Source organism: Platichthys flesus, chromosome 18 (assembly GCF_949316205.1).
Source record: "Platichthys flesus chromosome 18, fPlaFle2.1, whole genome shotgun sequence".
Lineage (NCBI taxonomy): Eukaryota > Metazoa > Chordata > Actinopteri > Pleuronectiformes > Pleuronectidae > Platichthys > Platichthys flesus.
Window position 1 is genome coordinate 13,287,809 of NC_084962.1, and position 56,666 is coordinate 13,344,474.

The 56,666-nt window shown below is 40.9% G+C and overlaps 5 protein-coding genes across 5 annotated transcripts; all 5 read right to left on the bottom strand.

Annotated features, from left to right (window-relative positions):
• Positions 1-17,823: 17,823 nt before the first annotated feature.
• Positions 17,824-19,578, bottom strand: tmem18 (transmembrane protein 18). The gene is made up of 5 exons (XM_062411238.1): positions 19,404-19,578; positions 19,151-19,268; positions 18,515-18,569; positions 18,294-18,387; positions 17,824-18,185 (listed from the first exon to the last, which is right to left on the bottom strand). The coding sequence occupies exons 1-5, from the start codon at positions 19,497-19,499 to the stop codon at positions 18,087-18,089; spliced, it is 462 nt and encodes a 153-aa protein (XP_062267222.1). The 5' UTR covers positions 19,500-19,578; the 3' UTR covers positions 17,824-18,086.
• A 663-nt stretch (positions 19,579-20,241) lies between these two features.
• On the bottom strand, positions 20,242-24,011 carry LOC133973401 (required for drug-induced death protein 1-like). Its single transcript, XM_062411239.1, has 2 exons — positions 23,395-24,011; positions 20,242-21,353 (listed from the first exon to the last, which is right to left on the bottom strand). Exons 1-2 carry the CDS (start codon positions 23,683-23,685, stop codon positions 21,222-21,224), a joined length of 423 nt encoding a protein of 140 aa, XP_062267223.1. The 5' UTR covers positions 23,686-24,011; the 3' UTR covers positions 20,242-21,221.
• Positions 24,012-24,163: 152 nt separating this feature from the next.
• si:dkey-119f1.1 (Structural maintenance of chromosomes protein 6-like) lies at positions 24,164-33,826 on the bottom strand. The gene is made up of 27 exons (XM_062411237.1): positions 33,742-33,826; positions 33,286-33,448; positions 32,954-33,089; positions 32,399-32,504; positions 32,031-32,167; positions 31,690-31,751; positions 31,485-31,565; positions 31,134-31,235; positions 30,837-30,956; positions 30,582-30,680; positions 30,198-30,344; positions 29,932-30,020; positions 29,661-29,825; positions 29,276-29,454; positions 28,946-29,147; positions 28,593-28,707; positions 28,110-28,270; positions 27,484-27,619; positions 27,294-27,374; positions 27,037-27,207; positions 26,608-26,745; positions 26,284-26,429; positions 26,012-26,137; positions 25,782-25,887; positions 25,089-25,241; positions 24,828-24,925; positions 24,164-24,565 (listed from the first exon to the last, which is right to left on the bottom strand). Exons 2-27 carry the CDS (start codon positions 33,436-33,438, stop codon positions 24,469-24,471), a joined length of 3,306 nt encoding a protein of 1,101 aa, XP_062267221.1. The 5' UTR covers positions 33,439-33,448; positions 33,742-33,826; the 3' UTR covers positions 24,164-24,468.
• A 1,218-nt stretch (positions 33,827-35,044) lies between these two features.
• On the bottom strand, positions 35,045-45,240 carry LOC133973104 (adenylate kinase 9-like). The gene is given in 31 exon segments (XM_062410753.1): positions 35,045-35,285; positions 35,437-35,551; positions 35,635-35,737; positions 35,905-36,003; positions 36,192-36,361; positions 36,476-36,672; positions 36,891-37,108; positions 37,212-37,358; positions 37,441-37,642; positions 37,900-38,116; positions 38,208-38,426; positions 38,598-38,813; positions 38,910-38,972; positions 39,065-39,284; positions 39,971-40,091; positions 40,248-40,506; positions 40,617-40,820; positions 40,933-41,069; positions 41,300-41,532; positions 41,566-41,683; positions 41,776-42,131; positions 42,211-42,350; positions 42,485-42,583; positions 42,673-42,747; positions 43,022-43,132; positions 43,291-43,443; positions 43,570-43,682; positions 43,767-43,863; positions 43,968-44,020; positions 44,112-44,175; positions 45,151-45,240. Coding segments are annotated over 31 exon segments (4,794 nt in total). The 3' UTR covers positions 35,045-35,100.
• A 1,309-nt stretch (positions 45,241-46,549) lies between these two features.
• Positions 46,550-55,417, bottom strand: LOC133973105 (adenylate kinase 9-like). The gene is made up of 32 exons (XM_062410754.1): positions 55,316-55,417; positions 55,037-55,189; positions 54,754-54,864; positions 54,495-54,569; positions 54,307-54,405; positions 54,028-54,167; positions 53,628-53,947; positions 53,375-53,395; positions 53,093-53,205; positions 52,844-52,991; positions 52,674-52,770; positions 52,500-52,564; positions 52,347-52,406; positions 52,038-52,232; positions 51,660-51,790; positions 51,354-51,557; positions 51,001-51,259; positions 50,736-50,856; positions 50,342-50,561; positions 50,147-50,209; positions 49,850-50,050; positions 49,523-49,741; positions 49,194-49,410; positions 48,897-49,098; positions 48,656-48,802; positions 48,341-48,558; positions 47,886-48,082; positions 47,611-47,780; positions 47,288-47,386; positions 47,099-47,201; positions 46,867-46,981; positions 46,550-46,788 (listed from the first exon to the last, which is right to left on the bottom strand). Exons 1-32 carry the CDS (start codon positions 55,400-55,402, stop codon positions 46,604-46,606), a joined length of 4,755 nt encoding a protein of 1,584 aa, XP_062266738.1. The 5' UTR covers positions 55,403-55,417; the 3' UTR covers positions 46,550-46,603.
• Between the last annotated feature and the right edge of the window lie 1,249 nt (positions 55,418-56,666).

Here is a 56,666-nt window from a genome sequence, read left to right on the forward strand (position 1 = left end):
ATCTGGTAAGATGCAACAAAATGTTATAATCTTATCTTATTGGACACTTGCAATAGGAGTGAATATGAAAGAAACCATACAAAATAATACCCTTCACAACCGTTTCGTCTGTGCCAGAAAAGTGTGTTATTCTTTAGTTTAGTTGACCTTAGTGTTAGATTGTGTTGTACAATAATAATGTATAATAGTTAATAACATCTAAATAGATTTGTAAGGAAAACATTTGAACATCTATGGACACAAAGTTCCCATGTTATGCTTTTTATATTTTCCCCTTTCATATTTGTTCTGCGTATAAAAGTCCGGCTGAGTTCCAAAGGCCAGAGTCCAGATAAGAGAGGGGAGTCCTCTCCCACAGAAAACTCTGCTCCTGACATGCTTGAAATTCCTTGATAGCATTCCTTGGGTGTTTTTTCTCATTAAAGCATTTATGTCCCCAAGAATAATATAACAAGTCTGTCGACAGGCGCGCTGGGATCAAACTGAACCAAACCCATTTTGACTTTAGCTACGTATATCAGGAGGCCTCTGGGTAATGGGTAGGATATTTCCCACAGCACAGTCTAATCGTTTGACCGATCAAATCATGGCTGTTTGTCTCTGTATGTTGTCCCTGTGATTCGCTGTCCAGGGCGTATCCCACCTCTCGCCCTCTCCCTGCTGGGATTGGCTCAAGCTCTCCTGGCGGCCCTCAGAGGATAAGCGGTCTAAATGATGGATGGATGGATGAAAATGGGCCTAAATGTCAACCTAATTTGTTGCCATCAGGTTATTTTTCCTTCTCGGTATGATTACCAATGATTAAAGCCATTGCCTTCCAGTGGATACACAGGTCCAGTCCGGCACTGCTGGTGCAGTATTCATGGTTGTGGTTGGAAACACCACAGAGATGATTCGAGCACGCAGGAGGAAAAAGGACAATTTGATTATGTAATTATTATAATTGTTGCTCTGTCCTATTTCTGTCTAACCACAACTTTGTATCTACAACACACTGAAAGAAGCTGCTACGGCTATATGCTATCCCTGCTGTGAGCAAATAAATGTGATTTACGATTCTCTGTGGCTGGTGGAAACCTTAAAAAGGGTTTTGATTACAATCTGGACAGATTTTGACCTCAAGTCAAAGAAATATGGTTGAATAGACTAATCTACAGTACATGTATAAACACAGTGTTTCTTTATTTCTTTAAAGACAAGATAGAAGTATTAAAAAAAGTAATAAATCATTTTGAAGCATACATTCAAACTAAAGTTACCATTCAACTATTCAACTTGCCAAACATTGTATTCCAACATATAACTTCCTTTTATGATCAAAAGCCTCTCATCCGTTGCACTTAACATTTTGAGAAAAATGTAAATCACAATAAAAGCTTTGAACTGAAGGATGAACGTGAAAAAACAAACCTGGTAGATAGCGTTCAAAATCTGTTCTGCGTTGTCTTGCCAAGTTAATGACCAATCTCCTAACATGTAACTCCAGTTCATGAGCCCTGCAGGTGGGAATTTAAGTGTCTTCTGTTCTCCAGGAAAGGGGGAAGGGGGGCATGGAGTGGTAGATCATTATCAGGCACTTAAATATACAGCCTCCTCTGATCTATCCCATTCCACTTTATTCAAAAGCTACAAGTGCGCACATGCACGGACGCACACACACACACAAACACACACACACACACACACACACACACACACACACACACAGTAAAGTGGAAATAAATATTGTCTCAGAGGGTGCACATGGGTTTAGCATGTGGGAGGTTTCACCGCTCCCTTTCAAGAAGATGGGAGGTACAGATACAAGTCATCTCATCAATTTTAACTTTCTCCAAAACCCTGACTCCCCCGTATCACAGGACAGCGATGTGGCGTTGGTGTTCTGCTTTGTATTCGAGAAGCTGATTCGAGACGAAACAATCATACGAGGGAGTCGACCAACGACGTGGAAGGACGTGCAGGAATTTTAGGGAGTAACAGGAATCTTTGTTTTGATTTACTTAAGTTGCAGAGGAAGTGATTTGAAATCGCGTTGAAATTGCGTTTTATAATTTTTCCAGAAACTAGAAATATAGGGTAGAAAAGTCCTGGGTCTGGGCTCTGATCCAGATCTCCACCAGTCCGTTACCAAGTGTTGTGGTAATGTGTCCTTTAGTTTTTGTGTATTCCTGCCGACTAACAGACAAACCAATAGCACATAAGCTCCTTCACAAAGGGAATCATTTACACTTATATAACGGTTAAACCGATTTCAAACCTGCACAGAACTGGAGGGGCCATATGTGAGAACGCTAATGTTTGAGGTAGTTGCTCAAGACATTTTTCCTGCCAGTAAAATCCGAGTGAGCCCATGTGACAAAAGTGTTGTGACGTGGTGTCATACATGAAGACGATGTCAAATTGGAAAGACGACGAGATTCTAGAGCTTTCGATGCACACAGCAAATCTAAGATTTTGATTATACAAATGTAGCATTGAAAAATGATAAACTGATCTCACCTGTCATCACACTGAGTTATTATATTGAGATACATGCCAGTGTTTGGCTGAGACTTCCTCTCTTGGATGGAACAGCACCTGGTAATTTTTGACGGAGCACATGCAGATGTTTCTGTGCAGAACCTTTCAACACAAAAATACAGTTTGTGGTTCAACAATTGTTGATGATGCAAATCATTGACTTGCAACTTGAGAGTTTCTAATGAAATCTAAGAGACAGGAAGTGGAACAGCTACAGACGACCTGGTCCTGTGAGATGGCCGACGCCACTCATCGTCATTATACAGATGTTTCACATGAATTCACTAGTGTTCGGCGAGAACTCTATAAATAATCCCAATCCATTCAGCCTAGAAATGACATTTTATGTGCCACTGTCTTGTTGTTTCTTGATAAACTACGAAACCTTTGGAATTGATATATTTTAAAATGTACTTATATTTAAGAAACTTACACTAAATTATAACTTAACAAGATCCTCCACATTCCTTGTTATGATGCAGGCGACTCTGATATCCCCCCTCTGCAATGACTCGACTTAATTGTTGTAATAATACATTTTTTCCTTAATACCCTAATGGTCACAATATGCTGATTACTAGGAATAAATGTATTTAATTAGTTTTTTTCTCTTAGATTTCCAGTTTTTCAACATAATTCCCCTATAACAGTTTGTTAATGTTGGGGAAGGATTATGCTTTAGGTGGAATAAAACATTTTTGTTTTTATTTGTCTGAAACAACCTTTCCCTAATCTTAGCCATAGGGTTTTTATTGTCTGAACTTAACCAGAAACAGGCCTGAGCTGTTTCCCTAAACAAATTGGAGGTATCAACATTTTTTACAGACAGGTCTGTTTTGAGGCTTGTACCCTTTCAGACAGTTTACTGCAATTAAATCTACCTGCTGGGGCTTTAAGGTGACTCATTAAATGTACGACCTGGACCATGTTAGATCCCTGAATCATATCCAAATGTGTCTTTATGGCCCACACAGGGGGGTACAATTCTGAGACCGTTTTCCAATTCCGGACCCGACCGTAGCTGGTCTGAAATACAACATGTCATAGCAACACAATTAGGCATTGATGGGAAGAATTTAAACAGTTAATTACTCAACATAACTGAGTCATGCACATTCATTATGAGCAGTTAATAGCCTTGTAACTTTTTATGTCAGGTCAAATGACTCCTCTCTTGATGCTATGAGGACAGGGGGAGGATAAAGGGAGTGCTACAATCAGCGTCTTGAGCTCCTCTCACACTGACCAACCACTATCACTCTCTGTCCAAACTAAAGAAGCCTTTGAGCAACACTCAGGGTATTAACCTCCAGCCAAACTAAGTCATGGGAACCACCATGGAACTGGAAAGACAACAAAAGCAGTCTTAGGTTTTTCACACCTGGAAGTTCCAACTTTTGGTTTTGGTTTTACGTTGCAATTTAGGGTTAGGGCACTGAAGACTTTTGTATGACAAACATACGTTCTGTTGTCCTCACCTTACATAGACAGGTGTCGTATAGTACTTTAGGTAGTAGTCTTTCCATATGAAGAACTCAACTCTAGTTTGAATGCACCAAATCGATAATGTTAATATTACAGTATAATATTGTTGCAGACCCAGCAATCCTGTCTGCCTGAGCGACTCTGTTTCTGGAGAAGACCAGTAAGGCTTCCTCTGCTCTTTCTTCTTTTGTTGTTTAATGTTGTCTCAACTTCCTGCAATTGTCTGGAAGTCCTGATTAACAAAAATAATGTCTTCTCACACAGAACCAAACCACTGCGTAATTTGATCCAGGCGGTATATATTTTGGTCCGTTAAGTTAAACCGATAAGTTAGAAAAAATTTGGAATAAAGTAGTTGTGTAAAGTAGTTAGATTTGAACATTTACTTGAACTGGCACTGTTTTGAAAAATAAAGCAAAAGTGATTATTTTTGGAACCTTTTTTGATGCTGACAGGTTTCATTTTAAAATTGGCCGACGAAACAAACAACAGTGACACAGAGAAACACAATGACTCAAAATGTCTTCTGCTCGTCAAACTTTGTAAGGCATCAATTTAAAAGGAACTGAAGGCCGCTGACACACAGAGACAAAACATTCGTGCTCTCCCAGCAAACAAACAAGACTAAATGGTCAAAATCCTTTGGCAATAAAACTTTTTCTTACCCGTAAGTTTCTCTGTGTTAATAAATCTGTCAGTTCGTGTTTGAGAATGATATTTCAGCAAACTGAGACAATTTTTCTGCCCTGGCATCATAAATCTGTGCGTCAAGAAGGAGCATGAATGCATTCATGTTTTCTCTCAGATGGAGGTGCAGTGAGCTCTGACGCATCTGCAAATCAAACGACTTTCACTACAGGTGAAGATCCACAGAGATGAAACAACCAAAACCTACCACTGGTCAGTTAGAACTGAAGAAGCCTCTTGGGTGAGAACTGTCTTCAGTTGCCCATGCACAACTCTCGAAGATCCCGAGATCCCGTTTTGGCTGTTTTTAGTAAGTTTCTGGAGAAAGCCCAGAAAGAATTGTGAAGCCAGACAGAAAAAATCCCGACCACAGCATCACCAAGCCTCCCTTTTCATTGTAATAACAATTTAGTGTTTTTTTATCTAAATGAAATGAATGTAACCTGGGTGGTCTCTCTTTGTCATTATCTGTGGTTTTACTGGTCGACATTAGAGAAGTTATAAAAAAACACTGCACTGTGACGCACAATGAAAAGCCTCATTATTTATTGATGGACAGGTTGAGAGGGAGGGAGGACATGAACAGCTGATTTCAGGAAGTCAGGTAAATGGCGGCTGTCATGAGGGGATGAATAATGGAATGCAAACAAGAACGGACTGAAACCTGCTGTTTGTGAATCACAAATATAAACCTGATTGTCATTTAAACAGTTGTCTGCGTTACAAAGTTGTAATACTTGACTTGTTTGTGTTGTATTTCCTGGTTTCTAGAGGTGCTGGCAGGTCAACTTGCCGTCAAAGCTGCCAGGCCTCCCCGTTTCAAGATTTGCTCAGTTCTGTGTTTTTGAGAATCCGTTTAGTGCAAAATCTATGGGACAGATATATGACATTAGACTTTCAAGATAGGACAATTTAGATAAGATAAAAGAAAACCAACCCCCTGCTCTCACTCATCCTATCTGTCATGGTACTGTGTATGTTCCACTACACAAATACCCGTCATCCTCCATAGTGCTGCGTCAGTTCTCCTACAGCGAAAAAAACCCACACAACCTCTGGATGTTACATTTCTCTAAACCAATCACAATCATTCTTGGGCAGCAATAAGATAAGCAGGACCAGGCTCCCTATCTAAATGAATAGGGGGAAAGCCATAACCGCTTTATCAATGGTCGCCAGCCCATTGAGACTACACGTACAGAATCACCAGCCAAATCTGATAAAAAAGTTACTTTAAAAGTTTTTTTCGAGACACCAGACTGTTTTATAAATCAGTCCAGAGAGGGGTGACATGACACCATTGGAGTTGATGTATTAATAGTTAAACATCACATACGTTTATGTGTTGATATCCTCCTCTACATTCAAAGTCCAACTGCACTTTGCCGTTTATTCCATCACCCGGGTTGAAGCAGCGATGCCTCTGCAGTATCAGGGAGGGACCTAGAGAGGCAAGCCCTGTCCTTAAAAAGGATAAGTCCATCAAAGAAAAGGCCATAAAAACAACTTACAATTTATGATACAAACTTTTACTGATAAAAGCAGATTGAATAATTTAATAATCAGTGCCCTTGAGGTGGAGCCTGCTTTGCTTTAGCTCACGAGGAGATAACTGGGCTTTTTTAAAGATGCAGTGTGTGGCTTTAGCAGAGACTTATTAAACCCAGACAGTTTGGGTGAAGTGGAACGAATCATTACATCGGCCAAGTCGGTGTCAGTGGTTCCCTCTATCAAGGATTTGCCAAATGACAATGGTCACGAAGGTTTGTAGCTTTGAGGTTGTTATTTGTTATTCCAACTTGCACCAATAACAGTCAGTGGCAAAAGGTTTTGTGTTTTTGGCTTGTCTGTCCATCTGTCTCATTCCTCAAAAGCTGTGAAACCAATGAAAACCAAACTCTTGTTTGTGCTTCATGGTTCAATGTGACCCAGCTTTAGCTTTCTCCTGTGGATACCAGGCTCCTCTTAGATATGGAGAGGGAAGTCGTAATATTACCAAAATAAAGTTGTAATTTAGAAGAAAGTCACAATATTATGAGAAGAAAGTTGCCATTTAATGAGAAAATTATATCATTATATAATAATATTTCTAGACTTCATTCCTAATGTATTGCTTTAGAGGGGGGTAGAAGATCAGCCCGTGGCCTGCCTTATTTTTTGTAAGAATACCACTTTAGTTTCATAATATTACAACTGGATAACTGCACATTGTTCTATTTTAAGGGGTTACTGCACTATGGACATATTGGTAGATTAATCTGCATTATTTTAACAAGCTGATATATGCTTAATTTTCTTATACCCTTTAAATTATTTTTTGTTCAGGTAGATAACAGCACACTTTGCACCTTCTTACTGTTTAATAGAACATGTGGTCATGAGAACTGTGACCAGCACAATATTGAGAATGTTTGTCAATATCAATAAACCATAGAGGTCTAAGTGAAGGTTAACAAAATGTACATATACTGTGAAGGCCGTGGTTTGGAGAACTGTTAAATTAAACTTAAGGTGTTGTGAGATCTTAAATCTTGTTTACTCAACACCTAGAAGAGAGCTCGGAGAAAGTATAACTCCAACATTCTGTGGGTTCTTCTATAGGTCATGCTCCATAAACCAAAAGTTAAAGGGAATCAATACAGTGGTTCACACGATGAAAACGTAACCTCCATGACATTAAAGATCGGAGCCAGTAGTGCCACTGCTTACGCACAATTTGACATATTTGAGACATTCATCCCATCTTTTTGTTGTAGTCACTCTGAGTCATCATGGGCCGTCACAGGTTTTGCGGCATCAAGACAGACGCTTTGGCTTATCATATTATCGATGACATCATCCCTGCTGCATTCATTCGTTTGAATTTGGGGCGAAAGTTAAGGTCTCCGTTTTTGCCAGAAATTGCATTATCTTGGAAAATTCTATTATCGTGTCAGGGTGGGTAAGAACAAGCACAATTATTGTTTTTCTTTGACTCTATGACAAAGAACAGAAGGGTGCAACGTATGAAGCCCCGGGCCGGGGCGGCTTATGTGCCATTCATCCGCCTAGCATGTGTTTTCTATGTGTGTGCACGGCTGATAAATAGTTCAGTAAATCTTTTGAGGGGCGGCAGATACATCTTGCAGTTACTCATACAAAGATCGTAAACTTTGCAAGTTAAAAGGTGGCAGTGTTTTTTCTATCTGGCCTTTGAGCCCTCATCACTTCTTTCATCACTTCTTTCATCTCTGTCTCCAGTGGGTGCCAACCCTCCATGCTTTCAGGAGGTGCTGGAGGTTATGGGTGTTTGCAGTGAGGCTTGTAATGGGGAATTACCCCCGGAGAACAGAAATGTCTTTTGAGGAGAGGCATCAAGAAGAGAAAGCCCCAGACAGGAAACCTCAGCAAACACGACTGGTGGCACAGAGGGGACGTCGGCTGAGGGAACGACCGGATATCACGACTATTTTTGAACGTTGTCTGAGGATGTGATGCTGCTTTATTTGGTATCTGAGGTTCAAACTGAGGAGATTGGAACGAGAGGGAATCACTAGGTCCCCGGTTGTTATCACCTCTCAAAGGCCTAAATTTAGTCTCTCATTGGTGGTCCCCTCTGTGACCAGACATCCCACAGACGTGTGGGTGTAGTTGTTTCCATAATTGAGCAACATTCATCTCCCTGCGTCGGCGATGGACAGGCAAACCGGCCAAAGTGTAAAGCCAATGTAATCTTGAAGGGGTATTACCAGGGTTAACCTGCAGAGCAAAGATAATAAACAGGAGAAGTGATGGAGAGGGACTGAGAGGAAGAACAACAATCTAAGATGGGAAACTGAGCTTTTTAGTTTACAGTCCAGCTACATGGAAGAAGGTACTAAAACTACTTTAAGATAAAGTTTGACGTTTTGGGAAATTCAATTATTTGTGTTTTTGGAGAGATTGATATCACTCTCAACTGGATTTGACAGGTCATTGAGATGCTTTCAGACGTGCACTGAAGCCTGGACATTTTCCTGAAATCTTCCAGTGGGACTGTGAGAACGGAAATGACAAAGGATTATGAAAACTATTTCCTTTAATTCTGCAAAGATGATTATCTGCAGGCTACAGCTTCATAATTTCCGTAATCTCAATTGTTGCAGAATAAATCTTCTAATCAAACTTCATTTTGAAGCAAATATAAGTTCCAGGGTAAATCTGATGACTGCTTCTGTTCTTAACGGACATTATTATTATTATTGTTATTTGGGATTTTTTCCTTCCTTTTTGCATTTCATGAGGTGTCTTATATTGTATATCCTGGACTGATGTCTCTTGAAAAGCAAACCTCAGCGACTGAGGTTGGTAGAGACAAGAAGAAGGGTTCTCAATTATCGCCGCCCTGAAAATTAGCTTAAGAAGGTTTTTACTCGGTGGAACACGGTAGATCGGGAAACAGCAGATTTCCCTGCATCCTCGTAACGTGCAGCCTCTGCCTGCTCTGAGTGGGTCGTCCTCATCCGTGTGTGAAGATCAAACATTGAGACAAGTTCCTGTCGACCGTCCCCAGTGATCAGCAGGACGCGTTCAGCTTTAATTCAGCTGATTCTGGACAACAGTGACAGGACTGAATGGAAAAGCACTGTGCATTACTCTTTTATAGGGATAAGAGCAGGCACCCAGCAGTCCGCCCGCGGTGAGGAAGAGAGGCCCTGCCGAGAGAGAGCATCCGGCCGTGTTTTCTCAAATCAGCCAATCGCAGTGAGGGCACACAATGTGAAATAAGGAAGTCAAACCGAAACAGTGATAACATGGCGGTAGACACAGAGCAGGGTAGGGTTCCAGGCAACTGTCCTACGCTGACATGTGCGTAGAATGAGTGCGTCACACATTTTCCATCTTTATTTCATCACGGCACTGTGTCTGTTTTCAGACCCTTTAATTGTTGTGCGTTTGGAGACATCCTGTCTGCCCAAAAGTGGCCCGAACATGACTGAAAATCCCCTCCACTGGGTAGATTGTCCATGTGCACAGAGATACTAGATTTAATATGATACGGACAATTAACTTATTGTTTTTTTAATGCAAAATAAAACGTACAGCATATTGCTACTGCTAGGCACCGGTCCTATTGCGCAACTGGATTAACCACCCTGGGGGCCCCGGGAGCAAGAACTCGATGCAGGGCCCGCTTTGCTTTGAAGTTCCCCACAAGTGGAGTTTACAGATCTTGAAACCAAACCCCTACAGTTTACTCTGTGGTAATTTGATCAGACAGAACTTTATTTAGTGGCCATGTGAGCGCAAGATAAACTAACATGATGGAGGTCACAGGGCGCCTCTGCAAGACAGGGTGGTATGATTATGTTGAGATAAAGTACAAGAAAAAACAAATATACACAATCAGGGAAGCAACTGTTTTCTATAAATGTGTTACAAAGTTAACTCTTTTATTTCATCATGCCACTACTGCGTATGTTGTATGGGATTAAACAAGTGGTAAAAATCAATCTGTCCACATTTTGAAAACCCAAATTTGATTCTTGCACCTTTGTCAGTATCCATTTTTTAAAGCTGTTTTCCCACAGTAGTCAGAACACAGCAGGATGATGAAGAACACACAAGGAAAACAAATATCTCAAGGTGAAAAAGATGAAGAAGCCAAGATGTCGAGACAACAAGATTCAGGAGCTTTTGGCCACTGGCCCCAGCCCTTACCTGAATGCTCCGGACTTTTTCCTGTTGTTGTAATTGCGTCTGACCCGGATAATCTCACTTCGGAATGCAGCCCACTGATCTCCTGCTCTACCTTCCTCATGCACAGCCACCCTGTAGATAGATCAGGTCTGTTCGAGTACAACTCTCAAACGTTGCCTTCTGTCTCCAAGGTCCAGGAAGGTTGGATTCAGTAAATGGTGAACATGGCCCGAATAGCACCGGTCAAATCCGGGCCTGCTTTGGGACGTTGGTTGACATTTGTTTGATTGCTGTTAAAAGTGGTTATCTGTGCAGTGGAAGCACCGGACTCGGCTCTGACTCTGCCCTTTGCTGCATGTCTTTCCTGTTCTCTCACATTCCAAATTATTTCACATTTGCCATCCTGTCAATAAAGAAAAGAAATCACCCCAAAAATATCTTTAAAAAAGCTATGTTTGCACTTATAATGGCATCATACTACTCATCACTGTCATTACGGTCATCTCGACAGATTTCATTAGAGAAATTGATTATCCGAAAAGCCCTCATCTTTCTAAACGTGGGTTCTTCCCTCCAACAGAAGGTTCGAGCGTATAAAAGTTTTCAAGTTAAGTTGCCAAAGTCCCAGTTTCTGTGGCTAATGAACCACAGTGGCACGTCTGTCCTCATTAATGAAGCCATGACCAACTCGAACTCTTTGTCTGCACCACCAACGTGTCAGACTATCTGGTAAAAAACAAAGTATGAGATGAAAATGACCTCAAAAGACTCAGTGGGGTAGAGAGGTAATGTAACCATGTGACGAGATGGTTGGATTCACAGAGATTCATTTGATGCTGATCACACTGATGTGACACACGTGGATCCTGGACTTGCGATGGAGACGCAGGTGATGACTCATGTGTCTTGACAGACCAGTGGGATATTTCACTGAGGACACAGAACAAAGGCCCGAGACGATAAAAAAAAAGATTCTACTTTTTAATGGCAAAGCAGACACGGTATCACCGCCATCTTAATCCTCCACACCACCCTCACTCTCTTCATCTCCCATCTTCCTCAGCCAGATGTTACGAGAAGACTTGGTGGTACACACGAGCACAAAGACACGCACACAAACAAATGCACACACACACACACACACACACGTACACACACACACACATAAAAACACACACACAGTGGCTATTTTTACATTGAAAAGTGAAATATTGTAGATTTGATTTGTTTATGAAAGTCAATTTAAAATAAACAATGACACGACTATCTATCGATCTATCTAAAGAATATATTTATTTAAGATAAAACAGAATTCTGAAAATACCAGAAACTTCATGATGACAAGAAAAGTTTCAAGCAAAAACCAATTTGACACTTTAACACATTGATTTTTGGTTATCTTCGGTTGTCAAGCGATTGATTCAACTTGTTTTTCGACCTGCAGCCTCTCACAGGAAGTCGTCTGCCTCTGAATGAAAAAGTTCTATAATTCATCATAATAATGGGCTATGATTCATGCATTTCAGATAGGAGCACCAAATTGGCATAAGTGACAATGGAGACACTGTCCCTGGAGTGTACACGTTGTCCAGACAGACGGGTGTGTGTGAGAATGGACATTAGTAACCTTGTTTTATTCAGCAGATCCTCCATCCATGGCTCCATTTTCATGCTTTCGGCTTATTATTCCTCCTTGGAGACCTGGGAGGACTGCGTGAAAGGTTGACTGTCTTCAATTTCCCTTTGATAAATACTGCACAGTCAATGACCTCAGATATTTTAGCTTTTTATAAATCCCCCCTTGGATTTTTTGACATCACGTCGGGAGTCTAATGCACTTGGCAGAATATCATCGGAAAGACATTCATCTTCACTGCAATCTGCCCTGACACAAAGCCGACCTGTGTTATCAAAACAGAGATTAACATGTTCTCTGAGTTTCATCATTTCAAACATTGCGTTTCTTCCTCCAGATCTCTCCATCACTCCATCTCCATCACCTCGGCCTCTCTGGTTCTTTTCTGTCCAGATCATACCTCCCTCCCCGGTGCCTCTTCCGCTGGGGCCCCATTTTGGCACCGCGTCGAGTGCACAGGCCATTAAAGTCTTCAAGTGAAGCACGTGCAGCTCTGCTCGATGACTTTAATGTAAGACAGAGAGAGAAGGAGATCACAACCCGGGCGAGCCGCAGTGCCGGGTAAACTGACACTAACACCCAGACTGTAGATAGCGTCTTTATTTTATGGCTCCATTACTGCAGACAAATCCACCAATCATTTTCAGGAAATTGCAGAAAAAATTGGAAACTGTGTTGAATTACATGCCTATTCCAATTAATTGCTCACACAACCAAACGGGTATTTTTGTCACGGCACAGCAGGGTAGCTAAACATGCAAAACATTTTAATTTATAAATATAGCTATGTAACCACATGGAGGAGATCTCCCGATGAATTCCCATTTTCCTGTTCATCGATTACCCAGAAAGATGAAACCCTATGCTGCAGCTTCTCAAACCGACTTTTACGTACTTTATTTGGACTGATGAAAACACTGAACGGTTAATACAAAGCTCACACATGTGGCCGAGACTGCACGCAGTATTTTTTAAGTATCTGTCGTCTCTGTTTCTGTACAATTGGAGTAACAATTTCAAGAATTAGTCTATCGCTGATCTTTTATCCCCGCACGACCCCGCGATGCTCCGGCCTTCTATCTGTTCCAGACTCTCAGCTGAGGACTCAAAGGGGACAGAGCTTTTTGATGTAACAGCCGCGTGACTGTGGAACACCCTGCTCGGGGCGAAGTTGAAATCTAAACTGAAACACATACTTTTATCTCACCACCTTACCCAACTTTATCTGATTTTGGCTTTATTTTTTTTTCTGTTCATTCTGGATTTTGCCATTTTGAGCTTTTAATGTGGTTTGTTAAAAAAAAAAAAAAGTGGTGCTTTACGCGTTTCTGTGTTCAATTCAGTTCAAGTCAATTCTTATTAGTACAGCGCCAAATCACAGCATTAGTGCCACTCAGTCGCTGCAACTCTTCTTGCTGTATTCTCACACGGGCTCTCTGACATTTTCCAGACATTTGACTGGGGGAGCTGGAAGGGAAGGTTTTGGTAAAATGTCCAGAGCAACTGACTTCGACATTTGTGTTTTCATTTTCAGCCGCTCTGTCAAATTTCAGGAACATACCCACAGATTGGTTAACATCTAAAATCAGCCCATTATACTTTTTTTGGGAGGAAAACTTAAAAAAATGTATAGAGGACCAAAACGGAAAAAATTAAACTAAATCGATAAAGAACTCAATAGTAGATAAATAAATGAAATGCCAAAATAGAAACAATCATTTAATATGATAAATAAAATATATGAATTTGTATTTTACTTATTTGGCAATGGAAATCTCTTAATTATATCACAGGTTTATGCATTTCTACGTATATTTGTTAACTTGATGGGCGGGGTTAATTCTGTCAACTTCATTTAATTTAACTTTATACTGAAACTCGTCTTTGAGTCTGTATCCAGCAGACATGTTGTACTTGATAAAGCATAAACTGCATTAATAAAAGTAACACTGATATCATTTGTTTATCATATGTGTCACATCGATTTTTTTCATGAATGAAACTTGAAATTCCTTTATCAGACTGTGGCAGCATTTATACCTCACTAATATGCAGAATGTGTCTAATAAAATATACCTTTAAAATCATGTATATCAATGTGACTCATTCATAAGGTAACACAGAGTGAGTCATATCTCTCTCTCTCTCTCTCTCTCTCTCTCTCTCTCTCTCTCTCTCTCTGCACGTCTCTTCTCCTTATTACATTAGAGAGCGTGTGTGACTCAACCAGCTGCTTCTACAGGACTCAGGGAGCCGCCCTCAGTCTCCACAGGTACCGAGAGCTATTTCAACTCCTTTAGCATTGAGCAAATAATCTGTCAGGAGTGACTCACAGAGGAACAAATGAACACAAGGAAAGTAGAATGAAATGACATTTATTATGACTTTAGCAGGGAGCGGTCCTATGAATTAAGTAGTTCAGTTATGAAGGAGACGGGTGATGATGAGGAATGGAGCACGAGGATGTGACATCTTATAAACGGCTCCTGATTGGATGGTCGAAGGGAGATGAGAGTTGAGCTGGTGCGGGGGTGGAGGTGGATACTCATTAATTGCGGTACTGAAAGCCGTATAAATAAAAATGTATATTATAAGCAGTAGTATTAGCAGTAGCAGTAGTAGTACTATTAGTCATATTTATTATTATCATAGGACCATCTGGGATTTTTCACAAATCAGTAAGTCATTTGAAAGAATATATCTTGACAAACCTGACAAACCAGAATGTTGACCTGACGATGGTGCTACAATAAGAGGTCGTTGCACCCATTAAATGGTGTTAATATTCTAACTGTATACGCCCTGGGTGATTTCATATTCTTCATTTAATCCTAAATAGTAGATGTAAACAAAAACAGCTGTAGTTAATGTATATAATGTTTTGTACCTCTGCACAGGAGGTCACGTTTTCACCCCGTTTGTTTAGTTGTTGGTTTGTCAGCAGGATTCCACAAAAACTACTAAACGGATTTTCACATAACTTGACGGAACATGGCTGAGAGGGAGTCCATAAAATGTTATTGCAGATTCCATACAAAGTTTTTGTTTACTTTCTTTAAAGTTGCCATGTTTTGATATTGTCCCCACTTCCCATTTAATTAACTCATGGCTCTTTAGGACAGGGACTGATATCTATATGTGTGTGCTTCTGTTGGAATTTAAGGTGAATGTTGAGTGCCCTTCTGTATATATCATGATTTTACAGAGGACTTTAGACTGGAATCCCATGTTATCTCTCACATTCTAATTTTGATATTTTCTCTACAAACCTCTCCTTTACATTAAACTATATTAAATCTGGGCTGCTTTGGAGGAATGTAAATTTGCAAGTGTGGAACGGTGATTGAACGTGCCCCTAATTAGCTGGACACTGTAATAAACACAGTCCTGACATCATTACCAGAAGATAACACAACCACAGATGCTGGGAGCCACAGTGGGAGCCAGACATGCACTGCAAACACACGCATCCGCAAGATGTCAGAATTGAGGCTTTACCAACATCTGTTAGTGGGAACGTGCCATCCTAAATCATGTGGGGTGGGAAGACACCTTGACAAGCATCAGCCCATCAGTTGGTCGGTTATTTGGCCAGAGACTCGTGCTGCGCCGGCCAAACGTTGCTCAGCCCAACAAAGCTTTATTTCACTTGTAGGAGGCACCAAAAATACCAAAAGGCACAGTGCATTCTGGGGGAAATGGGTATAAAAGTATTTACACTGCTTCTTGTTGAGCAAATATGGTTTCTTTGCGGTAACATCATAGAGAACCAATTGCACAATATTCATCGAGTGACATTTTTAAACAACAAGATGAAATAAAACTGGAGACCTGGACCTCAGGGGTTAATTCTATACCATGCTTTTGTGCTATAAGGGTAATATTTTGTACACAAAGAGTACATCTACTGTGTAATTCTGCACACTTCACTCCCCGCTCTGTGAAGTGCACAAGCCTGTGTGAGCCCCCACTCACATGCTATGATATACTGACATCGTTCGTCTTCATGTCAGTTTCTGGACAAGTGATTCCAAATGTTTGTCAAAGCGCTGATGTAACATTCCTACCGTCAGAAAACGTTTGGAATATTTTCTCCCTCAACAGCCGATTTGTCTTTCTCGATTAAGTTTTATTGTTTAAAAACCCATCTTGAGTTTTCTATGACCCGATTTAACGTTCTGCGTGCTTCTGGAAGTGTTTTACCAAAGGGCAAGGGGTCTTTAAATGTAAGTCACTGCCTCCAACACAAGTCAAGATGATCAACAGAAATCAGGGATATTTATGCGATTGGGAATAATAGGGGAAATCTTTTCATTCTTCATTTGGCCGATTTGGTGATGAAATACCCCCTGAAACTTGAAAATCAACTTCATGTGCTGTGTGTTCCAGGATGAACTTCTCCGAGTTGTCTCATTATCTCTGTCACGCACGCTGTTCCCCTGAAAACAATATGGACCTCTGTATTACAGGTGGTGTTTCTTATATCTAAAGTGGCTTCACCCACAGCAGTGCAGCTGACTGGGTGTTGTGCAATGCATGACAAACCCGAGGAAAGAAGGAGTTTCTTTGCACCAATCAGACCAGAAGATTTAAACTGAGGATAGTGTCCACTCAAATCTTTATTTGAATTTGAGGAGAACCAAGACCGTCTTAAACTTTGATACAAGACATGACTCATGTTTCTGGAGACGGGGAGCTGGCTGCAATCGGTGTGTGTGTGTGTGTGTGTGTGTGTGTGTGCTTTCCATATGTGCATCAGAGAGAGGTCAGAGTGCAATCTCTAATGTTAATGCCCTTTCAGAGATGATCAGTTCCTCTAGCTGTCACGGATAAGCCTCCAACCCCAGAGAGGGAGCCCTGTCTAATCACCCCCAACCCCCCCCACCCCCGACATGCACGTACGCTCGCTTCACCACCTCCATCCCTAAAGCACACCCATTTCTCTTCCTCCCCGTATTTATTTAACTTCCAGTCGATCCCTCACGTCCGCATCTAATGGATCGTGACAGATGAATGCAGGCAAAGCATACCAACATGAAATTCGATGCATCTGGGAAAACAAATGAGTGGGGGAAAAAAAAATAATGGTAATTTTGAGGTTAAACATCTTGTCAACCTTCTACAGAGATCAAACAAAGTTTAAAAATGAAGTGTGAAATTAGAGATGAGTCTTCAAAGACACATCCTGCGGTGGGCAAGTGACATTTAGTCCGGACTGCCCTCTAGTGGTACATTAACATTTATGATGTGAACCAAATACAAATTTCATGAATAACATCGCAGGGTGACCTGCAAGTTTCACCTCAGCATTCTTACTTTGAAAAGGACACATTAATGTTTATATTCCCAGAGCAGCGTTTGCATGTTTTCACTTTTCTCACTGTGTAAAAAGCCTCCTGGGAGAAGGGAAGGGGTCAAGACTGCACAAAGAGTCGTGCCCAGTATCACAGGCCAACAACACCACCTGGGAAGCTGTTAAACCAGTTCAGCTGATCCCGGCATACAAATCCAGTTAGGCTCGCATGACGCTGTTTTACTATGGGGCGGGTTCCCGTCCACAGACGCCTGCTCATTCAAATAAACACATGCCAAGCCTTTGCTCCGATCACACATCCAACATCCTTTCTCAAAAATACTCTTAAATGTGTTTTATGTCTGCGTGACTTCGGTTCTGTTTAATGAACTAATTCTTTCTCTTGATTTGATTTTTGCTCCTGATTTTTTTACGTTTTTGAAGCACTTTTAAACTTAACGAAAAGTGCTTTATAAAGTTTATTGTATCATAGAGCGAAACAATCTCATTTATCCCCTCTACAAATCAAACAGTCACGTATAAAGTAATTCAAGTCAAGTTTAAAACACACTTTAAAACAACATTACATACAAAACAGTTACTGTCCTTTGGTTCTGGTGCGTCTCATTATGTACAACATACTCAGCAGCACTGGTATCAGACACAGGCATCCCTTCCAGTTGTCAGCGAACAATCCTTTTTATAGTCATGATGAAAGAAACTGCCAACCGCCTCCAAATTTCAGGATTAGAGCAGAGATGGTAAGCTCCTCTCGGTGAAGCCCATTTACAGACATAGGGAGAGAGATCAGTCAGTCTTGTCTCTCTTCTCTCTGCGCGCCTTTCGCTTCAACTGGAGTATCTTGAGTTCAGTCATAGTGGAAAAGGTCCTGTACACCCACAGCATCTGAAGTTAGGAAACACACACACACACACACACACAAGTTGTCGTCCGTGGCATACCTGAGGCTCATCTGTGCTCTCAACATGTGATCTGGTGTGACAGGTTCCTTACCACAATGAGGACTGTGTTGAGCAGCAGAGGAATCGAGTAAACCAAAGATATGAACATGCCCTTTGAATCAAAGTACTGGAAATTAGAAAAGGACCTGTGAACAGAAATAAAGCTGAGTGAGCATGTGCTGCTGGTTACGGTTAGTTCCCCCGTTTGTGATCAAAGCCAACAGAGCTTCTATACACGCTGTTCCACTCAATGTACTGAAATACTGCTCGTACCTCCAGTTCATAGCTGCCAGCTCATTCAGTTGTTCAGCGCTATACACCAGGCCCACTGTGGAGAGAAGACAGGTCAGTCTGGGAACTCTGTCACACGCACACACACTCACCCACACACACTGACCCACACACACTGACCCACACAACAACACAGTGTGTTTACAAGCCTCTTCACACTGGGTCTCATTTAGCTTTAATTATGAGCTAGAGTGGCGACAAATCCAAACAAGATTTATGGGATCTACCGATACCGATATTATTACCTACTGCTTATTGGTGCTGTTGAATAAAATTTGAAATTAAAAAACGTGATAATTAAATTATTTGAATGCTTAAAAAAGTGTAAGTTTTTTTTTCATCTACATTGAGTTTAACAACAGGATTTTGTTCAGAGAGAGAGAGAGAAAACCCTAAAGTAGAAAACTGTGTACTTGTTGTGTGACGCTCACTTGCACACTAAATACTCCATCGGCATACAAAGCTCTCTCTTTCATAGAGCAAGGGGGGGGGCTGCATTTTTCTAAAATTGTTTAGATTTACATCGAGCCCTGTTCAGTTTTGGCACATGGCAGATACACGTTAAACTGGAACAGTGAGGATACGAGCTGACTGCGGGTCTGTCTGTTCTCCACGTACCCATGAGCAGAAAGTGACAGATCTGAGCTCTGTAGAATCTGCAGGTCACCAGCGTCACACACAGACACACAGCGTGAAACAGCAGGAGCCCGACGAGCCAGGGCTCCGACCACTGCACCTACAGACGGCCACAGAGAGAAGACAGACAGTCAGTGGATGTTAAACTCTCATCTGTTTAGCAGCAGAGCTCTGTGTGCTAGCTGCGAGAGCTAACGATCGCTGCCTCGACTAGAGAATGAAACTTCCGCCTTACAGACATGAGGAACGTCCATATCGATGTGATTCTTAAATTGCTGAAGCTGTCGATCGGGATGGAGCTGATATTCTTCTCTGATTTCAGCTCCGTCATCTCCACAAAACACCGGAGCAGCCGCTAAATGTTCCCCGGCTCGTGTAAACCAGTCTGTGGTGTAAACAGGACCTGAATGCGGAAGTAGCGTCTATGTCGCGGTTGAAATACGTCATCCAGGAGCCAGCTCTGTCACATCTTTTGTGTTTTCACTTTGTTTAATTCAATTAATTTGCCTGATTAATAATAATAACTAGTTGATGGGAACAATATGTCATTTATTAATCTCAAAAAATAGTTTTTTAAACCACGTTAAATCATTCAGTATCTAAAATCCCAAAATATAAAAGTAACTTCTAAGTAAGGCTGTCAAATATATGTAGTAAAGTAGACAATACAATGGTTTTCCCTGAAATGTGTATCAAAAGCAGCATAGAATGACTCAGACACACACACAATAATGTGTCCATCTTTTCGGTGTGCTTGGTTTCTCATGGGAATGAGCAGTCGGTGTGGCCTAGGGGGCAGAGTGGCCCTTCTCTATCAATAAGGTTAGGGGTTCGATTACCACTCTTCCCCATCTGCATGCCAAAGTGTCCTTGGCAAGATACTGACCCCGTAAATTTGGTAAAACTTAAACCAACTGTCCATCGCACAATATTTACACTATGTTAATAAAAAAAACAATTATATTGATAAAATAAATAATTAAATGAGTCCTGCGCCGCAGTCGGACATTGAACACTTCTTTTTTGTATTGGGTTTCTCAAATTATGTCATACAACGAAACACCTTTGCTCAGTTGTTGAGTTTCTGGGATCCACACAAGGCCAAAATACTTTATTACACATCCACAATCTTTAATGTGTTATTTGTGACATTCAGATACATGAATGCAATATAAAAGGTGATATAACTGCAGCCTGTGAGATGATTTGTGAATATCATTTCAATTTAAAGCTTCAGCTTGTGCTTATGGTAATAATACCAATGAAAAAAATGTCTCCTCTTGTTAGTCTGTTGTTCATATCGCAGCAATTCACAGCAGATGGAGAAAAGAGATATTCCCTTTGGATCATTTGTCTGTTAACCATCCCTTTAAGGGCACGTTCTAAAAATTCCAAATGCACTTACATAGGAAGGTGCAAAACGCATGTATCACAAATCAATTTAATGTCTCATCAATATATTTGAATGACTTGACTTGTTTCTTGTGCCTCGTCACTGCTGTGGCCACATTGTGGATAACGGTGGCAGCTATCGTGGATTATGCTTAAACTAGACTGTCTAGATATACAATATGTCCGCTCACATATATACTATTACTGTCAATACCGCTAGCTGTTATTGCTACTTATCTAACGATTGATAAACCTAATTTGTTAGACACTGATCTTCTTGAGATATCGCGTTCCCCGGAATGGGACGGCACATTTTTTAATCAGGGTATATAAAGAGCATTAGGTCTATGCAGAGAGAAAATCTATGAACTCAAAAACCTTTTTTTTTATACAGATATGGTTAAAAAGTTTAGCTGTACTTTACCAGATATCATGACCAACAACAGGTTTTTCAGTACCAAAAATAGTACTGCCACCTTTTAATATATCACAAGAAATAACTTCATAAAATGTAATATTCTTTGATTAAAACTTCAAATACAATTTCAAGTACACAAATATTAACAACATCAAAAGTCTTTGCTCGGGGACATTGCTGTTATATACACAATAGCTTGTAGAGATACAAAAATAAAACTGGAGGAGATCCAGGTGCATCAGCTCAGCTTCTCCCTCGGTGAAAGTCAGGGACAAAAGTAGCAGCCACTGTGATCGGGGTGGAGTAACCCAGAGCAAAGTTGTAGAGACCAAGCATCATACATTTCCAGGTGGAGCGCAGTGCTTTGCCAACGTTCTGCAAAACAAAGACAGAAACAGCCTCAGATCAATGATTCATTCTGTGGATTCCCATCCTCATTGTTAGAAAATCTGTTGAGCCAATCAGAGGAGGCCCAGGTGAACTGACACAGATGGAGGCTGAGTCACTAACCTGGGATTATGTCGCCATTCATTTTAATCACAGAATATTCAAATGACAACCGGTGATTTTAGCACAACAAGGTCAAATCAACATTTTAATGATTTGTCGGGATCTGAAGTAGAATCAGTTCATATCAGTTCATACTAATCCTGCACATGTATCGGGTTTAGAAAAATAGCACAGCAGGGAGAGTGTTTTTAGTCGTAACGTATAAATAAATCGTCCCGTGAACACCATTGTCTCGTCAATGAGCAGGAAAGGGCTGTCCGGCTGGGGCGGACACAGGAAGTCAGATGTTTCAGGAAAATAAAGCAAAAACAATCCTACTTCCTCAATGTGGTTTGTACAAAGGACTCTGTTCACTGTCTCAACTGAAATAAAAAAAACTAATAAGTCAACAGAAGGTAATAAAAAACTCATTCCCAAGGTTGAGAATAAACCATCAGACTCAGAAGTATTAACAACAGCCCTTTTAGTTATGATTTATCAACCTGATGCTCACGTTTTCACAGATTCTTATAGTCAGGGGCATAAAGTCATCTGTTGAGTTAACATGTTTTCAAGGGGCACACCTGCTCATGGCAATAATTAACCAATGTTGATTATCAACTTGATCACGTTTATAAAAACAATTAATGAGATAAGCCCAAAGAGCTTTCCCAAATATCAACAGTTTATCTGAATAATTACAATGAGGACAATTGTTGCCATACAAAAAAAAAATCTCTAGAAAATACATAGTAATTTATTATTATATTTATTAATATATATATAATATATATATATATATAAAAGAAAAAAACTGCTTTCAACTTACCAACAGTGAAACTGCAAGAGAGGACAACACATTTAATTAATTTAAAATGTCTTAATTAGAGAAGCATATTATAATATCGGCATTTTAGTTATGTTTACTGATTAAACATAAAACTAACAGTCAAGAGGAATTTTAATAATTTTAATTAAAAAATGTCCTACTTCCTTAATCTCCTCTTTAAATCGGAACTCAACAGGGGAATTGAATTTGTAACTGCACACCCAAGTAAACACGCACCGGTTTGGATGTCAAGTCTAATGAAGGAGTGATATAAAATAGATTAAATATAGTTAAAGATTTACAGAAAACTACGATTATTTTATTGGATAGTTTACTTGACATTTTACAGCTCTGATTCCCAGCAAGGCCGAACTACCCAGATTTCTTCATCAGTCACGTGTGGGATGGTTATAAAGCAAACAGACAAAACAAGAATTGATGCACCAGGGACACTGTCAAGTGATCCAGGCAGGAAAGAGTGAGGATAGGCAGGAAACTGAACGCCCCTTATTTGAACAAAGCATTTATCGGCATGAACATTGATTGTCAGTATGGCTGCGCCTTTGTGAGTCCAGAAGTTAAAGGCCAATAGATGAATGAGAACAAAGCTGTAATGTGTATGTGATTATTCATATGGTCTGAGGGGGTATTCCTGATCAAGCACGTATATTTTTTCAGATTATAACATTTAGGTGATCTCTGTTTTAGCAGATACCAGCAATTACCTTAATAATCAGAAACCTCAGCCTTATTTGTATTTGGTCATTTGGGAGGATGATGCAGTTGCAGCACGGGACACAAAGAAACCAAAGAGCCCACATGTTGAGCCAATTAAAGACTTCAGGTTAATTTACAGCAGTTTTCCCCCGATAATTAGGATTCTATCAGAACAGATTGAGGCTGATTGATGCCATATTGAGAAAATCTGTGATTCACATGTGGACTTACCCGCACTGAGGCTACAGAGGAAAGACAAAAATTACAAAAAGGATAAGACCCTCTATAAAAGTGCCACCAAACCATCACAACACAAACACACACTGCATTTGTAGAACATTATTCAACATTGTAAGAAAAATGTGAAATTAGAATACCGACCTTCTTGACTTTTTTGTACTTTTCCTTCTTTCTCTTCTTCTTGGCTTCCCTCGCTTCATCATCCGTCAACGGCTCGTACCTCTCCGGCAGAAAAGCAAAGTGTATTTCTCTGTGGCACCGCTCGTGTTGTCTGCTGTTGTCTGCCACCGACTCGCTGTCTGTGGAGGAAGAGTCCTCCGCGCAGTCCACATGTCGCTGGTACTTGCGTGCGGCTCCTACGCTCAGAGCCTCACCTGATGCTGCAGCTGAGTTTCTGTTAAACAACCGTGATGGGAGAGATTTAGGCTTCATGTTATCTCCTCTTAGCCCGTTCTCAGGGATATAAAGGGAAGAAAGCACCAGTGCTCCTGCGGGAGGTCAGGTATGTTGTCAACAGACGTTATGTGCATGAGTGGAAGTGCATTCCAGTGGACCGCCTTGTGTGGGAGATCTGGCACAGAGCCCTTAAAGGTGCAAATCCGTCCTCACATGATTGACCTCGATAGGTCTCAGGGTTTCTGCTTGAGTGTTCAAAGGCAGATCTGAAACTAAATGACTTGTATCCAGTGAATAGGAAGAGCTGAGGAGAAATATCAAGGATTGTGTGTTAATCTGTCCTAATCCAAATCGACCAAAAAAGGAGAATCAAGCCTATCTATTGAAAAATTCACAAGATGATATTAGCTGAAACCCAAATGATCTCACCAGTGGAAAAAGTCCACTAGAGTCTTGCCTGAATCTTGAAACATGTTTCCATAAAAAAAAAAAAACACACACAGACATCGAATGGTTCTATTGACATGTTTGCTTTAATCAATAACAGGATGAACACCTGAAAATGTTTCAAGCCATTCAAGTTATTCTAACAAAGGATATTAAAATGCCACCCCCTCCCCCCGCAAACCCCAAAACATAAGTTGCTGTTTTTGTGCAATACACTAATTCAGAAATACAATTTGAGACAATTACTCTTGAATATTTACAAACCTAAATCTAAAAACTGAAGCCATCTTTGATGAATAAAGAACATGTGGCTGCACTTACTAAGAACTGTTCCCTGAAAACTGGCATCAATGCACAACTGAGCCAGGAACACTACTGGTCCGCGTCTTGATCTGCTGGTTCATTGTTTTGGCCACGGTCTGGGTCTTTCATTCGCAGGATGCGGATGATTTTGCTCACAGGAAGAGTACTGGAAAAACAAAAATAGGGGAAAAGGAAAGATTACTATTTGGTCGTACCTTTTAGGTGTACCCTTCAGAGGCAAATTCCCTTTCCCAGGCAAACCCTCCAGGGCACAACAAAAAAAATCACATGACCTTTGTTCCTGAACGGATTAGTCTTATCATAACTCGTTTACTAAGTTAATATACAGTAACTAAGCCAATAAATTCGTATCTGGGTGGTCAGACTGCTTTGATATACAAATAGAAGGATGTTGTATCAGTGGTTACCCCATGCTCTGTGGAGTGAGGAATATGAACTGTCTGTATCGCTGACCACTCGCCACCTTCAGCATCATGTCCATTGATATCCTCCTGTTCACCATGTCCTAATTGATCAAAAAATAACAACGGAGGTTCACGTTATTGTGTGATAAATGAGGCCAAACACCAGCAACTTCCCCTCTATTATATCTGATACTATACTTCACAGTTTAGAGATTTGATATCCACACAGATGTAACACTGACAGTAAAAACAGTGTCTCGTTACCATGTAAACATCAAACTCGTCGAGGCAGCGGAAAGGCGCCTCTGTGATGGCCCAAAGAGAGAGCACGAAGCAAACAGTGGAGAAGGAGCGCTCGCCTCCCGACAGAGAGCGCATGTCTCGCAGGTCCGCCTTGTTTCCCTGGCCGGGCTGCACCTACACAGCAGGAGATGAGAGATCAGTTTTGTGCGAGAGAGCTTTTTTGTTGAGCAACAGTCATTGACTTGCTGAATTCTTTAGTGAGCCCTTGATTAAAATAGAAATGCTGCCTCTCACGGGCACAAGCTATTCTGAATTGAACACTGGAAAATATATGTATGCAGAGCTGTGTTCCAGACATGAACTCTGGCAAGTGTCTAGAAAAGGGTGGAAAACACAAGGTTTTTGTTTACAGCACACCGACACTGGCGTCTGTCCTCATTGCCTAAAGCTTTCCAATCCAAGTTTTTTTCAAGTTGACATCTTCTTTGGCATCTTCTCTGTGTTTGTCATCCTGACATAACTGTATTCTCTATTCCAGTTTGGGTCTGTTGAAGTGTTAGAACCTGGATCAACACAGCCACTCACTCAATGAGAATATTTACCCCGTCTGAAAACAGCTTGTGTAAACGACAGTTCACTGGTTTGCATAATGCACATTCAAGCTAAAAGAGGGACCGAGTGTTTCCCCCCCGATGAATAAAATGTTCCTCTTACTGAGATGGAGAGGGTTTCGTTCTTGTGGTCAAAGCTCATGCTTCCAGTGTATCCTCTCTGACCCAGCATGCTGTCAAAGTAGTATTTACATCGGGCTGAGAGGAACCTGAGACAAGGGATGCAGAGAAAAGAGATCAGATGGATGAAGGGGGGAAAGCATGTCAATAAACAAGGGGGAAGTCCAGGGTCACAGTCAGGAGATTTATTATCTTTTTGATTTGACAACTTGCCTCCTAAGCTCATTGTAAACCTGGAGCCTGTGGTTCATGACGCTGTCGAGGCTTTTGATGAAGCTGTTGAGGTTCTTCATTTGCTGTGTGAGGTTCTTGTAGTTCTCCAGAGCCTCATGGTACTGTCTGCATGTGGAATAAAGCCAAGAGAGAGGAAACTTTACATGTTGACATCAATCAAGTGATGTTCGGTGCGATGGCAGCACTGCAGTTTGCTTCACAAGAAAGCCTGTTGCAGGATTTTCTTTACCAGAGGGCTGGAGGTAACTTACCGCACAACCTCCTCGCGGTCTCCTTGTTGTTCCTGCTGGGTGGAGATCTTAACTTTAAGGCGGTTGATCTCACTATCTAGACTCCTGGCTGTCCGACGCACTTCCAAACGCTCTGGACAGATTTCTGAAGCCTTGGATACAGATGCCTGAACCACAGAGGGAAGTAATCAATCAAAATGCACGATAAACTAGAAAGACACTCAGTAACGCTTCCCTCTGCTCAAGCCATGTAGGATATCTAAAAAACTATAATGTGCTTTTGCTTTAAGTCCTTTGATGAACTCATCTGTCTCTTGTCACCCCTCAAACCTCTGCACGTCATACCTGTACTTCCTGCTCCTTGCTTTGCAGGCTGGCTTCGAGGGTCTGGATGGTGCGGAGGTGGGTGCTGCGCTTCTCGTCGTAATGTTTCTTGTGGTGCTTGCACTTCATCACCTCGTGATCAGCCTTATTCAGCTCATCCTGTAGTAGAAATAACATGCAAAAAAACAACAACACTAAAACACTTAAAAAATCAAGTAATCAAATGTGTGTTCAGAATAAAGGAAACATGGAGGCAGCGGCTGGTGCGGTCGGTTGGCTGCGCTTGTTTGCCTAATGTTTTGCACTGGAAAATGTAATAAAATAGAAAAGCAATTCCACAAGATTGGGCTGTTTATCATCTCGTGAGCAGCGAGCCTGGTGATGCTAATATACATTTTTTTAGAGATCTGAGTGAACATCTTAAACCCGAGGCCTGCAGTGTGACTGTACCTTGATCGGGTCGGCGTCCTCTGCGATGTTGTTGATCTTCTCTTTGTGCTGCTTGTACTCCTGCTCTGCCTTCTCGTAGGACGCCCTGAGGTCAGTCATCTTAGTTCGGGCCTGGTCGTACTCTGCACGCTTGCTCGAGATCTTGGCAACGATCTCCTCAAGCTCCTCCTCCTGGTGGGGACAGCGACATTTTAACAGCAGCACATGGTGTGAATCACATCTATGTTTTGCACTGTATCGATGTGTTCTGAACAAACCAGAGGGTTTAGGTCCTCTGACTGAGGCTCCTCCATGTTCTGTAGGTCCGTCAGCTCCAGCTCTAGTTTCGTGACCTTAACCTAAATGATTAAAATAAACTTCATGAACAAATCCATCATCTCAATATTTCTTATTATCCTGGTTTCAGAAAGAAAGGAATACTGATTTGTCAGAGGTAAAAATTGTTACTTGAGTCATCTTCTGGTCTGCTTGAGCTCTTCTCAGCAACCCTTCATTCTGTTTGATGTCATCATCTAAGTTTCTCATTTGTTGCTGGATGCGAGTTGCTAGAGCTCTTTGGTTCTCTATCTCTCTCTGCAAGTGCCTGAGAGGAAAGATACAAAATAAGAGAAGTAAGATAGAACACAAGAGCACAGGTTTGTACAACCACTGTTTTGTGATATACACTATAAGGACGAAAGTAGTGGTTAGTTCCGGTGAAGGGAAATCTTAGTGCTACAGCTTAATAAGACATTTAGGACAATCATACGCTTCTAGCTGTGTGGGAACAGTTTGGGGAAGGCCCTTTTCTGTTCCAGCGGGACTGTGCACACTATTGTAGAAAGCCTTCCCAGACGAGTGGAAGCTGTTTTAGCTGCAAAGCGGGGACCAACTCCATATTAATGTCTGTGGATTTAGAATGGGATGTCATAAAAGCTCCTGTAAGTGTAATGTGACCTTCGTCCATGTAGTGCATTTTCATCCTGTATCTTAAAGACTGAAGCTCATTAATCCAGTTTCTATATGTTGGTGCTGTCAAGATGTACAGATGATTCATTTGATCAACCACAGCAACACAAGGAAATCACACACACCTGATCTCATCCTCAACATCTCCTGAGAGGCGGTTGGCTCTGGTCTGCTCTGCAGTGTAGCTACGGTTGTTGTAGATCTGATCTCCTTCCTTAGAGAAGGCCATGTTACAGTTGCGCGGAGGGTTTTTGCCCTGCATCACTCTACGAGCCTCCGTGCGATTCTACACAGCCAGACAGACACACACACACATCAAAATCCATGATAATGCAATACATCTTCAGAATACAAATAATTAAAAATGAAGAGATGTTCCAATATCAATTCCGGCATCTGAAATGACATCAACACTATCACAAAGGCCAGGTCAGGCATGGGCAAGGATGCAAAACTGACCCAAAACCAACTCTTTTAAGTATAATAGTTTCACCAACTGCAAATTTCTAATACCAGAATTCACATCCGCCTCAAATACACGGCAACAAAGGATGTTATTCATTATCTTATTAAACTGGGGCTTTTCTTGTTAAGAAATAATTTGTTACCTTGATGAGCAGAATGCTTTCTATTCCTGATTGATCAATCAGGCAGTTGGCCACAACTGGGTCCTCGATCTCTAGAGCTTGGAGCACGGACGGGTATTCAGAGTGATTCACAGCCCTGAAAACAAAAGATACAAACAGAACAATTAAAGTGATAGTTTACACAAAATGTACAGCTCGATTATTATATACTCGATTACACCAGTCTACTGCTTGAGAGGATGAGGTATAAATTTAAAAATAGTAGAGTTCCATTCTTGGTTTGGGAGGAAAACTTCAAGGCTAACGCTTTCATTTCAGGTTATGTCCAACTTAAACTTAATACACTTTAATGTGAACAATGTACATGTCCTCACCTGGTCCTTGTATCATGGACATGTGGGAGGAATTGGCTGGTAACGATGGCAGGTCTGCGGCCTCTCTGGCATACTTTGGCCATGATGTCCTGCAGCACCTTCTCGTCTGCATAATTGTCACAGGTGAAGGCCAGCATCTGCCCTTTAAGACACACTTCTACAGCCAGGGCTAGCTCTGGGTCTTTCAGGCTAATGAGGTAACCTGTAGAGGGAAAGTTGAAAAGGCAAGACAGACAATCAGGAAGGTAAAGCAACCATCTTCTGAGTCTTAAAACTGAAATATATAACTTATGTATGCATAGTCACATAATATTACTCTTTACATCTTACCAAGAGGTCCTCTGGGTTTGTGCTTGAACTGGCCCCTATTGTGGGCGTCTTGGATGGCATTAAGGAGGGCAGGCATCTGCTCTCCAAAACGCTGCAGCCGATTGGAGCGGCTGCTTTCCAGAGTCTGCGAGTTACGTCTGTTGCCTTCAATGGACCTCTGGAGCACGTCGTGTTCTCTCCTGAAGATGTTTAGATTTTGTTAGAGGCCGATTCTGTTTTAATGATTCTACTGCTGAGTGGAGTTTTGCAGACCAGTGAGAACAACTAGAATGTATCTGGAGAAATGGCACAATAAAAGGACTGAAAGAGGGTTTCACAAAGTTATAAATGATTAACTGTTTGCACATAATTCATATATTTTGGCGAACATATCTGAATTCCCTACTTCATCTTTGATTGTTCTTCCTTGGCACGGCTGCAGGCATTCTGATACTGGTCAATCTGCTGGCCCAGAGTGGAAATCTGGTGACTATGGTTCTCCAGTTCTGACTTGATCTTCTCCATGTGCTCCATCCTGGCCTGACTCTCTGCTCCCGATGTTTGACGGATGCTACAGACACAAAAAAACGTGATAATGAAAACTAGATGCAAAGCTAAGGGGAGCAAAGAAAGGATGAAATAATACAGATGTCAAACAAAACAAAGTTATGTTTTACCTCAGCTTCAGATCACTTATCCTTGAGGACAACTGAACCTTGTCCTTTTCCAAGTCCCTCAGGTTAGTCTTGCACGTGTTGACAGGGACCTGCGCAACGAGTATCACAATGACAAGAGGGACTTTAAACAGCTGTGCCCTGCATTATATCTGACAACCACTGACTTCATGACAATTTTTAATTATACTTTAACGGTGATACACTCAAACTAAAAACATGTTGGCAATAATATAAAATGTTATATAGATAAGACATAAAATCCTGACCTCGCTGGCCTTGAGAAGCGTGTTACGTTTCTGGGCCTCACTCTTAAGGTCAGCACATTTGGGCTGAAGCTCCTGGACTTGCTGGGTGATTCCCTCCAACTGCTCCTGGATCTGCTTGTACTTCTTCTCGGCCTCCTCAATCTTGTGCTGCAGGGTTATATAAAAACAGATCAATAACATAGGGAGGCTAGAGGATCAAAGAGAGCTTTGTGCAAAAGTTGTGTTGTTAGGCATCAAACAGAGGCAGTAGTTATTTAATACAAAGTAATAATAGATTGTACAGACTTAACGATTTTGGTAAAGATGTGTTTCTGTTGATAAACAGAGAAACAGATGCAATCAGTTTAAAGACTTGGTTGTATCATTAATAATACAATATTGTACCTTCCATTCTTCAACTTTCTCATCATATTTCTCTGTGGAGTGTCTGTCTGTCCGTAGCTTCTCCTTCATCGGGTCCAACTCCTTCTCCATCTCGATCACCTGTTAGAATTAAGACATGCGTTGAAGGCAGTTAATATTCATATAAATCACCTATTCAGAAACTAATGCACTCATCCAGTGTCTCAGGGGCAGAGGAGTGGGTAAAGAAGGTTGAAAATCCATAAGTGAGGGGAAAAAAAGAGAAAGTGATCTCACCAAGGCCCACGCCATCTGCTTCTGTAACTCCTCTAGTTTAGTGTGCATTTCGTCGAGGGATGACAAACTCTTGTAACGATCCTCTTTCTCTCTGTATTTCTGCTTTAGGTCTTTTAAGCACTGCAACAGTCACATAACCAGACATGGTCTTATAAATCTGGCTCTGCTGTCTAGTTAGCCCACTAAATTCATAATTACAAGATGACAAATTCTATCCACAACGAAGCCAAAAAACAGCAATCATATGTTATAGTGCAGTATCAATACAATTAACAATGAAATGTGACTAATTCATACTTCGTTTTGTTGCTCCACTTTATCCTCTGTTACATGCTTGGTGGTTTTGATGTAGACAAAGTCTTCTCTCATCTGCTCCAGCTGTGTAGCTTTCATAAAAAACTGAGCAATGGTCATGAAAATTAAAAGAAGAAGAAGAAAAGCACTAGGTCAAAACATGAAAAGCTGCAAAAATTCACATCAACAGATGTTCAGATTTTCCACATTTTGCCCCTTCCCAACACCAATTTGGATAACAGGGGGGAAACAATTTACATAATCTATTTTGACTGCTGTATGTACAATCATCTCTACAGACAAATATAGATTATCATTTAAAAATATTTTTCTATATGTTTACTTGAGACTAACCCTATACTTGTCCCCCTCTCCTTTCGAGTGTAGGAAGTATTTGCTCATCTCTTGTGTGAGAACTGACACAGGATTGTTGACCTTTGAGAGAAAACAAGTTAATAAGTTCACCAACACTGCAAAACACATTTGTCGCGCAGGATTTTAATTTGTCATAGAAAAGTATAAGCAACATAACACTGTGTAAGACTTGATTTGCTCATACCTGAATATTGAAATTATCCAGGATGGACATGAGCTCCTCCTTCTTGGATGAGACAAGTTGACCTACAAGAGGAGGAGAAAAAATTATCATGAATCCTTAATGTGTAATGAGAATTATTCAGGCAGCTAAAGGAAGTGTTACAGTTGGACTCTGATTTGACAACACTTAATTGTTTGTACTCTTCACCGGTTTTTGTGAATAAATGAAATAAATGAAACGGTTTATTGGTGATTTTAATCATGGTCAACCTTTAAGTTTGTTTGAAATATGAAAACTATCTCGCTATACCTTGTCACAAAATGCTGAAAATCTAAAAATCCATGAGCATCGATGGTTGTTACCTGACTTGCTCCTTAGTTTATAGGTTCTCATCCCCTCTCGTGTTATTTTGAGGTCTACGGTGATGGCTGGACCATACACCTCAGGTTTGTAAGCGTCCCTTCCTTTGTTACGTAGGGTAATTGATACATCGGCTGAGCTGAGAAACAGAGAGTGAAGTGATGCAACCTTTAAAACGGCAAGTTACCTTTGTGTGTCACACTACATGACATTTTGGATATGATGGTCTATGAAAGTCATATTATCTCTCAAATAGAACAAGAAAAAATGTATGATTTCCAAAATAAGTGTTTTAACAAGTGGAGCTACGAGTTCATATTACAATGTTACAATTCACAGATAATCTATTACAGTGTGGTAAAAGATTCACCTTTCTCCCTCTTTCACAAAACCTTTTAGGGACGATCCTCTGTTTGTGGCCTGTGCATTCCCACCTAGAGCAACTATGAGAGCAGTCAGGACGGCGCTTTTTCCACCTGTCAGAGGCAAATTGAGCACAGACATTTTCCTACCAAGTAAATATCTTGAAACAACAATGGCGTTACCTATTACACTGGACATTTAACAGGTAAAACATGTGTTGGCTCAGTGTTTACTGAGTGAGATATGTATCATTAGATTTTACTGGGAGCAGCATCAATCTATTGCTGTACTTGAAGTTGTGTGATGAAATTGACTGTGGGGGTCATACCCTACATCTACACTTTTGACAACTCCATATTTATATACTTATACTGCAAGTATGAAGTATGCTATTCACACACATCAGGATCAACACACACACGTTCTTTAAGCTGTGTGCCGGTACTGTGTGAGGATTTGAGATGGAATGACTCCAAAGTCACAGAAAGTCTTTGTGTAAACTACTTTTCTACAGAGGGGAACCCCCCCCGGACCGCTGCACTAGTCAAACAGTTTTACTCACTTCCATTGTTGCCGACGACAAAGTTGACATTGGAACCGAATGTGAACGGGCCGAGGAGCGAGTGGCACATGAAGTTCTTCAGCGTGATACTCTCCACGATCCCTGCATCACTCACCACCTCCGCGGCACCTGGCACCTAAACACAAGATTTTCATTTTCCTGTCACTTCATTCCAAATCATGACGCCACTTCTAGATAGGTCCACATGCTATACAGCTCCTATGTGTTATTATTGATTCTCTCAAGAGCAACAGATTTGCAAAGAAATAACAGAAAGGGATTCTTTGCAGTGAGTAATAAATGTGTCCTAACAAGACAGTGAGTGTACATACGTGCTTCAGTAGAGGATCATCTTGGTCATCAACAACATTTTCATCAGTCTCTTCTTCTTCCTCCTCCTCCTCCTCTTCTTCTTCTTCTTCGTGCGCAGGTCGGACGCGTTTGTTGACATTTTCAGGGACAGAGCTGCTCTTCCTCTTCGACATCTTCTTCAACCTGCTCCAGAGAAAGGAAAGTGAAAGTAAACACACACACACACACACACACACACACACACACACAGTAATAGTTTTAGTCTCGTCTCTCCTTTTCCGTGTCACGTTTCCTGGTTTTGTTTTGCAGCGTCTTCCGCCACTAGATAGAAGCTAATGCCTCGCTTTCTTGACTAGCTTGGCTGGCTAGCTGACTGCCGCTACATGCTAAACAGGAAGTTACAGTCGCTGTGCTTGGTTTCTAATTGTTAGTAAGATATTGAGAAGACGGACACAGCTTGAGGAGGAGCTGCTCACCTTGTTGACACGACCCAGATGAAAACATGGAGAGGATCCGCTCCTGACCCGCTGATGGCTGTTGGGATTCGCGCTTACCGGTTCTCCTTCTTCTTCTCCTCTTGGTTTACTGGAGGATCGCATACAACTTAAGTCGCATACCGCCACCTACTGTACAAGGGCGTGTAACGTCATGTCATCGAACACACTTAAATACAGTGTAGGGCCAGTTCACACTCAAAAAGAACGAGTTCCAAGTTCATTTCATACAGATGAAAGGAAACTAGTTCATAGTTCATTTATTTTTTGTTTTGAACTAAGGTCACAGCTCCAAACATTTGTTAGATTACTTTCATTTGTTACGTTTGTTATTTGGATGATGTAGGTGACCGACTAACAATGATGTATATAGATACTAATGGCTGGTGTCTTGTGTCTCTGTACTGAGCGCACCAAATGGCCGGTGCTCTGTGCATTCTTCATCAGACTGTTCTGATACTGTCAGGGTGAGACTCTGAGGTGATGAACTGTCATAACGGAGTGAAATAAGTCAGAGGTAACAATAGGATATATATTTTTTATATCAACCTGGCTTTGGAAGAAAAACTGTGAGAATAGGATATTTCCCAGGTTTTTTTTTCTTTGAAATTCTTCATCAGACTTTTCAGAAATTGCCAGAGTGAGAATCTGAACTGTCATTTTGAGGTGAAACAACGAAAACAGATGACATTTAAAAAGTTAAATGCTGATTTAACAAAGATTGAGGATAGCAATGATTATACACTGGATTTGGACTTTGCATTGCACAAGTTAAAAAAGGCCTGAGAGGGAAGTTGGTAAACAACATCAGAACAAGATAAGTTGTGTTGTGATGTGTTGTATAGGCAGCTACCATAAGGTCCTGGAAAATACATGAATCCTCTTTAATAAGACGAAGAGAAGGTGTAATGCTTGTCAGTTGGAAAAGTGTTCCAGAGCCCACCATCACTGAGACATTCAAAACAAAGCCCAAGACCCACCTCTTCTCCTTGGCATTCGACTGTTAATGGCTCCTACATATTAGCTACCACATTAGTTATTTTGATTTTTTTTCATAAACCTCACTGTTTTTGTCTTGATCGCTGCCTGAATATACAGTGTGTGTGTGTGTGTATTTGTGTTTTTGTACACACACTGTGGTCAGCTTTTGTTGTTTTTAATGTGCTATAATAAATAAATTGACGGTGTAGGGCAAGAAGCATAATATTGTTTAGACTCTCTTAATAGGTTTAAATGATTTATTGCCACAAACATCATTGCACACAACTAATACAATGACCAACAAACGTGAAGAGAAAAACCAGCATAAAAACAGGCATAGCTACAGTAAGCAGTTGGTTCTTAGTCTTTCAAAGCCAGGAACTCGTTCATTTTGGACTCGAAGTCGATAGGACGTTCACTGGGCTGCTTGTAGCGCCCTCTCATCGTTGAGCTCAGGTAGGGGAGTAGGGCGCAGCTCTTTTCATACAAGGTCAGGTTGGCTTTGTGCATCCGGCGAATATAATCCTCGCTCCTCTCGTTGGTAGCTGCATAAATATGAGAGTTATTAGCAACAGCAATTTGGCTTTATTTGGCCAGTTTATTCCAAAGAAAGGAAACAAAATATTATAGTAGAAGTATAAATGTTTCATCTTTACTATTTTTCAAAGTCATTGACAACCCTTGAATCCTGTTTACCTTTGAGATAGAAGGCCACATAGAGGACTGCTGATCTTTGTATGCTGACGAAGGGATACTTGGGTTTGAGGCACCCCGCAGCTGTCATGGCCTTGAAGACTGCCACTGCCACAGCCTAAAAAATTGAGACTTCATTCAAATCCACATTGAACAAATATTGACATCAAATCTCTGCATATTTATTTAAGTGCGTTTGACCTGTTCCAGGTAGCCCAACGTCGGAAGGGCGATGAGGGGTACGGGGTCACAAAGAGGAGGGACTTTAACGGGCAGCTTCTGGTCCCAGAATGTTTCAGGACTCCTAGAATTTAAAATATGTTAATCAAGATTTGGTTCATTTACCAAACTTTCCAAAGGCAAAATTGTGTTGCACTGTCATCTTTGTTTTAAAGGCAGGATAAGGAAAACTCATCTGAAACATAGGCGACTGACACCTTTCTGAAATCTGCAAAGAGAATAATGCCAAACCTCAAAAACATGTCCTGTTCCCGTTTCGACCGGAAAAAATAGAACTGTTCTCTGTATTCCACAGCGAACTCCATCTTTCCTTCAACCAGGGCTTCATACCTGAGAGCACACAAGACTTCCATGAATAGAAAATATCAAACATACTAAAGATATATTGCACTGATTAAGTCTAGTGTGAATCTCTGTGGGCTGCAGACATTGTTGAATTGGTGGTTTAAACAGTGAATAATCATGTGTGCACTTTAGAATGAACTTTTCTGAGACAGATTTGAACTTTAATACCGTACCTTTGCTTTCCACAGAAGTAAGTGACAGGACAAAAGCCCATCATCTGAACTTTCTGTGGGTACTTGTTCTTCACCTGAATCTCAGTTAGTTTACTTGGCAGCATGTGGGGTTCTGGGAGAGGGTATGGGCACCTCGGAGTCACAAACTTTTCTGGAGAGGACAGGAATTTCTGTGGTCGAGAGATAATATTATATAAACTTCATATTTATATTTCAAGAAACATTTAATATTTGATTTACTTCATATCTGTGTTTCCCTTTTCCTAAAGCTCCACCACACTGACCTCTAAATGCTCTTTGCCACACATCTTGTAAAGCTTTCCTCTGTACTCAGCCGCATGAGTCAAAGCTACAGTTTCTGAGCAGTCCGTCAGGTGATAATTTATAGCCAAGCAGTCTGGGCAGTAATGGCCAAACTCTTCAAGCCGATGCTGCAGCTCCTCTGGTGTGATGCACATCCTGTCGATGCTGGCAGCTTGACCTGCAAAATGTGTCAAATGTGATCAAGATTTACTTTCATTATTCAATCACTTTTTATTCATCTTTTTAAATTTTTTTTTTTTTTTTTAGCTTGTATTTTATAAAATAATATTAAAATAGAGTAAATGCATCCTCTTGCTTCGAATGAAAGTGTTTTAAATATCATTTTACTTCAGGCGGAACCAAACCTCTATATCTGATTAAGCTAGTCGTACATACCGCTGAGTGTCCTCTCCAGGAAGTTGTCGATGTACGCCATGCTGATACTGACTTCCTTTACAATCTTGCTCCAGATCCACCATTTGCTCTTAAAGCCATCAAGCACAATCCAGTTCCGATATTGATACTGGAAATATTTCCTCACCTGCTCCACCTCTTGCCTGTAATGGGCGGTACGATTGTGAAGTATCTCAGCGCTGTCATGCATAAGGTGAGACCTAAAATGAGAGGAAAGAGGAGAGGTAGGATACATTTAATCATGGTAATTTAAAGCTTGTGATTTCTGCATATCATTCCTATTGTGTGTGTATGTTTTCATACTTGTTGGGTTTTAACTGGTCCATGTGACCTCTTCTTAGCACCTCCACTGTGTCCAGCTCAAGCTCAATTACTATCATGGGGATGATGCTCCGAGAACCCATTAGCTCCGCCTGCTTAAGTGTCATCGGAAAGCCGTCCAAAACATACCTGGAGTTCCAAATAGTTAAATAACAAATTCTTCAAAAACATTAAAGCCAGAATAAATATATAAATGGAACCACCCTCTCACCCTCGGGTGCTGCAGACTGAGCTCAAGAGAACCACCTCCAGACACTGAATGGCCAGTTCATCAGGCACAACAAGGCCCTGGGAGAGAAGCTGTTTCACTTGGAAAGCCAGATCTGTGTGCTCCTGAGTTTCAAGCACCATACGCATAGCTCTACCAATGGACAGCCTCGCCAAGCCATACTTCTGAGCAAAGCTCTGTGCCACTGGAGAGATATAAGAGAAGAATGAAGAAAAATATAAGTGAAAAGGGAAAGATAAGCATTTTTGATTATTTTGCAGTTGTTGTGAGCAGGGCCGGGTCTAGACAGGCATGTATGAGGGGGCAGCCACAAATCTTGAGGGGGCATTGTGCCTAACCCTAACCCTAACCCTATTTAGTTTGAGGGGGCACAACATTTATTTGAGGGGGCCAGGCCCCCTCTTGCCCCTGCCTAGACCCGGCCCTGGTTGTGAGTCTTACCAGTGGTTTTCCCAGATTTGGGTGGTCCAACGACGGCCAGTTTAACAGGGAGGGATGGGGAGGGCTTGGGCTGCCTGAGGTACTTCAGAGGGTTGAGCATGAATGTGTTACGGTTCTCCTTAGATTCAAAGAAGTAGATATACTGATTGAAGATTACGGGATGTGTGGTATTCAGAGGCCACTGCAGAGACTGGATCAATTCTCTCTCTCTGTATTGCTGTAGAAGAGAATAAAACAAGTTCAACCTCCTAGAACTTGTAGAATCCCAAAAATCAATGTCTCATCTCATTAATGTAAATGACAATGACCTTTATGGGATCCAAGCAGCCAAAGGCACTGTGGAGCTTGTAGGAAAAGAGCAGCAGCCTCGGTGCCAGGGTGGATGAGATGGGTTGACATGTTTGGAAAAGTGACTGCCTGTTAGTCAGCAGAGGCTGTAACTTCTGGAGCAGCTGATTCCTCACAAAGCGCGGCTTGCGAGAGGCACTGATAGAGATACTTGGAATGTGTTGCTCACTCAGCATCTCCTGAGCATAGAAAAGCACAAAGCTGAATATATGAGAGCAATTGATAGACATTTACAGTGAAGAGCTTGTCCTGAACGTGAAATAACAGCAGAAAGTGTAAGGGTTTGGCAACTTAATTATTGTTTCGACAGCAAAGTGCCTTCATTGGTGTGTGTGTGTCTGTCTTTGTACCGTTACAGTTGCAAGGTCTTCTTCATCTGACGCAAAACGCTGCTCGATCTCCCTCTTCAGCCGCTCGATAGCTGCCTCCTCATTCTCCTCGATCTCTGAGTCTTCGTTGTCTCCATCCAAAGCAAACTCCACTTCCAGTATGGCCTCTATCTTATCCGCCATGCTGTCTCCTGCTTCTTCCTTTTCATCGACTTCTTCTTCCTCATCTTCATCATCCTGAAACATAAATTACAGGGTTAGATGATGCAGAGTACGGGGATTGGGTTAACCAGTCACAGAGAGGAGATGACTGCGGTTTTGATGATTAAATACCTCAAATCTTGCAGTCAGTGCCTCTGCGGTGAGTTCAGCCCGTCTCCAGACCATTTTCTCATCCTGTACCACAAAGAGAGAAGTTATTGTCTTAGCTATTCGCACATCGAAGTTACCCGATTACGTTAATTGCAAAATATTACCAACTTCCCTACCCTGATTTTCATGCGAAGATCCTGTAGAATATTCTTCTGTCCTTGCCGGTGGTCGCGGCGCTTACGCCACCTCTTCAGGTATGCCAGCAACAGACGTTTCTGAACATCTGTGACATCCACCTTCATGGTTACTACGACGTCAGGGAAAAGCTGTCCATCCAGCATGTACTGCACCTCTTCGGAATGATGTGGGAAGCCCTCCAGAATAAAACCTGTGGATCTGCAAGAGAGAACGTTATAGTCAGAAAATACCTCGTATTGTCAGCTGTGCACAAAAATAAAAGACACACAATGCACAAATAAATACACAAAATACATAAGTAATGAATTTAGGCCAATAAATCCATCAGACAAACGTTCATTGCTTTGCTCCAGTAAAGGCAGAGAGAAAAGGAATGTTGGTCAGTAGACAGTAATGCATGTTGAAAGTCTTTGTGTCTATATGTGAGGATGGAGTCTTTAGATGAAAGAGGCTGAAAAATATATAACATATACAAGTTTTTGTAAAGGAAAAGTTCAGCATTTCAAGGAAAATGCTACTGTGATTTTCTTTCTTGCCAAGTTATAAGAGAAGGTTGATGCCAAACTCTGTATGCTGATTATACTGCTATCCCTGGTAGAAACAGGGGGGATTGTTGATTTTGCACCTTATTGTGTATATTAAATAAACACCTGGGGTGGTTTCGGGTAAGTTAAGGTGGATTTTGTTACTCCTAGAAGAGGCACGCTTTAGTCATATGTTTCCAGTCTTTATGCTAAGATAAGTAAGTTTTATGGTAAGCTAGTTTAGCTTTTTTTTTACTTCATTTGTAGTGTACAGATATTAGAGTAGTAGCAACCTTGTCATCTAACTCAGTTTGGAAAAATCAATGGAGGGAAAGGATGCATGTGCTTGTGTGCAAGTACATGTATGGTTCTTGATCCCAGAATGGTGCAATAACCATGTCCAGGATATGTGGAGATAGTGAATCTCCATCAGATAGGTAGTCTTTGATGGCGTATTCCTCAGCAGTCAGTTCCACTTCCTGTTGTAGATGCACAAAAGCAAATGCAGAATAACTCAGTGACAGAAAATACCATAATTCACCGACTATTGCATCTAATCAGAAACTAGTTTGATGGTTGAAAGCTTGCAACAGAAAACGTTTGTTGATGCTGACCTCCATGTCATCATCAGAGGTATCCTCCTCAACCTCCTCCTCCTCCTCCCCAGCCTCCAACCGGGCGTCCTGTATCTGGGTGACCAGTTCCTCCAGAGACTCGTCAGTGGGCTCTACTTCATCTGAATAAGGCACCCGCTTCTTTGTCTTGGCGATGAGGAGCATTTGGAGCTGCTCCCTGAACTGAATATGGAAGAGGCCAAGCTGCCGGGCAAGCCACTCACCATGAGAGGTCTTTCCTGACCCTCGGTTACCGAGGGAAAGGATCCGAAGGGCAGAAGGCTAGGATAGAAGACAGAAATATGTAATTATTAATTATAATAATAATGATATATAATAATAATATGTGTTTATTTTACACATTATCTTTCTCGTTTCATGTTGTATTGTACCTTGAGAGGCTCAGTCTTTGCAACAAATCGTGTTGGGTTTTGAAGGAAGGTGTCTCTCGCTTCTGCCCTGGAGAAGTAGAAGATCTTCTCCCGGTATTTGGCTGCAATCTCGTCCGTACAGGGCCACAGGGTGTTTTGGTTTTTAAAGGCCACAGGACAGAAATGAAGAGTATCACCAAATGATCTCTTACGGGGTCTGTCCACCTGGTTTCATTGAGACGGATGAGATGCAGTTGAAGGTTTGTTTGTATTATTAAAACAGCATTATAATACTTAACTGTGGGTTTAAAGCTAGAAGCCGCCTCAGTTTACTGACCTTATCCTCATCATCTGGTGCTTTGTTGTCACTGCTTTTTTCATCAGGTTTCTCCAACTCGGCTAAGGCCTCCATATCCTCTTTCTCCTCGAACAGGTCCAGCTGTGACAGCTCCCAGGGAACATACTTGAAGGGCTCTGAAGACAAGGAAACCAGAGATAAAAAATGTTTGTGGAGATAAGTCGTTCTCTATTATCATTGAATTTCCCTTGGTATTTGTGCTTTTTAATGTAAAGGAAATTGTTGAAATATACAGGAAATATTAGTGAGGAGAATATAACAACATTTTCAGTAGCTCTTAAAGGACAAACATTAAATACACATTTTTACTGTATTTAATTGATGCGTTGAGAATGAACACACATACTCTCCATGTGAAGGACTATCTCTTGAAGCAGGTCCTCTGGGCTTTTTCCACCAATCTCCAGAACTAAGAGGGCAGTAGTTAGAGCCGTCTCCATTGCTTCCCATTCAGACACAAACTTCTTGAGTTGCAGTTTGTAGTCCTTCATCTCTGGGCCGTCTGGATAACCCAGCTCCCAGTGATCAGGTAGTGTCACAGCTTGATCAACAGAGGGAGAAGGAGTTGGACTTTACAGGCTTCATATAGAATATTGAAATAGATTCATAGACAGATCTTCCATACCATCATTTTCTCCAACGATTGTCTCTAGATTTGATTCGGTTCGCAGCCTCTTCCTCACTGCCCTGTCCACCTTCTCCTTGTTCCTCTCATACATTCTCTCCAAAACTGTTGAAGTACAATGACGCATGAACCCTGGCAGAAGTCTACATATTTAATGCTACAATTTGTTTGTGGTGCTTGGTTGCTGTGTGTCATACCGTTATGTCCACCACTGTCTTTGAGACAAAAGATGATGTGTGGCAGGATTTCACCTTGTTTTAAAAAATCCCACTGGGAGAGGTTGCTAGGAAAGTTGTCAAGCACCCATCCAGTGTGCTTCTCCTGTTCAATCTTGGCCAGAATTGGCTGCACCAGGTCCTCCGCGTCAAGCACCAATGCATTGTAGTGCTGCGCTAGAAGCTTACATAAGGTGCTCTTTCCTGACTGAGGGGGTCCAACGATAGAAACCTTGCAAGGGGGCCTGGGCATCGGAGGGAGTAAGTACTGTCTGGGGTTTGTGACAAACTTCTGGTAGGCCTCGGAAGATGAGAGGATGTACAGTTTGTCCTGGAAGCTGAACAGGGATTAACATGAGTGTCAGTCGGCTGTTTTCACAATCTCATTGTAAAATACCGGATATATTCTTGACTCACCTGACAGATAGCTCAGGTTGGCCAGGTACAACCTGGCCCTCCTGCAGAGCAACAGGGCAGGTTTGGCCCCAGCGGCTCCTTCTCCACCGGAAGCCAGGGGCCACCGGATTGGTGGAGGACATATGTCTCAATAGGTCCACCTGAAAAAGAGATGAACTCTGGTTTAAACTACTTCTAGTTGAATCAGAAGTGGATTCAGAGGAAGACATCATTAAAAAACTCAAGCCTAAGTATGACCTAAGTATCAACTTTAACAGGTTCAATAATGTCTGACCGTATCAGCCTCTTCTGGCAATTCTTCATCAGCTTTGTGGAGGAGGATGGGAATGGAAACATGTTTTATTGCCAATGATCCAAGACGGGACATAACAGACTACAGAAAAAACAATAAATAAACAAATGTCAGCCCAAAGAACACAGTTTTTACAGTTATACTTATGTTTCCATAGAATATGTCCTTACAGAGTGAAGCTCTTCAGGTGTGTTGTGTCCATCCAGCTCCATCCGATAGAGGGGGTTGTGGGCTGCCATGTAGTCCTGAAAGAACGTTTTCACTCTTGTAAGTAGTTTTAAAATCATCAACTAACTTTATTTAGAACACATTATCACAGAAAACTGGTTTTGAGGCACCCGGCTGGTTTTGATTTTGCTGCTCAATCTGTGCATTATATGTGCAATCCACTAATTATTATATGAGAGCCCAAAAAGTCCATATGCAAACGTCATACTTTATATTAATCTAGAAATTTACATCGATGATTTCATTTCAAACAATTAGCTCAAATGGTAGTAGTTAATAATGGAAACTCACCTCCAGTGGTTTAAGCACTGTATCTTTGTACATGTTGATTCTATACAAAGCATTTTGGGTTAAATTCTCTGGTGCCCACACCATCTGGTAAATAACATCCCTCTGGAGTCCCTTTCCAGCAACCTGAAGACAAAATCAACCCTTTTATATAGAGAAGTAGAGACAAATATATAAAAACAGGAGATTGCAGAAAATACCAATTATAATGGTATACTGTTACAGGTAAATTCGACAAACAGTGGTCAAGGTGTTTGGCCTTGGATCTATACCTGCACCCCTTTATCCTCCATTGCCTCATCCTTGCTGTCTCTCTTCTTGATGTACACATCTTCACACTGCCACTTGTCCCTTGTGTATAGCTGCCCTGTCTCTGGGTATTGCTTCAGACCTGCAAGCCTCTTGGCCAGGTCCTTGTCTGCATACTGGTACAGGACGGGTGTAGCACTCATGATTAATCCGATTAAACATACTGATACAGATACTTCTCACTTGAAGAAATTAATAAGTTGCTGTGATAAGTCTGCATATCCAGAGGATGTGACACTAACCTTGATATTAATGATGAAATCAGGTGTCAGCTTGAGGTTCTTGATCAGTGCAATCTGCTCATCAATCTTCAGACACTCCTCAGACATAAGCGGCAGGCAGCTCAGCACATATCCTGCATCACATTGAGCCGTATTCACATGCATGATCACTGTACTTTACTGGACCTGATCAAATAAACTCCAAATACATTATTTACCATAGTGCTCCACATCTGGTGAATCGAGCCTGTTAAGAATCAGCTGCAGCACCTTGTCTTCTGGTAAAACCTTCCCCTCAGATAAGATATCTAAGATCTAAAACAGCAAGGCAACTTTAACCCTTAATGTTAACGGAAAACACACGTGGAATTAAGGAAAGGTTAACTATCATGTACGATGATGGAGAATTTACTACTCACCTCTAAACCTTCCTCCGTTCTATTTTGTATGTGTGTGTTGAGAATATCTGAATCTGAAATATTATACAAGCAGATGAGAAATGCCATTAATGAGGTGTATAGACATTATTGGTAAAAAAAGTATAAATAATTCAAAGATTTTACCATCAATCAAGATACACTTCCAGGACTCTGCAATGTTCTTGGCCAAAGTGGATTTGCCAATACCCTGCAACATAAAATGACAAAATATTTATATATTTTCAAATATATTTATTTACATTTATAAATTATAATTCTTATTATAAAGAATAGCCAGCGTTTTGTTATGTTATGGATATGTCTATAGTTTATGTAAATTTGATTAATTTTGTTTCATTATTTTCATTTAGTATGTATTGTGAAATTTTTGGCCTCTCTTACTCTGGATTACATCCAATAATAATACATGGTCCCCTTTCTCTATTGCAGTATTCATAGGAGCTGAGGTTAAGTTAGGAAGCCAGATAGATAACACGATTCACGATTCAAGATTCAAGATTCAAGATTCAAGATTCAAGATTCAAGATTCAAGATTCAAGATTCAAGATTTTTTATTTGTCAAATGCACAAAAATAACATTAAGCAGTCGCTGGCAGTGAAATGCTTGAGTCTCAGGCTCACTTCTAACAATGCTCAAGTAATTACACACTATACAATAAAGTAAGAGAAATAGTATAAAATATGATATCAATAGTATAAAATAGAATATCACCTGGAGGAAGGTTAATAATATAGCTGAGGGCACTGACATTCTTGGAGGCAGACTAGACACAACAATGGTTTAGATACGTGTTGTCCAATAGACTAGCTCCACTTAAAGATTAATGTCATGTTTCACTGTGATTTTGTGAGATTATTGTACTCATTCTTTTCCAATGACAACTCAGATTTTGTGTGGCTACAACTGTTTACTTGTTAACTTTCTGTATGACTCATCTGCCTGGTCTCCTTTTTGCATCTGCTACTAAGAATAAACATAATTTGTCTCCAGGAAAAAACTTCATTCCAACACCCTAAAAGATTTCCCTCACAGTTTAGATTTAATTTATTACGAAGTCTCTGATATATATATATATATATATTTTGATATGAAGTGTTTATGTGTTCACATCCTTTTGGAAAAAATTTCTAATGTTGTTAGTGTGCAAAAGAGAGAAGTTACCGGTTTTCCAACTATGATGAAGCAGGTGGGTTTGGCAAGAAGCGTCTCTCTCTCAATTTCATCTTCCATCAAGTTGTCAACGAAATCCATTCGTGCTGATTAAACAGGGGGGAAATTAAAGTAATAAACATTGAATTAAATGACCATATCAAGCTGTCAGTTGTAATGAGTAAATATTAAAGTTAATATAACAGTATAACAATTTTTTTACATTTTGAAAGAAGGTTATTTACCGTAGCTTTCAACAATTCCTTTATCCATTTTTAGCTGGTTTAAACTTCTAGAATAATACTTCTTCTTCTTTGTTCAGTTCTTTAGCAGGTTGCAAATAGTCATCTTCTGCTTTTCATTAGTTTGTTTTATTAGCGGGTGCAAATAAACTTGGTTATGAAGTCCTTCACAAAACAGACAAATAGGACTTGAAGATAAAAGGAACAATGAAATACTAAGGCACATATAGGACACAAATCAAACCGATCAGATCAAACAGAGAGATAAAGGGCAGTGAAGAAAATGCCAATAAACCAAGCAAAAGGGAAGAAGAAACAGAGGCAGGAACGGGAATGGAAGAAACTAACAGTTAAATGGATGCTCCGTTAACTTTGAAAGAAATTAGAAGGGCAATAGAAAGGTTTATTCAAGTAAGAGTTGGGAGAGTTTTATCAGGAATGTATATGGTGGAAAACGGTCCTCCTCAGGGCAGTGTCGACGATCCAATATTGTTTTCATTGTGATTAATGATAATGAAGACTTGTGGAAAGGAGGAAGGAAAATATTAAGCATATAATGAGAAAAATACAAGAGGCAATTTTTTGTGGTAGAAAAATGCTCATATTCATGGGGCTTCAAGTTCTCAGTGGAAAAATCTAAAGTTTTAATGTGCATCCGAAAGAGTGTTGAGCTTTTGCTGCATGCTTAGAAAAAAACTACTGTCTCTGCTTTTCACAATGAAGTGGGTGAAATTCCTTTGCTTATGTTAATTCCATTTGAGCTGAGCATCAAACCACACACCCCAAATCCTGAAGAATTTAATTTGCTCTTTGTCCATACATGCTTAGTTGAATGTCACAACCTCTTTCTAGTGAACATTAACGCTCAAGTTTTTTCCGCTGAGAATTTGAAGCCCCATGATTATGGCCATTTTCCTACCACATTAATTGCCTTTTCCACAAGGCTCCATCATCAATGACCAATATCACCCTGATTTTGAGATAATACATTATTAATGGAAAACAATATTGGACCAATGACACTGCCCTGAGGAGTACCATTTTCCAACATATACCTTCCTGATAAGCTGTCCCAACTCTCACTTGAATTAACCAATCAAATAAAAAGTCTCTGATCCAATTATTAAAACAAACTCCAAGAAATGTGTTTCAAATTATTTATTGCCACACACATCAAAATGGGGAAGAAACAAACAGGCACAGCTATAGTGAGCAGTGGGCTCTTAGTCTTCCAAAGCCAGGAACCTTTTCAGTTTGAACTCAAAGTCAATGGGACGTTCACTGGGTGGCCTGCAGTTCCCTCTCATTGTTGAGCTCAGGTAGGGGATGAGGGCGCAGTTCTCCTCAAACCTCGCCAGCTTCTTTTTGTATTTCTGGCGAATGCAGTCCGCGTTTTTGTGGTTGAAAGCTGTGTAAATATGAGAATTATTAGCAACAGCAATTTAAATATCCTCTTTTTAAACCTTAAACCTTGAATCGTGTTTACCTTTCAGATAGAAGGCCACATAGAGGAGTGCTGATCTTTCTATACTGATAAAGGGATGCTTTGGTTTTAGACAACCAACAGCTGTCATGGCCTTAATGACTGCTACTGCCACACCCTACAAAATACAGACTTTAATCAAAACAGTGCAGATATCTCAAAGAAACACTTCAGAAATGCACCTTTAACAAATTTGGACATCAACTCTCTGCATATTTATTTAAGTTTGTTTGACCTGTTCCAGGTAACCCAATGTTGGAATGGCAGTAAGGGGTACAGGTTCACAAAGAGGAGGGACTTTAACCGGCAGCCTCTGGTCCCAGTATGTTTCAGGACACCTTGATAGAAAATGTGTGAATCAAGTTTTGGTTAATTTACCATGGGTGACACGTTTCTGAAATCTGCAAAGAGAATAGTGTCACACCTCAAAAACATGTCCTGTTCCTGGTTTGACCTAAAAACATAGAGACGTTCTCTGTATTCCACTGCGTACTCCATTTTTCCTCGAATCAGGGCTTCATACCTGAGAACACATTAGACTTCCATGAATAGAAAATATCAAACATAATAAAGAGTTAAGGGCAGAAAGAAGACACATGACATTGATTTAGTCTTCATGAGATATTTGTTTAGGTCGTGTTGATTTGTATTGTGAATCTCTGTAGGTTGCAGACACTGTTGACCCAACCGGTTTCTGAATGTGTTCTCAGATAGACAGATTTGAACTTTACGAAGTAAATACTGTACCTTTGCTTTCCACTCAGGTAAGTGACGGGACAAAAGCCCCTCATCTCAACTTGCTGTGGGAACCTGTTCTTCACCTGAGTCTCACTGAGTTTTGTTGGCAGCAGGTGGGGTTGGGGGAGAGCGTGTGGGCAGCTCGGAGTCACAAATTGATCTGGAGTGGAAAGGAACTTCTGTGATGGAGAGATTTTATTATTTAAACTTCATATTTATATTTCAGGTACATTTTATATTTGAATACTTCATATCTGTGTGTTGGTTTCCTAAACCACACTGACCTCTAAATGCTCTTTGCCACACATCCTGTAAAACTGTCCTCTGTACTCTGCCGCATGAGTCAAAAATACAAATTCTGAGCAGTCCGCCAGGTGTTTATATACAGCCAAGCAGACTGGGCAGTAATGGCTAAACTCGCCAAGGCGATGTTGTAGCTCCTGGGGTGTGATGCACATCCTGTTGATGCAGGCAGCTTGACCTGCAAAACGGTCATAATATTAGTGATTTAGATTTAATTTATTCACTTTTTATTCATATTTTTTTATCAATTCCTCTCTTTTTTAAAACATGTTTCCCCTTTATTTGCTTGTGTTCGTCAGCATTTGGCATTTGAAGCAACATTTTTATTTGCATGTGTGAAATGCACCCCCTTGACAAGCTATGTTTTCAATTTGAGTTAACTTCAGGTGCAAGCAATCCTGTAGGGCTGATGTCAGGTTAAGCTAGTAGTACTTACCGCTGAGTGTCCTCTCCAGGAAGCCATGGATGTATGCCATGCTGATACTGACTTCCTTTCCAATCCTGCACCAGATCCACCATTTGCTCTTAAAGCCATCAAGCACAATCCAGTTCTGATATTGTTGATGGAAATATTTCTTCACCTGCTCCACCTCTTGCTTGTAATGGGAGGTACGATTGTGAAGTATCTCAGAGCTGTCATGCATCAGGTGAGGCCTTAAATGAGAAGAGAGAGGGGAGATAGGAAACATTTTATGACAACTTTGAAAGCTTATGATTTCTGCATATCATTCCTATGTTAAAGTTTTCTCACTTGTTGAGTTTTATCTTGTCCATGTGACCTCTTCTTAGCACCTCCACTGAGTCCAGCTTAAGCTCAATTACTATCATGGGGATGATGCTCCGAGAAGCCATTAGCTCTGCCTGCTTGAGTGTCATCGGAAAGCCGTCCAAAACATACCTGGAGTTCCAAATGAGTAAATAATGAATTGTTCAAACACATCCTCAAGCCTGTTCAGTGTCATTTTTAACCTTCAAACACAAAAACCTCTTACCCTCGCATGCTGCAGACTGAGCTCAAGAGAACCACTTCCATACACTGAATGGCCAGTTCATCAGGCACAACAAGGCCCTGGGAGAGAAGCTGTTTCAACTGGACAGCTAGATCTGTGTGCTCCTGAGTTTCAAGCACTATACGCATAGCTCTGCCAATGGACAGCCGCGCCAAACCATACTTCTGAGCAAAGCTCTGTGCCACTGGAGAGATATAAGAGAAGAATGAAGACCAAAAATATAAGAGAAAAGGGAAAGATAAGCATTTTTGATTATTTTGCAGTTGTTGTGAGTCTTACCAGTGGTTTTCCCAGATTTGGGTGGTCCAACGACGGCCAGTTTAACAGGGAGGGATGGGGTGGGCTTGGGCTGCCTGAGGTACTTCAGAGGGTTGAGCATGAATGTGTTACGGTTCTCCTTAGATTCAAAGAAGTAGATATACTGATTGAAGATTACGGGATGTGTGGTATTCAGAGGCCACTGCAGAGGCTGGATCAAGTCTATCTCCTTGTATTTCTGTGGAAGAGGGAAGAGTGGATTGACAATATGTTACACAACTCCTACAGCTTTTATCAATGAAAAGAAGATCTCCTCTCACAAATGATGAAACTGTTTTAGGAAAATTTACCTTTATGGGATCCCAGCAGCCAAAGGCACTGTGGAGCTTGTATGAATAGAGCAGCAGCGTCTTTGCCAGGGTGGATGAGATGGGTTGACATGTTTGGAAAAGTGACTCCCTGTTAGTCAGCAGAGGCTGTAACTTCTGGAGCAGCTGATTCCTCACCATCAATGGTTTGCGAGAGGCACTGATAGAGATGCTGGGAATGTTTTGCTCACTCAGTAGCTCCTGAGTATAGAAAATCACAAAGCAGTATTCAAATACATTTAGAGTCAAGAGCTTGTCCTGAACGTGAAATAAAAGTGACTTCATGGGTTTGTGTGTCTGTTTTTGTACCGTTACGGTCGCAAGGTCTTTTTCATCTGTTGCAAAACGCTGCTCAATCTCAATCTCCAGCCGCTCGATAGCTGTCTCCTCCTTCTCCTCGTTCTCTGAGTCTTTGTCTGAGTCTTCTTCCGAAGGAAACTCCTCCTTTAGCATTGCCTCTATCTCATCGATGTCTGCTGCTTCCTCCTCTTCATCGTCTTCTTCATCCCCCTGAAATATAAACTACAGGGTTAAATGATGCAGAGTAAGGAGATATGGTTAACCAGAGATGGAGAGGAGATGACTGCAGTTATGATGATTCAATACCTTTGATTCGGCCGTCAGTGTCTCTGCCATGAGTTCAGCCCTTCTCCTGACAATTTTCTCCTCCTGTACCAGAGAAATTCACACAATCAACACAACCTCTTAGGTCAGATGACACTTCATAATAAAGCCAGGAGATTAAATGACTGCCATCTACTATGCTTGTCTTTTCCTTTTCTATATTACCAACTTGCTAACCCTGTTTTTCTTGAGCAGATCATGAAGAATGTTCTTCTGTGCTTCACGATGGTCGCAGCGCTCACGCCACTTCTCCATGTATGTCGGCAACAGACGTTTCTGAACATCTGTGACATCCACCTCCATGGTTACTACGACATCAGGGAAAAGCTGTCGATCCAGCATGTACTGCACCTCTTCGGAATCATGTGGGAAGCCCTCCAAAATAAAACCTGTGGACCTGCAAGAGAGAATGTTCTGGTCAGAAAATACTTTGCATATACCTTTGCTTCCAGCAAAATTAGATGAGAAGCTTTTAGTTTGAAGGTATAACAGTGGTTCCAGTCTTCTCATTTAATTCAGTTAAAAAGGATAAATAATCGGGTTAGAATTATGTGTGTCTCTGTCTGTGTACATGTATGGTTCTTGTTTCCAGAATGGTGCAATAACCATGTCCAGGATATGTGGAGTCAATGGATCTCCATCAGATAGGTAGTCTTTGATAGTGTTTTCCTCATCAGTCAGTTCCACTACCTGTTGTAGACGCACAAAAGCAAATGAAGAATAATTCTGTTGCGGAAAACATTCTCATGTTGCATCAAAGAAACTAGTTTGATGGTTGAAAGCTTCCAATAGTAAAGGTTTGTTGATGCTGACCTCCATGTCATTGGCGGTGGTATCCTTCTCCACCTCCTCCTCCTCCTCTCCAGCCTCCTCCCTGGCGTCTTGTATCAGGGTGACCAGTTCCTCCAGAGACTCGTCAGTGGGCTCTACTTCATCTGCATAAGAAACCCGCTTCTTTGTCTTGGCGATGAGGAGCATTTGGAGCTGCTCCCTGAACTGAATATGGAAGAGGCCAAGCTGCCGGGCGAGCCATTCACCATGAGAGGTCTTTCCTGACCCTCGGGTACCAAGGGAAAGGATCCGAAGGGCAGGAGGCTTGGATAGAAGACAGAAATATGTAATTATTAATTATAATCATAATGTTTGCTTATTATACACATTTTCTTTCTCGTTTCATGTTGTATTGTACCTTGAGAGGCTCAGTTTTTGCAACAAATCGTGTTGGGTTTTGAAGGAAGGTGTCTCTCGCTTCTGTGCTGGAGAAGTAGAAGATCTTCTCCCGGTATTTGGCTGCAATCTCCTCCGTACAGGGCCACAGGGTGTTTTGGTTTTTAAAGGCCACAGGACAGAAATGAAGAGTATCACCTAATAATCTCTTAGGTGTTGCGTCCCCCTGGTTTCATTGAAGACAGATGATATGCAGTTTAAGGTTTGTTTATATTGTAAATATTAAATCAGCATTAAAATAGCTGAATATGAGTTTAAAGTTAGAAACCTCATCATCTGCCGCGTCATTGTCACTGCTGTCTAAATTAGGTCCCTCCAGCTCAGCTAAGGCCTCGATATCCTCCTCCTCCTCATCCAGGTCCAGCTGTGACAGCTCACAGGAAACATACTTGAAGGGCTCTAAAGATGTGGAAAACACAGACTGAGGTTATTTTCACTTTCGGTTTAGGGCTGAAAATTGCCTTGGATCATTTTTTTTCTATTATCATTTTTATTTAATAACTTATTTTTCATCGAGATTGTAGAAATATACAGGAAAAGCTAGTGTGCAATATATAACAGAAATCTTCAGTAGCTCTTACAGTTCAAACATTTAAAGCTTGTTTTTACTTTGTGTAATTGATGCGTTGAGAATGAACACACTTACTCTCCATGAGAAGGACTATCTCATGAAGCAGGTCCTCTGGACTTTTTCCATCAATCTCCAGTACTGAGTTGGCAGCAGTTAGAGCAGACTGCATTTGCTTCCATTCAGACACAAACTGCTGGAGTTGCAGTTTGTAGTCCTTCATCTCTGGGCCATCCGGATAACCCAGCTCCCAGTGATCAGGTAGTGTAACAGCTTGAGCATCAGAGGGACAATGTCACATTGTAAATAATGAGACTTAAGTCACACTAAGTTTCCCTCTACTATGAGTGATCTAGCAAAACAATAGCATTTCATAAAATGTCTCACCTTCCTGTTTGATCACGTCAAGGTCTGCAGGGCTGAGGGCGTCAGATTGCTCAGGATTTTCTGCAAAGAAAATCAATTCAACAATAACAATGCTATCATAACTTAACATCATAACTTAACAAATTCAGTTATACACAGACAGATTTTACATACCATAATTTTCTTCAATGACTGCCTCTAGATTTGAATGCATCTCTGAGTCGTTTTCCTTTATGTTCCTAAAATGGAGAAAATGAAAGCACCAAAAACACAGCATAATCAGCCCTGCCCAGACATAACAAATGAAAAAGTGATGAAATGTCACAGCATAATTTTATATAAACTTACAAGGGCTGTTCATTCTTTGCAGACTGTTCATCTTGCATCCTCTTCCTCACCGCCTCGTCCACGCTCTCCTTGTTCCTCTCATACATTCTCTCCAAAACTGTTCAAGTGAAACAATGCATGAACCCTGACAGAAGTCTATATATTTATTGTTACAATTTGTTTTTATTTACCTTTGTGTCCAACACTGTCTTTGAGACAAAATATGACGTCTGGCAGGATTTCACCTTTGCGTAACAAATCCATCTGGGAGCGGTTGCTGGGAAAGTTGTCAAGCACCCATCCGGTTTTGACCTCTGCATCTTGATCTGCCTCCTCAATCTGTAACATCAACCTCATTAGCATCTAATTTCTGTAAAATATACCCAATGGTTTCAAACAAATAAAAAAAGAAACTGCCATGTTTTAGATCTTAGACTTACCTCTTTTATACGCTTCTCCAATACCTCAGCATGCAGAGTAGCAGGAGATATGTTATGTTGTTTGGCTTCCTCCATTACACCAAGCAAAATGGCTTTAACTTGTGGATGATCCTCTGTCACTAAGAATAACAGAAAACATAAGCACACAAAAATTAAATAGTAAATACCGGTCATAGTATTTGCACAAGACTGAAAAAAAAAGACAATTTATCCGCTTCTCTTTGTCTGTAGGCATGTGGGTGTGTTTGTGTAGGAGTATACGGGAGTATTTTAAAATCTTACCTTCTACAAAACTGCTGTCATCTGATGAAATATAATATCATAAGATTAATTCAAATCTGACAGGACAATCCACATATTCACATTATAAAATGCTAATATATGCTTCAAACTATATTGTATTTTGTTGATATGAGAAAAGTTACTCAGCTACAATTATTTAAAAAAATCTATCAGGTTGTATCTGTTTTTGTTCCAAACAAAACAATATGACAAACCAGCTGGATATTATAATCATATACAAAGCTCAACTTGCCCGAGTTCTCTCTGCCATCCTCCTCCTCCTTCTTGATACGCTCTATAGCGAGCTGTGTAGTCTCCTCTTTGATTTTGTCAAGTCTCTCTTGTTCAATCTTGGCCAGAATTGGCTGCACCAGATCCTCCACGTCAAGCACCAATGCATTGTAGTGCTGCGCTAGAAGCTTACATAAGGTGCTCTTTCCTGACTGAGGGGGTCCAACGATAGAAACCTTGCAAGGGGGCCTGGGCATCGGAGGGAGTAAGTACTGTCTGGGGTTTGTGACAAACTTCTGGTAGGCCTCGGAAGATGAGAGGATGTACAGTTTGTCCTGGAAGCTAAATAGGGGTTAACCTGAGAGTCAGTCGGCTGTTTTTCACAATCTCACAGTAAAATACCGGATATATTCTTGACTCACCTGACAGATAGCTCAGGTTCGCCAGGAACCATCCGGCCCTCCTTCAGAGCAACGGGGCAGGTTGAGCCCCAGCGGCTCCTTCTCCACCTGAAGCCAGGGGCCACCGGATTGGAGGAGGACATATGTCTCAGTAGTTCCTCCTGGAAAAGAGATGACCTCTGTTTTAAAATACTTCTAAATGAATCAGAAGTGGATTCAGAGGAATAAGAACATCATTAAAAAAAAACAATCCTAAGTATGACTTAAGTATCAGCTTGAATAGGTTTATTAATGTCTGACCGTATCAGCCTCTTCTGGCAAGTCCTCGTCAGCTTGGTGGAGGAGGATGGGAATGGAAACCCGTTTTATTGCCAATGATCCAAGACGGGACATTACATACTACAGAAAAAACAATAAACAAACAAATGTCAGCCCATAGAACACAGTTTATACAGTTATACTTATTTTTGCATAGAATACATCTTTACAGAGTGAAGCTCTTCAGGTGTGTTGTGTCCATCCAGCTCCATCCGGTAAAGGGGGTTGTGGGCTGCCATGTAGTCCTGAAAGAACGTTTTCACTCTTGTAAGTAGTTTTAAAACCACCAAGTAACTTTATTTAGAACATAACATCATAGTAAACTGGGTTTGAGGCTCTGTGCATTTTTTGTGCAATCCACTAATTATCATATGACTGCCCAAAGAGTCCAAATACAAGTGTAGTTAACTTCAGCCCCTGGTAACTCACCTCCAGTGGTTTAAGCACTGTATCTTTGTAGATGTTAATTCTATACAAAGCATTTTTGGTTAAATTCTCTGGTGCCCACACCATCTGGTCAATAACATCCCTCTGGAGTCCCTTTCCAGCAACCTGCAGACAGAATAAACCCTTTTAGATAGAAAAATAGAGAACCTTTTCGGGGTCCAAATACATAAAAATGGGGGATTGCAGAAAATACAAATTGTAATGGTATACTGTTACAGGTAAATTAGACAAACAGTGGTCAAGGTGTTTGGCCTTGGATCTATACCTGCTCCTCTTCATCTTCCATTTCGTCATCCACGCTGTCTCTCTTCTTGATGTACACATCTTCACACTGCCACTGGTCCCTTGTGTATAGCTGCCCTGTCTCTGGGTACTGCTTCAGACCTGCGAGCCTCTTGGCCAGGTCCTTGTCTGCATACTGGTACAGGACGGGTGTAGCATTCATGATTAATCCGATTACACATACTGATACAGATACTTCTCACTTGAAGAAATTAATAAGTTGCTTTGATAAGTCTGCATATCCAGAGGATGTGATACTAACCTTGATATTAATGATGAAATCAGGTGTCAGCTTGAGGTTCTTGATCATTGCAATCTGCTCATCAATCTTCAGACACTCCTCAGACATGAGCGGCAGGCAGCTCAGCACATATCCTGCATCACAACACATTTAGCCATGTTCACATGCATGATCACTGTACTGTGCTGGACCTGATTAAATACTCTCCAAATAAGTTATTTACCATAGTGCTCCACATCTGGTGAGTCGAGCCTGTCAAGAATCAGCTGCAGCACCTTGTCTTCTGGTAAAACCTTCCCCTCAGATAAGATATCTAACAGCTAAAACAGCAGAAAAGGCAGCTGTAACCCTTAATGTCGATGAAAAACACACATGAAGTTAATGAAAGGTTAACTATCATGTACGATGATGGAGAATTTACTACTCACCTCTAAACCTTCCTTCGTTCTATTTTGTATATGTGTGTTGAGAACATCTGTATCTGAAATATTGTACATGCAGATGAGAAATGCCATTAATGTTGTGCATAGACAGTGTTGATGAAAAAATTAAATACATAAAAGTATTTACCATCAATCAAGATACACTTCCAGGACTCTGCAATGTTTTTGGCCAAAGAGGATTTGCCAATACCCTGCAACATAAAATGACATAAACATATATATGAGTATAAGAAAACACAACCAACGATTGGTTGATTTTGTAGAAATCTTAATGGTTTATGTCTTTTTGTTAATTTAGTTTGATAATTGATAAGTTGGTTTGCATTATATTAGTGGACTCTGAATTACATTACAAAACTTCTGAGTAAACTTGGAGAACGGATGACACTACATGGTGAGATGATAGATTATTGTATTTCCTGATGTTATTGTTAATATCTGTAAATTAAAATAGCGCCACATGAAGAGTTTATGACTCGGTGAAGTTGTAATAAAAACTTAATTGATTATATCAAATCTCCTGTATCTTATCTCAAACTACGACATCACCATGTTTAACACACTTTGAACGAAGCATCCATTCTGGAAACAATGTCTAAATTAACAAGTTACCGGTTTCCCAACTACGATGAAGCAGGTGGGTTTGGAACGAAGCGTCTCTCTCTCCGCTTCATCTTCTATCAAGTTGTCCACGAAATCCACGCGCGCTGATTAAACAGTGAGGAAATTAAAAGTCATAAACAGAGAGGCAATTATGGAGCAGGTCCGTTGTGACACATCTAACTCGGCCATTTCAGCGACCCACCATAGTGGTACCTAGCTAAAGTTGATGGGACATTATTTACCGTTGCTTTGAGTTGTTCCTTGATCCATTTTTCTGCGAGTTTAAACTTTTTGTCGTTGTTTCTTTAGCTCGTGCTAACCATGCT

Excerpts from the sequence above, each read along its gene's own strand:
- tmem18 (XM_062411238.1), bottom strand. The coding sequence starts at position 19,499 with ATGACGGAGCTGAAATCAGAGAAGAATATCAGCTCCATCCCGATCGAC. Across the intron at positions 18,570-19,150 it reads CTGTCACTTTCTGCTCATGG|TGGGCCTGGTGTATAGCGCT; the intron begins GTACGTGGAGAA and ends TTCTCTCCACAG. Across the intron at positions 18,186-18,293 it reads TCAACACAGTCCTCATTGTG|ATGCTGTGGGTGTACAGGAC; the intron begins GTAAGGAACCTG and ends TCCTAACTTCAG.
- si:dkey-119f1.1 (XM_062411237.1), bottom strand. The coding sequence starts at position 33,438 with ATGTCGAAGAGGAAGAGCAGCTCTGTCCCTGAAAATGTCAACAAACGC. Across the intron at positions 30,345-30,581 it reads AGAAAGTTGAAGAATGGAAG|CACAAGATTGAGGAGGCCGA; the intron begins GTACAATATTGT and ends ATAACCCTGCAG. Across the intron at positions 26,746-27,036 it reads AGGACGCCGACCCGATCAAG|GATGAGCTGAATAAGGCTGA; the intron begins GTACAGTCACAC and ends TTTCTACTACAG.
- LOC133973105 (XM_062410754.1), bottom strand. The coding sequence starts at position 55,402 with ATGTCTGAGGAGTGTCTGAAGATTGATGAGCAGATTGCAATGATCAAG. Across the intron at positions 47,202-47,287 it reads GAACAGGACATGTTTTTGAG|GTGTCCTGAAACATACTGGG; the intron begins GTGTGACACTAT and ends TTTTCTATCAAG. Across the intron at positions 46,982-47,098 it reads CATTGGGTTACCTGGAACAG|GGTGTGGCAGTAGCAGTCAT; the intron begins GTCAAACAAACT and ends TGTATTTTGTAG.
- LOC133973401 (XM_062411239.1), bottom strand. The coding sequence starts at position 23,685 with ATGAAGCCTAAATCTCTCCCATCACGGTTGTTTAACAGAAACTCAGCT. Across the intron at positions 21,354-23,394 it reads AGTACAAAAAAGTCAAGAAG|AACGTTGGCAAAGCACTGCG; the intron begins GTCGGTATTCTA and ends TTTGTTTTGCAG.